The sequence below is a fragment of the Cynocephalus volans genome, chromosome 14, assembly GCF_027409185.1.
Source record: "Cynocephalus volans isolate mCynVol1 chromosome 14, mCynVol1.pri, whole genome shotgun sequence".
Classification (NCBI taxonomy): Eukaryota; Metazoa; Chordata; class Mammalia; order Dermoptera; family Cynocephalidae; genus Cynocephalus; species Cynocephalus volans.
The window spans coordinates 84,612,413-84,684,501 of NC_084473.1; the positions used below are offsets into that span (position 1 = coordinate 84,612,413).

General features: G+C 40.2%; 2 gene segments (V, D, J or C); both read right to left on the reverse strand.

The window, feature by feature from the left end:
• Nucleotides 1–32,379: 32,379 nt before the first annotated feature.
• LOC134362607 (immunoglobulin kappa variable 1-39-like) lies at nt 32,380–34,554 on the reverse strand. The segment is given in 3 exon segments: nt 32,380–32,702; nt 32,826–32,925; nt 34,546–34,554. Coding segments are annotated over 3 exon segments (432 nt in total).
• A 10,849-nt stretch (nt 34,555–45,403) lies between these two features.
• Nucleotides 45,404–45,858, reverse strand: LOC134362450 (immunoglobulin kappa variable 1-12-like). The segment is given in 2 exon segments: nt 45,404–45,684; nt 45,804–45,858. Coding segments are annotated over 2 exon segments (336 nt in total).
• Between the last annotated feature and the right edge of the window lie 26,231 nt (nt 45,859–72,089).

Genomic DNA, 72,089 nt, shown 5'->3' on the forward strand with positions numbered 1-72,089 from the left:
ACATTTTGAAATGTCTAGTCATAGATTTTTCCAAAACAACTTTGCCTACAATCGTTCAGCTGTGTTTCTTCAAAGTCCTGATACTCTGTCAAAACCAGCAGTCCATGTCATTGAATTGCCAATCTCTCCTTGAAAAGTGTCAGTATTGGTCCATCTCTGTTGCTTCTGACAAAATACCTGAAACTGGGTAATTTGTAAAGAAACACTATGTATTGCTTACAATTTCAGGGGCTGAGAAGCACAAGGTCCAGGGAACAAATCTGGTGAGAGCCATTGAATTGTGTCCCCCCAAAACTCCCTGAAGTTTGAATTGTGTCCTCCAAGTTTTATGTATTAGAAACTTGGCCCCCATTATGACTGTTAAGAGGGTAGGAAATCCTATTACGGTAATTGAATGGTGGAGCCTTGAAGAGGTGTTTGGGTTGTAGGAACATGTAGTAGTGAATGGATTAAAAATGGTGGTTAGGTGTGCGGTTCTCAGGCCTTTAAAAGAAGAGGAGAGTCTCTTTCTCTCTCTCTTTCTCTCCCTCCCTCTCTCTCTCTCTCTCTCTCTCTCTCTTTCTCTCTCTCTCTCTCTCTCTGCTTTCTTTGCTTCTACCATCTTGCAATGTGAGACCCCTGGGTCACTGTTGCCATCACCAGAGGGACTTTGGATTTCCCATCCTCAGAAACTATAAGCAATACATGTCATCTTTATTTATAAATGATCCAGTTTTAAGTATTTTGTTATAGCAACACAAGTGGACTTGTACAGCCATGTTGGTGGGTAGTGTCTTTTCACAGCAAAGCAGGATGTCACCCACAGGATAGCAGAAGCACAGAAAGCTAGGGAGAGAGAGAGAGAGACAGAGAGACAGAGAGAGACAGATAGCACTTTATGCACTGTCCTTTTAAAGTCCTCATAACCACACCCATGACCACCTTTAGACCATTAACTTATTAATCCTTTTTCTAAGGGGTAATCCTCACAATCTAATCACCTTTTCAAGACCTCACCTTTCAATTACCATGATAGGATTTCCCATCCTCTCCATACTGTCACAATGGGGCCCAAGCCTCAGAGAGTTTGTAGGGACATCCAATCCACAGCAGCGATCATCAGATGTAACCCTTGGAGATTCCCCACTGTGATGATTTCCATTCTTCCAGGCCATCCTTGACTATAACAGTGGAGTGTCATCATCAGTCCAGCATAAATCAGCTGACAAATATTAACACAAAAAAATGTCTAAAAATCCAAAAACAGAAGGAAACATCTGGATTAACCTGGAAATATAGCTTCATTTAGACATAAATATATTTATATATATGTATAGACAATTAGGTATCAAATATATACACACCTATATGTGTAAATGTACATGCAAATTTCCAGCAAATTATGTAAATTGACTCTTTTACTCAAACATCATTTAGTTGTAATTTCTTCATAATATGTTCGTTAATGGGTTACTAAACATTCATACTGAGGTCATACACTTCATAAGTTATATTTATTTATACATGTAGATGTGGAAATACTGTATTGACCAGAATTTGCACAATAATGATTGGTAACAAACCACTTAAATCTCACTGGTTTATAACACTGAGCATTTACTTTCATGTTCATGGACGTTCATGTTAACAGTGACTGGCTGGTGCAGGCGTGGCTCAGCTGGGGGCCTCTGCAGCAGGCACTGAGCTTATCTGCAGCCTGTGGATTGCATTTCATCTGAGGCCAAGGCTGAAGGACAGTCATTACTCAGGGTACGACATTCTCACAAGAAGTAAGAGGAGTGAACAGAATCCTCAAACGAGCTGCACAATGAGGCCAATATTTGATCGTAATGTTATATATTTTATCTCTTACAATCTAAAAAACATTTTGAAATACAGTTTTTAGTTAATTAGAAAGTAAATATGGGTGTCCTTTCTTTAGTATGAGACTCGCTAAAAAAGTAGATTTTCACTCAGTGCGTCTCAGGTGATTCTGCTGCTTTGCATCTGTAATACGCTCTCTGTGATGCTGATGATGCTGTTGAAATCCAGATGGATTTTTAATAGGAAGGAAAATAATGATACATCCATGCTTTTTTGTCTTTGTTTTTTTTTTAGAAAGATTTTCATTTATTTGTTAAGTACTAGTTGTATATTTATCGCAGTTTCCTCTTTTTCTATTGCCTCTATGACATAATGAAGTTTGTGTGCTGTGATCCTACCTTGACAATGACACTTAGAAGCATGTCAAAAAGTATTGTGGGGCCATGTCCTAAAGGACAAAATTTGAGAATTAAGGATATAGTTATTTTACTGAGCTGTGTGGCCTTAACTCCCTGTCATCATCATCGATTCTGAAAGCACATTTCTCAAACTCCTTTTCCCTCTATAATTTCCTAGACTTGCTCAATGAGGGGCCATCCCTGATGTTTGAAAGTCAGAAGAGGAGAATTCATCAGTCAACAAAGGACTTGTAGGAAGACATGTGGGCAGGGGTGAGGACGGGAGAGTCACCTGGTGAGGTGCTGCAGGCAGCTGAGAACATCAGCATCCCCACCATTGGGAGTCACAGTCAGCTCTGAGCACCACATGGTTAGGCAGCCTGTACCTTTCCTTGCAGATGCACTCGAGATTCTCAGGGAGCACCAGAGATTCCTTTTTACCTAGTGTCTGCTTCCCTAACTATCCTATGACCATGACTTTGAAAAGTTGTGGTATGGCCCAGAAACCTTTCTATTAAAGAAATTCTGGCTTGAAATACCAAGAGTAGCTTCTCCTTTGCGGCATGACATCAGACTAAGGCTGCAATCCAGACTCTTCAGACGTAGTGACTCTGCCCTTAATTAAGTCAGGAAATGTACTCCCATGTCTGTGCTGCTAGGGCTGAGGAGAGGGAAAGAAAATTTGTAGAGGAGCCTCTCTGCCCATTCTACAAGCATTCTCATGACTTTCAGGGTCTAGCTGCATCTGAGAAACGCTCTCAGCAGACAGAGGCACCAGGAGGAGCAGCTGGGGCAGCCCACCCTCACACTTCTGCTTTCCGGGGGGTTTATGTATGGGCTTGTAACACTGTGGGAGGGTTACTATAATCCTGTTGACAGTAATAAGTTCCAACATCATCAGCCTCCAGGCTGCTGATGGTGAGAGTAAAGTCTGTCCCAGATCCACTGCCACTGAACCTCGAGGAGACCCCACTTTGTAATTTAGATGCATAATAGATCAGGAGCGTGGGAGCCTTCCCTGGTTTCTGCTGATACCAATTTAAATAACTGCTAACACTCTGGCTGGCCTGGCAAGTGATGGTGACTGTGTCTCCAAGAGAAGCAGACAGAGAGGATGGAGACTGGGTCATCTGGATGTCACATCTGGCACCTGAGATGGGAAACATAATGACAAACATCCACACTATTAATCATATTATAAGAGGATTTCCCTGACATTCCACGCAGTACTGAACATACTGGCTGAGTAAATTCCTAGTGTTCTCCCTCCTTACCTGGGAGACAGAGTAGCAGGAGACCCAGGAGCTGAGTGTGGGCCCTCATGTCCATGCTGTGTCCTGACTGGGACTGAGAGTCCTGCACAGGTTGTGAGCAGCCTGTGAATAAGACTTCAGAGCAGTGGGCTGTGCTCTAGACACATGCAAATCTGAACAGCTGCAAGCATGACGTCTCAATAACTCAGCTCAGGCCCAGGTGTCCCGAGACTGACTATGGCAGCACAAATTTGCCTTCAGAGAATGTATTTCTCCCTGGGGACCACAGAGCAGAATTATTCGGTTGTCCTGTGTGTAGAGTGCTATTTTGCTGTGTTTATGGTTCCTGACCTGCTTTTCTTGTTTGCTTTTCCTCAGAGAAAGGGCTGGTCAGAGAAACACATCTCTAGAAACTACAAAAAAATTGAGAATTTCCCTGTATTTGGTACATGTTGACCTCACGGAAGCCAGAGAGATGTTCATTTGATCTAATTCCCTGAAAACCTTGATGAGGAAAATCATCGGTACTACCAACTAGAGATGTAATGAAGTATAAGAACAATAGATAGGTAATAGATTTATTTATATACTTTTTTTAAAGAAAGAAAAGCAAAAATTATTGAAAATACATCTGAAATACAGTGTCATGATTTGCAAGGAGGGTGTATGCCATCGCTAACCTGTCATCTCCAGATAAGTGATTCTTGTTCTACAGTTCTGAGTGCCTTTTTCACCACTTCCATTGAGGCCATCAGGGATATTCTCCCTCCATATCTGAAAAATCTCAGCTACTTTTCTAGCTCTTTGTGCCATTACACATTTCCATGCCAGATGTTTTCTGAGTTGTTGGGTCACTCCATAAACCTCCATATTACAACATCACCAAATTATTCTAGTTTCTAAAAGAAAACTGTTCTTAATTGCTGGGTTTAGGTTGTTTGAACCATGCAAGTCCAGGAGAAAAATATGCAACATGGTGAAAGGGAAAGCCAGGGTGTTGCACTAGGTGTTGGAACCCACACAGTATGGAAAAGGCATTCATGGTGTAGGGTGGAGAGAAAAGCCCATTATGGGGTGTTGAAGTTAGGGTGCAGTGTTTCCACATGGGAGTATAGGATATGGGGACACTCTCTTCCCACTCACTGGCAAGCAAGAGGTATAAGGGATAATGCCAGTGTGATGTGTGTGAAAAAACTTGTCTTCAAGGAGAGTGTAGGTGGCAAGGACAGGAGCAGATTGGTTTTACATGGAGGGATTGATCAAATAAGTAAATGTACTGAGGATAATTGGAGACAATATTCTCAGTAGGAGGGAAAAGTTACAAATAGAAAAAGAAATAGTACTAGAATAAACTGTAATTTTTTATTGTAATTAGAGATTTCAGTATAAATTCATAGTTTTTTATTTATATAGATTAAAATGTGTGTGCATAGATAGATAGTCGTTCATTTTCCAAGAAGCAATGACACATCAGTCCCAACAAACAACTTTACTGCCCAAAATATCATTTATTTGAATACCAATCTCCACTTAAAAGAATCAGTAATTCTTGGATCAATGAATGATTCCAAGTCTAGGATGCAGAAAATACAAGACGAGCCTTGACCAACTTTTGGCCTAAACTAGGGAAGTTCATAGAGAATGATGAGGTAGAAGTAGCATGTATTAGAATCCAGCTCAAATAAGGAATTGATTAGACTAATCAGTGGAATGTTAACTATGAAAATAAGTAACAACAGTAACACATTATAATCGATTGAATTAGCTATGAATATATGAGTCCACATTTTTATTATGAGGTGGATATTCATAATACATCAAATTACTTCTCTACAAATGCTTATTTACTTAAATTAAATTTTTTTTAAATAAGGCAAAGTGCAAAGGCTTCCCGTCGCACACGAACAGCCACCTGGACGCCTTCCTGCAGTGGCATCTGCAACCCGAGGTCTATGACGCCATCTGCGCCTACGAACCGTGCATATTGGTGTCCAACTAGGAGAAGCATACCTTCAAGTACGTGGTGCTGAATGACCGGCTCATCTACCTGACCAAGAACCCACCCAGGTCCCTCCGGTGGGTCGTGGCACTGCAGGATGTCGTGGCCATTGACCTGCTTGATGATTACACGGAATTTTTGAGTTCACCAGATAGAGATGTCAACCAACACATTCGTATCATCTATTCTTCAACTGTTTTGAAAAAAGAGTGTGAAAACCCAAAAGTTGTCAGGAAATTTCTATTTCCATTTCATCATGCCAATGCTAACAACAAAAAAGTCAAGGAAGAGAATAATGGCCCTGTCTTTCAAAGAGGCAAAGAGCCTAGAAATCTCAGTGAATCCTCTCTGAGCTAAGCTGCCAAAGTGCACTGTGCATTTCCAAGAGCAAGAAAAGATGGATAAATCTACCACTTCCGGTCAAGATTTCGGAATAGATGGTCCCTAGCATTATTCTCTCTCACAAATCAACCAATTTACAACTATATAAACATAACATCAGGTGCATATGGAAAGGGGAGACGTCCAGCATGGGAGGTGGAAGCTCAGCAGAGACCACAAACCCTGCGGTACCACCCCATGACCCAGCAACCCGGCCGAATCCAAGCTGACCAGAGAGGTGGCTCCCCAGAGAGGCCCAAGTCCCAAGGCAACCACACACGCAAAGCACTAGTGGCCAACTGAGCAGTCACTGAGGTAGCCATACCAAATTGGCAACCCCAGCAACATCTTAGTCAGACAATAGTGTCAAATCTGTGGACTGTGAAACCCCCTGCCACAATGAATAAACATCAAAGAAAAGATAACAGAAATACGAAAAATCAAGAAAGTACAACACCAAAGCATAATAACTCTGAAGCTCTAGATCCTATAGAACAAGAAGCCATTGAAATGACTGTCAAGGAATTTCGAGTGATAATTCTAAGGAAACTGAATGAGATACAAAAAAACTCAGCTAGACATCATGATGAAATGAGGAAAAGTATGCACAACCTGAAAGAAGAAATGTGCAAGGAAATCAATGCCCTGAAAAAAAATGTAGCAGAACTTGCCGAACTGAAGAATTTATTCAGCGAAATAAAAAACACAATGGAGAGTTTAACCAGCAGGCTTGCGGAAGTTGAAGAGAGAACCTCTGAACTTGAAGATGGGCTGATTGAAATACCACAGGCACACCAAGAAAAAAAAAAGAAAAAAAAAAGAGTCAAAGGCATTGAAGAAAATCTGGGAGAGATATCAGACAATCTTAAGTGCTCAAATATCCAAGTTATGAGCATTCCAGAAGGGGAGGAAAAAGGAGATTCCATGGAAAACATATTCAACAAAACAGTGGCAGAAAACTTCCCAGGTATAGGACAAATAACAGATCTTCAGATCCAGGAAGTTCAAAGATCTCCAAACGTATTCAACCCAAAAAGGTCATCTCCTACATATGTTATAGTCAAATTGGCAAAACTCAAAAACAAAGAGAGAATCTTAAAAGCTGCAAGAGAGAAGCGTCAAATCACCTATAAGAGAGCCCCAATCATACTAACATCAGACTTTTCATTACAAACCCTAAAAGCCAGAAAGGAATGGGAAGATATGTTCAAAATACTAAATGACAGAGATTGCCAGCCAAGAATACTCTACACTGCAAGGCTATCCTTCTGAAATGAAGGGCAAATAGTATATTTCTCAGACAAACAAAAACTGTGGGAGTTCACCACCACACAACCACCCTTACAAGAAATTCTCATCTGAGTACTGGGTTTGGTTCCTGAAAAATAACTACCACTGCCATAAAAACCCAAGAAAAATCAAAACCTTCTAGTAGGATAAAAATGGCATTCATGAAGAGAAAACAAACAAACAAAAAGGCTATCTACAACCCAATGAACCAACAAATGCAGAAAACAAACAGTAAATCAGAAAGCAAGGAACAAAAGACACCTAAGACAACCAAACAATAATCAATAAAATGCTAGGAATAAATCAACACTTTTCAATAACAACTCTTAATGTAAAAGGTTTAAATTCCTCAATCAAAAGACACACACTGGCTGACTAGATTAAAAAGGAGGACCCAACTATATGCTGCCTTCAAGAGACCCACCTCACCCAAAAAGATTCACATAGATTAAGAGTGAAAGGATGGAAAAATTTTTACCATGCAAACAGAAAAGAAAAACGAGCCAGAGTAGCTATTCTTATATCTGATAAAATAGACTTTAAACTAAAAACCATAAAAAGAGACAATGAGGGTCACTACATAATGATAAAAGGATTGATTCATCAAGACAACATAACAATCATAAATATATATGCACCCAATGTTGGAGCAGCCATATTTATAAAACAAACTCTATTAGACCTAAAGAAGAAAACAGACACTAATACCATAATAACAGGGGACCTGAACACCCCACTGTCAATATTGAACAGATCATCTAGGCAAAGAATCAGCAGAGAAACACAAGATCTAAACAATACTCTAGGCCAATTGGTCTTGGCAGATATCTACAGAACATTCCATCCAACAACCTCAGAATATTCATTCTTCTCATCAGCACATGGATCATTCTCCAGGATAGATCACATATTAGGTCACAAATCAAGTCTCAACAAATTCAAAAAAATTGGAGTAATCCCATGTGTTTTCTCAGAACACTGTGGATTAAAATTAGAAATCAATAACAAATAAAATTCTGGAAACTATACAAACACATGGAAATTAAACAGCATTCTACTTAATGACATATGGGTCCAAGAAGAAATCAAGCAGGAAATCAAAAAATTTATTGAAAATAATGATACATCATACCAAAACCTGTGCGATACTGCAAAAGCAGTACTAAAGTGGAAATTTATTGCATTAAATAATCACCTCAGAAGTATGAAAAGATGGCAAGTGAACAACCTAACACTTCACCTTAAAGAACTAGAAAGACAAGAACAATCCAAACCTAAAGTTAGCAGATGGAAAGAAATCATTAACATCAGAGCAGAACTTAATGAAACTGAAACCCAGAAAACAATACAAAAGATCAATGAATCAAAAAGTTGGTTTTTTGAAAAGATAAATAAAATTGACAAACCATTAGCATAGCTAACAAAAAAAAGAAGAGAGAAGACCCAAATAAAAATAATTGGAAATAAAAAAGATGATATTACAACTGATTCATCTGAAATGCAAGGAATCATTAGAGACTACTATAAACAACTATACGCCAATATATTTGAAAATATGGCGGAAATGCATAAATTTCTCAACACACACAAGCTCCCAAAACTGAGCCATGAAGACATAGAAAATCTGCACAGAGAAATAACAATAAAGGAGATTGAAGCTGTTATCAGAAGGCTCCCAACAAAGAAAAGCCCAGGACCAGACAGATTCACAGCAGAATTTTACGAACCATTCAAAAAGGAATTGACACAGATTCTTTACAAAGTATTCCAAAAGATTGTTACAGATGCAAATCTCCCAAACTCATTCTATGAAGTAAACATCATCCTGATACCAAACCCAGGTAAAGATACAACCAAAAAAGAAAACTACAGGCCGATATCCTTGATGAATATAGATGCAAAAATCCTCACTGAAATACTAGCAAACAGAATACAGCAACACATATGTAAAATTATTCACCAAGATCAAGTGGGAATCATCCCAGGGATGCAAGGTTGGCTCAATATACACAAATCAATAAATGTGATACACCATTTTAATAAAATCACACACAAGGACCATATGATCATCTCTATAGATGCTGAAAAAGCATTTGATAAAATTCAACATTTATTCATGACATAGACCCTCTATAAGTTAGGTATAGATGGAAAGTATCTCAACATAATTAAAGCCATATATGATAAACCCACTGCCAATATCATCCTGAATGGGGAAAAGCTGACAGCTTTTCCTGTAAGAACAGGAACTAGACAAGGATGACCACTCACACCACTCCCATTCAACATAGTGTTGGAAGTACTAGCCAGAGCAATCAGAGAAGAGAAGGAAATAAAGGGAATCCAATTTGGAAAAGATGAAGTCAAACTGTCCCTGTTTGCAGATGACATGATCCTATATATCGAACAGCCTAAAGCCTCTACAAAAAACTCTTGGAGTTGATAAATGATTTCAGTACAGTAGCACGATACAAAACCAACACACAAAAATCAGTAGCATTTCTATTCTAAAATAGTGAACATGCAGAAAGGGAAGTCAAGAAAGCTTGCCCATTTACAATAGCCACCAAAAAAATAAAATACTTAGGAATTGAGTTAACCAAGAATGTGAAAAATCTCCATAATGAGAACTACAAACCACTGCTGAGAGAAATTAGAGAGGATACAAGAAGATGGAAAGATATCCCATGCTCTTGGATTGGAAGAATCCACATAGTGAAAATGTCCATACTACCCAAAGTGATATACAAATTCAATGCAATCCCCATCAAAATTCCAAAGACATTTTTCTCAGAAATGGAAAGAACTATCCAGATATTTATATGGAATAATAAAAGATCATGCATAACCAAAGCAACACTGATCAAAAAAAAAATAAAGCTGGAGGCATAACACTACCTGACATTAAACTATACTGCAAAGCTACAATAACAAAAACAGTATGGTACTGGCATAAAAACAGACACACTGACCAATGGAATAGAATAGAGAATCCAGAAATCAACCAACACACCTACAGCCATCTGATCTTTGACAAAGGCACCAAGCCTATACACTAGGGAAGAGACTGCCTCTTTAGCAAATGGTGCTGGGAGAACTGGATATCAATATGCAGGAGAATGAAACTAGACCCATACCTTTCACTATACACTAAAGTCAACTCAAAATGGATTAAAGAATTAAATATACACCCTAAAACTATAAAACTTCTTAAAGAAAACATAGGAGAAACACTTCAGGAAATAGGACTGGACACAGACTTCATGAATATGACCCCAAAAGCATGGGCAACCAAAGGAAACATAAACAAATGGGATTATATCAAACTAAAGAGCTTCTGCACAGCAAAAGAAACAATTAACAGCGTTAAAAGACAACCAACAGAGTGGAAGAAAATATTTGCCAAATATACATCTGACAAAAGATTAATATCCTGAATATACAAGGAACTGAAACAACTTTACAAGAAAAAAACAAGCAACCCAATTAAAAAAAGGGGAAAAGAGCTAAATAGGCATTTCTCTAAGGAAGGTATACAAATGGCCAACAGACATATGAAAAAATGCTCAACATCACTCAGCATTCGGGAAATGCAAATCAAAACTACACTGAGATGCCATCTCACCCCAGTTAGGATGGCTAATATCCAAAAGACTCTAAATAATAAATGCTGGAGAGGTTGCAGAGAAAAAGGAACTCATACATTGTTGGTGGGACTGCAAAATGGTGCAGCCTCCATGGAAAATGGTATGGAGGTTCCTTAAGCAATTGTAGATATATCTACCTTATGACCCAGCTATCCCACTGCTGGGAATATACCCAGAGGAATGGAAAACATCATGTCAAACGTATACCTGTTCCCCAATGTTCATCACAGCACTCTTTACAATATCCAAGAGTTGGAACCAGCCCAAATGTCCATCCTCGGATGAGTGGATATGGAAAATGTGGTATATTTACACAATAGAAAACTACTCAGCCTTAAAAAATAATGAAATACTGCCATTTGCAATGACATGGTTGGATCTAGAGAGAATTATATAAAGTGAAAGAAGTCAGGCACACAGCAAGAGAAATACCACATGTTCTCACTTATTGGTGGGAGCTAAAAATAAATAAATAAATTAACACAAACACACACACACACACAACCTGGGGGTGGGGGGGGAAGGACATAACAATTACAATTCCTTGAAGTTGACATGACAAGCAAACAGAACGGACTTTGTTGGGTGGGGAGAGGGAGGAGGGTAGGGGGTTTTGGTAATGGGCCACAATAATCAACCACATTGTATATCGATAAAATAAAATTTTTTTCAAAAAAAGGCAAAGTGCAAGGGTGAACTCTGGCAGACACCACCTTCATCCATATTCCAAATGAATGCCATCAGTCCTGGGACAGATTGAAATCATGAACTGCCTGATCAGATGCAGTAAGAACACAGCATCCTTTCTGGATATTCCTGAGCAGAACTTAATCAGGATGAAACTTCAACCAGATACATACTGAAAGACATTCTTCAAAATAACAGGTGAGTAGTATTCAAATGTGATAATAAAATGAATGTCAAGGAAAGACCGATGAACTGGTCCAGATGGAAGGAAACCAAAGATCCATGGGCCAATAAAGGCAACATGTGAATCTGGACTGGATCATTTGTTAAAAAAAGACATCAATATGACAATTATCAAAACTGTAAATGAAACTAAGGACTAGGCACAGTGATGAATTAGTAATGATTTGGTGATTCCACCCACAATCGTATGCTAGTATGTAAGAGCATGTCTTGTTTGTAGGAAACACGTAGTAAAGTCTCAGAGCAGGTGGCCTAAACGGTTCAGGAGTAAATAGTAGTACATTGCATTGTACCTAGAACCTTTCAGTAAGTAGAAAATTGTTTCAAATTTTAAAAAATTAAAAAAACAGTTTCTGCACAGCATGTTAAAGTTACTCTAAAGCATTGTACAACAGCACTATACCATCCTTTTTATCACTGTAACACCAAATAATTTAATGTAGATGCACTAAGAGGACACTGTGGTTTTTCAAATGGGAGTCACTCACAGACAAATCGTTGTCCAACGTAATAGGTCTCTTTTATATCAATTCACTAAATGGACTTCGTATAATTCTTGGTTTGGCAACCTTTGTATACTAAACCTCACAACCATTCAACCTTATTTCCCACAGCTCTTCAGCATGAAAGCTCCGACTAGTGATGCCCAACATAAGTATTAGAAAAAATAATTTTTAAAATTATTGTTTCTTCCTTCCAAGAAACAAGATGCTGAAATTGATGCCTGGATTAGAATCAGCCTAAATCCCTGAAACAGCCCAGAACACATGAGGATCAATTCTTTGCAAAGCAGGATGAAGATCAAGACCAGAGCACGTGAGGAACTGCTCTGGGTTTCAGAGAAGACAGGGAAGAAGGGAGTAGGAGGATGGAGACCCAGCCAGCCCTGCTGGGAGTGTAGCAAGGCCAGGGAGTCCTCAATAACCTGCAGGATCATAAAGGGACCTTGTGAAAACTGACAGAGAAACAGAAGGAGAGAGATCCACAGAAGGGAACCCGGGATACCTGCAGAAGTCCTCCTGAGTGTTCCACAGAGCATTGATCATATGATGCATGTGGAGGACTTTCCCAAGGCTGAAGAAATTACGCCTGAGGGATTTGATGAAAATTGTTCAGTCTCCTCATTTTATGCCCTGAGTCAGTGCAGCTGGGTGAGAACCCGGCAGCTCTTCCTGTGCTTATTAGCCCTCATTTTCAATGATATGCAAGACAGTTTGTTACACTTTTCACTGTGTAATGGAGATGAGGAAAGGATTACTCAAAGCATCATCAATGGGATGAGAAGCCCAAAGTGGCTGCACCTCAGCAACTCCTCTGTTAGGAGGAGAAAACTGGGTACATCCCATATTCCAAGTAAGCTTCTGTTTTTTATGGTAAAGACAAGGATGTTTTTCAAGAAAAATCAGTTGATTCAATCATTGCAAATGGAGACAAAGACCTGGGCAGTATTACAAAAGTTATCTATGGCTAAATATAGCTTAAACAATGAAAACTAGTAACATCAGAAAATTAACAACATGACTTTCCAAAGCACAATTTCTGAAAAGCTAAGTTGGTCAAACTACAATCATTATCTAAAATATAACCTTCTCTTAAATGATATAAGCAAAAGTTGCATTCTTATGATAAAATCTGTGTATAATTATCTCTGAAGTTTCCACCAACAAGCACCTTGCCTCTAGCAAACATTTTTTCGCATCTTTCCCTTTAGCCATTCTTAACATCTCTTAATAGGAGTAGTATGACATCACCATTTAGCTCTACAATCATTAAAGTTTACAATCCCATACCTAAGCAGTGATTAGAGTTCATTAGATGGGCTGTTGCCATGTTACCTGTAGGCTGTGCCTCCTACCCAAGGACTTTTGTCCCATACAGGCATTTACCTAAAAACCCTATTCTAAAATTCAAAAGAGAATCAAGATTTCAAACCCTGTACAACAGTTCACGCTGGCCTCTTATGACAGGTCCACAGATAAGTATTATAATTACCAACAAAAGGAAGGTTGTGATAATGCCCTTAGTGTGGATTGGTCATTGTTATCGGTTACCAATGTCAAGTCCACTGAGCATAAGAGGATTTACTGTGGGATATAAAATGCTCACAAATTATTGGGAAGCCTTAAGGAACAGGCTTCAGGCAAAGCCTCTAGCCTCACTGCAGATGCAGCCTGTGGAAAGAGTCCCTGTTGCCTGTGGCTTCACTTTCAGGCTGGCTCATCCAGGGAAATGAGCTGTTCCTCGTACTGTTGGCCCTAGAAGTCCTGCAGCTCTGCCACCAGCTGTGAGATCTGACCTCATGGACTGCAGCCTGTGCCTTACTGTTTACATCCCTATTTCAGTCTCTTTGAGGTTCATCTGTTTTCATGGATGCAGGGGTGATTTGTACCCCCTTGGGCCTTTCATTCACCACTGCACATTTTCTCGAACTCAATTACTTTTTTACCTTTGTGTGTGTGTATGTGTGTGGGGATCTAAACCCTTGACCTTGGTGTTATAACAATGCACTCTAAACAACTGAGCTAACTGGCCAATGCAAACTCTCACTTTTTAAAACATCAAGAGCCATGTGTTACTGCCTAACATTATGCAAGTCTCTTCTTCAGAAATAATAGCATACTCAGTGCTACCAAAACCACGGAGGGGCTGAGCCCGTGGCGCACTCGGTAGCGTGCTGCGCTAGCAGCGCGGCGACGCTCCCGCCGCCGCAGGTTCAGATCCTATATAAGGATGAGCGGTGCACTCCCTGGCTGAGCGCCGGTCACGAAAAAAAAAAAAAAAAAAAAAAAACCACGGAGAAACCCAAATCCCTTCAGGTCAGCATCCATCTTCTCTTGTGGGTCATGAATTTAACCTGAGATCTGTATTGTAAAAGAGAAATAAAAAAAAGTACTTTATATATGTGATACGTTAAGGAAAAGGGTAAGTGTAGAAAGAAAAATATCTAACAAAATGCATGTATGAATCATCCCATGTTAAGGGATCTGTTTCCTTGACATTCTTCCATCCTCTTGGTTCCCATAATGCTTTCTGTAGACCAGAAAGGCTGAACGTCATTTCCTTGGCATCTGATAATTTTGTGCATATGCATGTGTTGCATGTGTGTGTGTGAGTGTATGCATGTATATGCACATATATGGTCATGTAAGTTTATTTACATGTGAATATATATAGATACAAATTTTTGCAGCAATCTATAACTATATCTGCATGCATATTTTATATGAACACATGTACACACTTATGTATGAACATGTTTTATTAATGAAATGTGAATTCTATTACAATCCTCTGGAGAATTTTATTTCGTTGTTATTGTGGTTCATTTTAGTTTCAGATGGTATGTTCTGTCATGCCTTTAACAAGCAATGGTTCCAGTATAAGTTCTGTTTTCAAAGATTTGCCATGATGTTTCTATCTGTGATGTGCACGTGCCACTTTGAAAACTACAGGCCTAAACCCCTACTCAATGCACTACTTTCCCCCCAAATTTGGAGTAGCACTGGCTAAATAAAGGAAGCCAGGCAGCGGTTCCTTAACCTTTCCAAACCTTCACAAGAAACACATCTGGCCTCTTTCTGGGTCCACCTCATCAACTGCTATCAAAGGAACCATTCACAACCCCACCACGCATAAGGTAAAGAGCACTTTAAGTGAACAAGAGTTCATCTCTACCAAACTCCCTTCATGCTTTCCTTCCTGCATTCTGATCACAGTCTTAAATTCTTAATTTTAGGAAATAAAGGGTCTTATATCATTCTGTATATTTTCAGAGATATATGGAGTAAATTAGGTCTTCCAGTTTTTACTTTTTATTTTCAACCAATCTTTTGGAATTTCAAGAACTCCCTTTTTCTATCTGCAAGTGGTAACCAAGGAAAATCAAAGAGTTTTAGCATTAGGATCACGTATCTGCTATAACCCCAAGATGTATTCACCATGTATTACCACAAATCACTGTCAACTGTTTGGCTGTAATGCTGATTAAATCAAACTGAAAAATGTAAATTCATTCCCCTGTCCCTTCCATCTTGTTTGGTTACTCAGAGGACACCTGGACCACCTCCTTCTCCTGCCACTTATGCCGGGTAAGGCTGCTGCAGCTGATGGAGCCTCAACAGGTGGTTCCTGAGGTGAGCTTGAGGGTCTCATGGCCTACAGCCCCCAGCAGCAAACTATTCCCCTGAGTTCTCCAACTTCTTCCTCTTTCAGAGACTCAGAGAATGTGCTGGGCTGCTCCCCAGACAAGCCACACATGTGCGCAGCTGGGCCAAGCCAAGCAGAAAGGTTTGTGTGAGGGGCTGTGTCACTGTGCACAGAGCATGTGTATGTTGCATTCAGTAATACCCTTCAACGTCTTCAGCCTCCACCCTGCTGATCTTCAGTGTGAAATCTGTCCCTGACCCGCTGCCACTGAACCTGTCTGGGACCCTAGTGGCCCGTTTGGAAACCAAACAGATCAGGAGCTGTGGAGCCTGGCCTGGCTTCTGTAGAAACCAATTCAAATAGGTGTTTCCATTACTATGTAGGAGACTCTGACTAGTCCTGCAGCAGATGGAGACGGGCTCTCCAGAGATGACGGACTGGGAGAGGGGAGTCTAGGTCAACACAACATCCCAATGGATCCTAAAATAATGAGATAAAAATGCAGCGTTATGTAGAAACATTGTACACTAATAATGTTCTTTTTAACAATTTATTTCAGACTAAATAATTATTTGTGTGTGTAATTTCGATTTATATCCTAAAAATATCCAATTTCAAAAAAGAACGCAAGAGGTGCAAGACACCAGGGGGCTCCAGAAATCACCTGCACCAGCCCCCCCTCTTTCTATGTTAGAGTCTTTCACAGAGCACAGGGCCTTGCACCTTCTGGAATCTTGCTCACTCTCACAGATATAAATATCATATGACCCATCCTGGAGGATGAGTCGTGCACATTTCACACATGGACAGAACACACATGGGAAGCGGTGAGCCCTGGAGCTCACCCTCCCTCCCCACTCTCCTCCCTCATCTCCCCTCTGCCCTTACCAGGGATCCAGAGCATGAGCAGCTCCAGGAGCTGAGCAGGGAAACTCAATTTGAGACATTGAACTGCAGAGTCCTGATAAGTCAAGGCAAGAATGGACCTAATCTTTAATCTCAGACTTGCAGGGGAAGGTCCTCCACAAGGGACAGTATGCAAATGCAGTGGTGGTTGCAGCAGTGTGGAAAGAGCCAACAGGAGGGTGGGAGCTCCCCTGTGAGCAAATTGACCTAAATGTCTTTTTTATTTGAAGGAAAACCAATAAAGATAAAGTCCACGCTGCCTAAGTGGGATAAATTTATTTTTGTTTTTAATTAATTATTTATTTATTTATTTTGTTGAATCATAATTGATTATACGTATTTAGGCGGTTCAACATTGATGTATGTTGATCAAATCACTATTACTAGCATCTATATTATTACAAATCATACTTACTCTTTATGCCCCTTGTCCAATTTCTCCCCATCCCCATCTCCCTTCCCCCCCCAACTCTGATAACCCTAGATTTTTTCTCTCCCTCTGAAAGAGTAGTGGTTACTCTATTGATTAGTTGCCTAGATGACCTGTCCAATGCTGAGAGGTGTGTTCAGGTCCCCACTATCATTGTAGAGCAGATGCTGCTCCTGTCACTGTGGAATGGGCTTTGTGGAAAGAAACATTCTCTTCTTGTTTCCTTCTTTTTTCCTAACAGGTATCTTGTTTCTTAGCTCTTTCCAATGCACATATCACACTTTTTTTTAATTAAAAATAAATAAATAAAATTTGATGATTCTGACTTCTTTGTTCATATTTCTTTAAAAGGATCCACATTTGGGCCTTTTTACTTTTTTGATTGAGGTAAAACACACACACATAAAGGTATCAGTCTTTTTTTTTTTTCCTTTTTGGTCAATATACAATGTGGTTAATTATTGGGGCCCATTACCAAAACCTCCCTCCCCCCAACCTCCTTCCCAGCAACCTCCTTTCTATTCGCTTGTCGTATCAACTTCAAGGAATTGTGATTGTTGTGTCTTCTTCCCTCCCACTCCACACCCAGTTATTTGTGTATTTATTTATTTATTTTTAGCTCCTACGAATAAGTGAGCACATGTGATATTTCTCTTTCTGTGCCTGACTCGTTTCACTTAATATAATTCTCTCTAGGTCCATTCATGTTGTTGCAAATGGCAGTATTTCATTCTTTTTTATGGCAGAGTAGTATTCCATTGTGTAGATATACCACATTTTCCGTAACCACTCATAACCAGCCCAAAGGCAGCAGTCTTATATGTACAACTGAATATAGTGTGTGTATATTCAAAATGCAGATGAAATTGTAGGATATTTCAAATTCCCAAGATTCTTCCCTCTGGCACCTTCCCAGTCAGTAACTGGTCCCCTAAGTCAACCAAGATAACTGTCACTCCAACCTCTATCCCAACATTTTGGTTTTCCTGGACTCAAACCTCACATAAATTGAAGTAAGCACTTTTCTTTCCTTGTTTCTAGCTTCTATCCTGTTTCTTTACTGTTTTGATTCCTTCATTCCTTCCTGCAGATTTAAGTCTCTGTCTGCTGTCATTTTCTGTGACTCTGAAGAGGTTCCTACTGAATTTCTTGTAGAGCACGTCTGCAAATAATAATTTCCATTAATTTCTGTTTACGTAAAAAATGTTTTTACTTGGATTTAATTTTTGAGGCATACTTTCACTGGATATTGAAATTTTGGTTTAATTTTTTTTATTCCATCAAGATTTAAGTATGTCAGTCAACTGTCTGCAAGTCTCCTTTGGTCGTGAAGAAGTCAGCCAACAGCTTTACATTTATTTCCTATATAGTATATAGTGAGTCTGTTTTTTTGCAGTGCGTTTGCAATACTCTTTGTCTTTGCTTCAGCATTTTACCTATACTGTGTGTGATTATGATTGTTGTGTTTATCTCAATCAAGTTCTGTTGATTCTTTATAGATTGTTTCTTGACTTTTGAAAAGTTTTTGCCATTATTTTTCCAAATACTTTTTCGGCCACTTTCTCTTCTTTGTAACTCCCACTACACATCTGTTGGTCTTCTTCACATTGACTTACAACTCTCTGACCTCTCGTTCATTTTTCTTTAATTTTTTTCTTTTTCTTTCTTTTTTTTTTAGATTGGATAATTTCTATTAATCTGTCTTCAAGTTCACTGATTCTTCTGCCAACTTAAGCTGCTGTTAGCCCTATCTAGTGAACTTTTCAATTGTGATATTTTACTTTCCATCCAAGATTTCTCATTTTGCCCTTTTAAATAGGTTCTCTATTTTATTGAGAGTCCCTAGTTTTTGCCATTGTCTTTATATTTTCCTTTTTCAGTAGTTGAACACAGTTGTAAACACTTCTGTGAACAATCTATACAATAACTGCTTTAAAGCTTTTCTTAAAACCAATACTTAAGTACTATCAGAGTCAACTCCCACTGGCAATTTTTATTTTTCAGTATGGTTTGCACTTCCTTCTTTCTTTACAGGAATTTTTACCAAAAACTGAGCATTTTCATAATATTTTCTTGGGCATCTCTCAAATAATACAGAACCCTTAATAATATTTTATTTTCTAAGCATTGTTGAGTTTCTCTTCAGTAACTTGCCTGGACTTAACATTGCAGAGTCCATCTACTTCCTAGTCTTTGGCCGCTGGTATCTCTTATCTTATTTCTTTCTTTTAATTTTTAGCTAGGAGCTGCCCAGGTATCTGCATAGCTTAGTAATCACCAATGATTTGGGCAGAAATTCTGTTCAGACACCAAGAGCCCCACAGTCCGCCTTCTGCCGACCCACAGTGTGTGCTTTGTGGAGCGCACACAAAGCATGGCCAGTTCTCACTTCCTTCCACTTTCTCCACTGGGCCCTGATGGGTCCCTGTCTCTCATCTCTGGAGCTTCTAAGTCACTGAAATGCGTATGGAGATTATCCCAGCAATTCTATGGCTTAATCGTGTCCAGCGATCCACTTTTAATATTTGGCTAATCTACCTCTTGCCCCAGCCAGTGCCACCACCTAGGACTAGCAAAGCTGTGGCATTTTTCTGTTGGTGTCTTACAGAGTTCACCACATTTAGCTGAAAACACTAAAGAATCTCACTCTACTCCCCACCCCTGCTCGAGTCCACCTCCTTTGGCAGCAAGATGCTGGTGTTTGCTGCCATCCTCATGTAGATGAAACTACACTTCTGCAGTTCTTGTGGGCTGAGTTGGGGTGAAAGGGAGCAGTACAAGGCAAAAGACCAAAAACTTCCTGTCCTCTGCAAAACTCTAATACTTTTTTCAATAAACATTTCTCAATTTGTTTTAAATCTTTTCAATTTCCAGAGCAGCCACAGAGCTGGGCTCTGGAGCGTTGGTACACATGGACTAAGAACTGCTCTGGGCCCCTGGGCTTGGGCAACCCTGCAGCAGAGGTGACTCCAGTGTCTGGGCTCACAGCCAGGATGAAGCCTTGAAGCCTGGGTCTGGGGCACATGCAGATTTGGGGCATAGGGGTGGTGGGGGTGTGGGAGGAAGGGACTGGGAGTCCACTGTGGCACAACATGGTTCCTTTTTGGGGGGGTGAGGGAGGAATAGCAGCATCTCCCTCTTGGAGTCTGCATGACCAGGGCTGTAGTTTAACTCAGAGGCAAGAGCTGCCATTGTCCTCTGCAGAGCAGGATGCTGTGATCCACACAAATGAGAACTAAGGGATCTCTTCTGGGAAAGCCGCTGCTAGTTGAGGCTGCCTGGGGGGGCTGTTGAGGTCTCCTACAGCTAAAGCTCGGGGGTACCCCATAGAACAGGCCACCAGGGCCCACAGTGGTGCTGCTTCCTGGCTGGTACTGAGTCTCTGCCCTTCTTCTGTGTTCCTGGATGTCCCAGGATGTCTCAGGTCCAAGGATCTTTCAGCCATCCTTTCTGTGTGGTTGTTCTCGGTTTTTCGATTCACTGTGAGGCTGCAGGTTCTTAATTGGACTCTTGAGTCCTCCAGGACCATTTTCCTTCTTGGACAGCTGTCATATTGTTTTTTATTTTGAGGGAAGAAATTCTGGTGTCTCTTACTCTGCCATCTTGATGACATCACTTCTCCAGGACATAGTTTTGATGAAGAGATCTTGGACTTTGACCTGATGCTCTCCAGGGTAATTCTAGAGCAGGTTGGGGTGAGAATCAGCATATTTAGTATGTGGGAGGGAAGTGAATTGTTTAGGCCACAGGGTGGACTGAGACCAATTGTATCCTATTCCACCCCCATGTCTTTGTCTCTGTATGACTTCCTTTTCACTCTTGCTGAAATTTATCCTTTAAAACAAACCAGTAAATGTAAAAGAGAAAAAAGTAATAATAAAATGCAATAAAAAGTTCTTGCTGAGGACAGAAATTGCAGAAAACTAGAATTTAATGTAAATCATTTGAAAATTTATAAATATAAGTTAATTGTATAAGAATAATTCTTCAAAAACAATGTATGCAATATAGCACAATTTAGTTATAATAAATCTACATAAAAATGACAGTATTACTCATGTGCGATATAAAGCAGAGTCAGGATGGGGGTGATGAAAGGAAGCACATTATGCCTTTATACAAATTTACTATCAAGTGTCGGTTAATAACCAATTTTTTTCTGAACTTTAGAAATACAAAATTATAGATTTGAGTAGGCTTAACACAACTAAAATATGCATATATCATTCTGTTAATGATTATCTTTAAAGGAAAATGTAAAACAATGAAAACATCAACTGGATTAAAAATATGAATGACACAAAGGAAACATCAACTGTGAAAACCAACCAAATCCCGAAAACGAGATAGTGGCACTCACCAGCACATCAGGATTCCACACAGGGCTCAGCTGCCATTCTAAAGTTTTCAAATGTCATCTTAAAGGATGAGCAGAGGAAAGAAAAAGAGACAAAGATTGTGATTTCGCACTTCTTATTGACAGATATTTCTTTTGTGCATTTTTCCTTCCTGCATACAGTTACTGATATGAATCTAACCACAGCCACTGTTTTTCATTGTCCTTTTATACTTTGACAAACTGTCTCCACAGATCCTGAGGAGCTGAAAAGCTACACCACACTGATCCTATCTCTGGAGCCAGGAAGAGACTGCAGATGTGAGCAAATGTGAGTCTGATCTACAGTGTCCAAGCCAGGAGCACTGGTGTGGGGAGAACCTGCAGGTTTTGCTCTTTTTCTAACCTAGATGAGGAGCATCTTAATCTGTGTCCTCCTGATGCCTGTCAGTGACTAGAAACACTCCAAGGATCTAGTCTCCTCTCCTTTCCATTACTGGAAGAACAATAGTATCTAATGTATATTTTCCTCGTGAGTCATTTCCCCAGACTTGCACACAATCTGCCTGTCATAAGTCATAGAAAAACTGGCTTTTAGCCAATTAACACACTGAATAGGTTATTGCAAGTCTTTCCTACATTTTCACTTCCCTACTGCCATGGAGTCTGCAGGAAAATGTGCCATGAGGGGAGGTGTGTAATTATGACTGGATGTAAAGGGGAAGCTACGAAGGGGTTGATGAACTACCACTGCTACCACCACCAACACCACCACCAACACCAACACCTGAATCCTTCTGGACACAGGGCCATTATTTCCATAGAAACACACAGAGCTCTCTCTGGGGTCAATATTGTTCAAATGCCCCCTCTGGTGGTTAACCATGGAGACAACCTGAGGTTGTTCTCCTGTTATTTGACAGAGTCATTTCTGGAGTAACATGAACTTCTTTCCTGCTCATTTTCAAACATATATTGTTGTTTGTCTATTTGTTTTTCTTTATGATGCCTATGAAAATCATAAGTGGTTTTCAGATACTATCCAAGGTTTTGGATACATTAGATATTGTAATTTTCAGTTAGATGTCAATAGCCTACGAATTGGGATCCCCACATTGAGTCTGGAATTCAAATGCCACACAGTATTTTGTAGTTCAGCACTCTAACTAGCAATAGAGGGACTGAAGAGTCTTGGTGTGTAGGGTCCACAGTGATTCAGTCAGTTTGTGCTGCACCCCACATGTGATGTCCACGTCTGGTCATAGTCTGGGGAAAGCTTCCTTTGTCTATTCACAGCATGGCTCAGTTCCCTTGGGTTGTATTGGGAGAACAGGGGAGGTGGTTGCAAAGAAAAGCTGGTCTACAAGTTCCCAGTTCTCCTAGTTCCAAACTTCACTCTATTTATTAATGATGTGGATTAGGGCGGAGCCTGCCAGAGGATTATGGAGGAAGGGGACAGTCTCCTACTTTTTCTAAACCATGTGCATCCTGAATTTTAATGAATGTTTAAGCCAATGTTTATGGAAATATTCAAATTATTCCTTCAAAACTGCATTAACTACTTTGTCTGAAGGCTGGTCTGCTTCTTGGACCCACAGGAGGCCATGAAGCCTGCATGATTTAGCACTTCGCTCCTAGGGTGTGCCACTTAATCACTAAGCTTATTTGCATTTTTATGCTCTCTCTGTGTTTTTTCTGGTTTGGCAGGTCTCAGATTTTATGGTCCAAAAACGAATGAGTGTTTCTTCATTCAACTTGATGTTGAATTAATACAGAATTTGTGAAATAATAGTTCACACTTAACCAAATCAAATCAATTCACCTTTTTTTTTCAGAGAATATTTTCTTATGATTATTTATAACACATTATTTCATGGCCTGACCAAATTGGGAGCGTGTCCTTGTTTTTCTTGGTGCCAATTCAGGTAGTTCCTCCTATCTTCACTTGCCTTTCAGATGATAATGACTCTCTCCTGATGCTTTGTCTGGAAGTTGCAAATCTGGGAAGCACAATGTTTCCATTGGAAACTGAAATGGAAAAATATATCACATGAAAAATGGTGTCATTGTGGTTAAACACATCACGTGTCATTATCTTCTCAGTAAACTCAAGTGTGTGAGTGCCCTGTGAGAAGCCACAATTTACAGATGCAGAAAGGTCCTCAGGATTCATCATACAATGAGAAGAGAGACATTTTCATCATCACATGGAAATCCTTATAATCTGTCTCACCTGGGGTCAGAGCAGCAAAGACAGAGAAGTTGATCTCCTGGTGTGTGTTCTGCGCATGACTGAGGCAGACACCTGCCCTGAGCCAGGGAGCAGCCCATTCACAAGGGTTTTGACTTGTAGACAGGGGCTCTTGGGAAGGCATCAAATTTGTCCCAGATTCAGATATTTTGGGATTTCCAGGCCTAGAGCAGAGTAATTCACAGCTGGTACACATGGATGCTTTTGCTAGTGTCTTCAGGTAATAAGATAACCATGTGGAGCCTGTCACTTAATAGTCCAAATCACCAGAACATTTTCTTAGTGCTCAGCTACAGATGGTCTTCTTCTGGTGTTGAGTATTTTAAGTGCCCACAAGAAAGTTTTATGTCCTGTGTTTCCTCCTCTTAGATCTGAATGAGCCTGTGACTGAGGTGGAAGTAACCCTGTCTTCTGAGGCTGTATTATCAGGTAGTGTTCATCAAAAACAATAATTGCTGACACAGCTATTAATTGGATGTGATCTCATGTGGCTAAAATACGCACTCCATTTCATGGTACACACTTATTCCTGGTAACTTTTTGTAGATTATCAAGACTGTGAGGTCAATTCCCCTAGTGAAGAAATGATAATTTAGAGTTGAGGAAAACAACATAAAAGATGAATTCAGAGAATTCTACACCCTTACCTGCTATGTTTGAGGTCAACAATACTGGGTGGTCTAATTTCAGAAAAGAAAATCACAATAAATTAGCAAAAGGTTAGTAAAGAAATTTTAATTTAAACTGCCTCATAGCATAAAGAGAATTTATGTCAATAAAGTAGATACTCTTTAGGACACTTGATTTCGTATTGATTTGATGAAACAATTTAAAGAAGTAAGAACCAGAGCTTCAAAAAAAAAAAAAAAAAAAAAAGCAGGAATTTGAATACCCAAAAGGGAAGCTGTTTCTGTAGGATACATGGAATATTGACTGCTGTGTGCCTCCTTTTTGAATAAGATTGTCTGCAGCAGGTGTCCTATTCCTGTCACCACTGCTCACATGTCTTCATGTTAAGGGGACTAGTACTGAAGGAACAGTATTCAAGGAAATATTGGCAAGAGAAGTCACCCACACAGCTCTTAATTTGGTTGATGAGACCTTGGTCTTTGAACTGATGCTATCATTGCATAACAAAGTGCTGGGGTGAGAATTACTGTGTTTTGTAAATGGGAAGAATGTAGACTGTTTAAGCCAAAAGGTTTACAGTTGCCCATTATTTCCTCAAAATGGCTGTACATAGATCATACAACCTCCAGGCTCTTCTAATAATGTGATGTTGACAATCTTCCCATTGAGCTCAGTGTCCTGTGTTTTCTCCTCTCAGATCTGAATGAGCCTTTGACTACAGTGGAAGTAATGTTGTTCTAAGACTATAAGAGGTTGTAAAGGTTGTATAATTTCTTCTCTATACTCTTAGGGAAAGTATAGATGAAGCCATGAACCACATGGGTAGGCTAACTGCACCAGCAGAGGACCCAGACTACATCCAGCTTTGACCATCTTGAAATGTGTCCTGTCCCAGACCCCATCTGATTGCATCCATAAAAGAAACCTTGAGTAGGAACTTGGTGAGCCCAGACAACACAGAGACGCAAGGAGATAATTGTAAAATGATTGCATCTTTCATGTGCCATAGCATTTTGGGGTGATTTGTTTTGTATCAATAATAGCTAGATGCCAGTTAATAATTACAAAGAGAAGGTGGAATTAGAAATTCGGCTATTGATGCTAAATGAATATTAGCAAATTGTGCATGGGAGTTTCTTATACTATTTTTACAATTTTTCTCTAGGTTTGACATTATGCCAAAGTGAAAAGTTAAATAAAATATGTACAAGACAACTTGAGAGAAATATACCGAATATTACTGAGAAAAAAATAAAGCTGACCACAATACATGGAAGTTTGGGCCTTGTTCATGAATTGGAAAACTTAATAATGCAAACGTGCAGTGTGGGTACACAGATGACCACAGCTGTCCATGTGAGCAGGACCCAGGTTCTGACCCCTCAGTGAACCAACACCATTTCCTGAAGACACGTCCATGGAACATGCCCAGACTCAGCCTCGTCTCTCCTTAAAAATCTGAGAAATGTGACTTCACACTGCTAATGTAAATGCAATATGTCTGGGTTTTGCTTCTGTTCCTCCAAATTGTGCTCTCCTTGGGTGGCAAGTGCTTGGTGCAAGGAATCTTCCTTTCTATAGTCTGAACACCTCTGGGTTACATTCTCCAGCTCTGAACCTCATCTCCTCTGATTCTACTGCTTTCCCTAAAACAGTTAAACTCTTGCTTCTTTTTTTCTACATCTCAAGAAAGCAGAGAATGAGCATGTGTTTTGGTTGGGAAAGAGTGCTTAAACACTAACCAAAGTTCTGTGAATAAGAAGCTTATGTCACAACACTTTCTACAGCATTGAATGTGAAAAGAGTGAATAGTCTCATACTCCGGAGAACAAACAGGTCATAGGGGCCATACTACCACCCCGAAAGAATCAAAGCCTGTGGTTGTAGAAGTCATTTGCAGGTAAATAAAAGATGCTGGAGAACTCTGGATCTGTCTTTAACCATGTCTTTTGATTGCCTTTTGCTATCATATACTGCATATTGTGAGTGGTACAAGGCGAGGCTGAATTTCATGTTTGATAAAATTTACCCTGTTTTCCGGATCCTCATCAGCACAGGAACTCAAAATGCAACCACAGGAGTGAGAGAAGAAGCTGATACAGGTTGGACTCAAGGGTCCACCGCAGGGGACCATGTCCTGACCTGCAGCACTCTGTGAGGGATGTAAAAGACAGGTGGTTCTGTGTAGTGTCCTTGACCTTCAGTCCCTTAACTGTGAGCAAGACATCAATCCGGACAATCCCACTGAGTCAGGACAAAGTCAGATGGACACACTCACACTGAGAATCACAGTGTCCTAAGCTGGGTTTGACAATGCCAAGCTAAGTCACTGCTAAGACTTAGCTGGCCCAAGAAGTCATGGTGATGTTTTCTGGAGACCACAGACTAGGTCAGCTCAATGATGACACTGGCTTCTGAGTTCAGAAATAGAAGACAAATTCCTCAGATATTTTCAAGAAATTATCAGTATTATGATATCCTTTTTCCTATCTAATATGTTAAGAAATCTTTATTCTTCCTTCACCCTTGATGCTGATCCTTCTTTCACAGAATGCACAATTCCCCTGTCCTAACCAGTATAAATTCTCTTTGGATTATAAGCTGTTATTCATGGTAATGTCTGCCATTCAAAATCAGCTGTATAGTACTCCAAAATCTCAAATTGCAAGAACAACATCATATAAAATGTTTAAATAACCAGAAAATTTACCAAAAACATGAATTTTAGATGTACATGTAGAAATTAAAACATGAATACCCTAGGTAAGCAAGATGAAGTATGCTTTTCTATACTAGGAATAAAGGGTTGAAAAGATAAAGGAAAATATATTTGCATACATAGGTAATTTTATAAAATCAACTGTCATCTGCTGTGCAGACCTCAGTCTTATCTACCATCTCACCAAAATATTTCCCAAGGTTATCTCCCCAGTTCCTCCACCATCTTGGTAATCACCAGCAAGAATAAATAAATCATAGTATATATACAGAAAAAAATATTATTCCACAATTAAAAAAATAAATTACTTCTGCAGAAACAACATAGATAAAACTAAAAAAAAAAGTTGATCAAAAGAAATGAGACACCAAAGAGAAGATACTATATGATCCCATTTATATAAAATTCAACAAAGGAGAAAATTGATGAATATTAATAAAAAGAATAGAACAGTGGAAGGCTTAGGTACTGGTGGGCAGAACATGGAATTGACAGGAAGGAGCTTGGGGATGCTTTGGGGTGCTGGGAAAATGTACATCTTAATATGGATAGAGCTTGGAGGGGAACATGTGTACATGTGTATTCATCCACCTGTGCAGTTTATATTCACTTTATGTACAGTTTATACTTCATTGTATTCAGTTACATTCAGATGTAGGAATTATGGAATCAGAATATCATAGTCTGTTTCCAACTTTTCCCTCATAAACACTGGTACATTGAACAAGCTCAGATCTGAGAACTTCTGATTTCTCATCTGCACAGGATTAATATAGAATTAATTGCACTAGATCATTAAGCCATTAGTGCAGTAATCAACACAGAGTAGGTCTTCAATACTTCAGTAAATGGTAAATGGCAATTAACGGTGTCTCTGTTGCTGCTGCCATTGTAATTATTATTACTATTATTTCTTTGGATGTGGAGTTTTTTGTTTGTTCTTTTTCCTAGTTCTCTGCCTTTCAGACTATCTCCTCTAGAGAAGAGATTCAAAAATCATGCAATGGATGAATTCCTTGTCATTCCTGACATAGCAATGCCATATTAGAATTAATTCAAGGTTTGAGGGTTTTGTACTTTCAAGAAAGGAAGCTTTGAGGGGACTAAAGTCCCTTACAGGAAGTTTGAGCTCTACAAAATGTTCCTAAAAATAGACTGTGTACCTCTGAACAGACCACAGGGGAGACTGTACCAGCCAGAATCAAAAATTCATACTGCAAAACCAGGTTGGAAGGAAGGTTTATACTCAGGGCTGTAATGCTGAGGGAAGAACCGTGTAGACCTGCATGTTCACTGTAATCAACTGGACACCCGTTGTTAGTCTGCACCTGATGTGTGGTACTGTATTAAAAGTTCAGTTATGGTTATCATTTTGGCAAGCTGGATGCTCAGAAGTGGCAGTGGCCATGTGTCAGCTGAAATTCATATTACTGAGCCCATGCATGGATCTTATTGAGAAAGGACACTGACTGAAGTCTATGTGTTGGATCATTTTAATTACTGAGAACTCCCTACTGTCTAATGGCCTTTTGATGGGTATCAGCTTGGAAAGCCATTATTTTCAACCATGGCACATTTTGAAATGTCCATTCATATCTTTTCCAAAACAATTTTGCCTCCAATCCTTCAGCAACGTTTCTTCAAAGTCCTGATAATCTGTCAAAACCCAGAGTCAATGTCATTGAATTTCCAATCTCTCCTAGCAAAGTGACAGTAATCATTTGTTTCAGTTGCTTATAAAAAAAATACCTGAAACTGGGTAATTTGGAAAAAAACAAATGCATTTTTTACAGTTTCAGAGCCTGGGAAAGGCAAAGTGGAGGGAATACATCTGGTGAGAGCTTTGTTGGAGTGTAGTGACTTTTCACAGCAAAGCAGCATGTCACATGGAGGATGGCAAAAGCAGACAGAGAGAGAACTCCTTATGAGCTCTCCTTCTGAAGTCCTCAGAACCAAATCCATGACCACCGTTAAACCATCAACCTATGAATCCATTTACTAGGGCATAGTCCTCACAGTCTAATCACCTCTTTGAAGCCCCAATTTTCAACTACAATGATAGAATTTGCATCCTTTTAATACTGGTACAGTGGGGACCAAGCCTTAATGAGATGGGAGGACACCCAATCCACAGCACTTCACCCCTGACACCCCAAAATTCATATCCTTTTCACATATAAATGTACTCATTACATACCCAAAGTGTTAAGTTGTTTCAATGCAGAAGTCCAAAGTCCAAAGTCCTACCTGTGAAATCAAAACAACTTATCTACATCTAAGATACAATGGTGGGACAAACATAGGGTACATATTACCATTCAAAAGAAAAAAGAAATAGACCAAAAGAAATGGGTACTAGGTCCTAAGCAATTCCGAAATCCAAGAGAGCAGGAAGTGAATGTCAAAGCTGGTGAATCACGCTCCTTGACTCCATGTTCCAAATTCTCTGCATTCTGGTGTGGGGTTGGCCCTCCAAGTCCTCAGGCAGCTTCACTTCTACGGCTTTCTTGGTCTCAGGGCAGGCATCGGCTCTCCCAGACTGGCATTGGATGCTGGTAGCTCAATAATCCTGGAATCTCCATAGTGGTCCCACTTTCATGGCTGTACTAGGCATGGCACTGGTGAGGGTTTCCTGCTGCAACTCAGACCCCATATATCCACTTGGCATTGCTTTAGTGAAGGCTGCATGCAATGACTCTGCCTTTGTGACAGGTCTCTTCCCAGGCCTCCAGGCTTTTCTGTACATCCTTTGAAATCAGGGTAGAGGCTCCCAACCGTCCACAGCTCTGGCCTCCTGTGAGCCTGCAGACCTAGCACCCCTTGGATACTGCCAAGGCTTTCAACACCCCACTACTCTGGTACCAATTTTCTGTATTAGTCTGTCTCTGTTGCTTATAACAAAATCCCTGACACTGGATAATTTGTAAAGAAACAATATTGATTCCTTACATTTTCAGAGGCTGGGAAATGCAAAGCCCATGGAATCCATCAGTTGAGAGTCACGTTGGTGGGTAGTGATTTTTCACAGCAAAGTAGGGTGTCACATGGAGGATGGCAGAAGCACAGAGAGAGAGAGCATGATGAGAGCTCCTTATGTGCTGTCCTTTTAAAGTTCTCAGAACCACACCTCTGACCACATTTAGACCATAACGTATTAATCCATTTACTAGGGCATGATCCTCACAATCTAATCATCTCTTTAGGTCCAAATCTTTCAATTACCATAATAGGATTTGCCACCCTCTTAACACAGTCACAGAGGGGACCGAACTTCAATGAGTATGGAGGGACATCCAATCCACAGCAGTGACCATCAGATGTACCCTTGGAGATTCTCCAGTATCATGATTTCCATTCTTCTAGGGTATCCCTGACTATGACAGTGGTGTGACATCAGTCCAGCATAAATCACCTGACAAATATCAAGGCAAAAAAGTGTCTCTAAATCCAGAAAAAATTCAGAAAAAGAAGGAAACATCTAGATTAGCTTGGTGTTGCCGCCTTACTCACACATAAACAAGAGCATATTTAAGTATGTACAGACAATTATGTATCAATTCAATGTACACACACCTATATGTGTATTGTAAATGTATATGCAAATTTCCTACAAATTATGTAAATTTACTCTTTTACTCAAACATCATTTAGTGTTAATTTCTTAATATCTTCTTGAATGGGTTACTGAGCATTCATTTTGAGGCCATACATTTTAGTAAAATACATTTGTCTATATGTGTAGATGTGGAAATATTGTATTGACCAGAATATGCACAATAATGATTGGTAACAAACCACTCAAAACTCACTGGTTTATAACACTGAGCATTTATTTTCATGTTCATGGACCTTCCTGTTAACAGTGACTGGCTGATGCAGGTGCAGCTCCGCTGGGGGCCTCTGCAGCACGCACTGAGCGTGTCTCCAGCCTGTGGATTGCATTTGATCTGAGGCAAAGACTGAAAGACAGCAACACCTCAGGACACAACATTCTTACAGTAAATTACAGGAGTGAACAGAATCCTCAGAGAGCTGAACAATAAGGCCAATATTTGATCATGCTGTTGACAATTGTTTATGTTTTTTATCCTTTACAATGTAAAAAACATTTTGAAATATAGTATTTAGTTAATTAGAAAGTAAATATGGGTGCGCTTTTTTTAACACGAGGCTCACTAAAAAGTAGATTTTCATTCAGTGTCTCAGGTGATTCTGCTGTTTTGCATCTGTAATAAGCTGTCTGTGATGCTGATGATGCTGTTGAAATCCAGAAGAATTTTGAATATGAAGGAAAATAATGCTACACCCATGTTTAGTTTTTGTTCTTATTTTTGTTGAGAAAGATTTTCATGTCTTTCAAGTAATACTTGTAATTTATTGCAATTTATTCTTTTTCTAATGCCTCTATGACATAATGAAGTTTTCTTGCTGTGATCCTACCTTGCCAGTGATACCTAGAAGCACCTCCACGAGTATTGTGGGGCCGTGCCCTAAATGACAAAATTCTGAGAGTTGGGGATATAGTTACCATACTGAGCAGTCTGGACTTAACTCCGCATCATCACCATCACTTCTGAAAGCACAGTTCTCAAGCTCCTTTTCCCTCACTGATTTCTTTGCTGAAAGAGGGGCCCTCCATGATATTTGGGAGTCAGAAGAGGAGGATTCATAACTCACTACAGGACCTGTAGGAAGACCCGTGGGCAGGGGTGAGGACTGAAGAGTGACCTGGTGAGGGGCTGCAGGCAGCTGAGAGCATCTGCACCCCCACCACTGGGCTTCACAGTCAGGTTGGAGCACCACATGGTTAGGCAGCCTGTACCTTTAGTGGCAGATGCACTCGAGATTCTCAGGGAGCATCAGAAAATCCCCCATTTCTAGCATCTTCTTCCCTAACTATTCTTGACATTGAAAAGATGTAGTTTGTCCCAGAATTCCCTGTATTTTAAAAAAATCCTGTTTAAAATACCAAAAATAGCTTCTCCTTTGCTCCATGAACTCAGACTGAGGCTGGAATCCAGACTCTTCAGAGGTAGTGATCTCTGCCCTTTATTAAATCAAGAGATGTACACTCACGTCGGTGCTGCTAGGGCTGAGAAGGGGAAAGAGAGTTGGCAGAGGAGCCTCCCTGGCCCCTTCTTCCAAAACCTACCAGTGACCTTCAGAGCCTGGCTGCATCTGAGAAATGCTCTCAGCAGACGGAGGCACCAGGAGGAGCAGCTGAGGCAGCCCAGCCTCACACTTCTGCTTTCCTGGGGTTTTATGTATGGGCTTGTAACACTGTGGGAGGAGTACTATAGCTGTGTTGACAGTAATAAGTTCCAACATCATCAGCTTCCAGGCTGCTGATGGTAAGAGTAAAATCTGTCCCTGATCCACTGCCACTGAACCTTGATGAGACCCCACTTTGTAAATTAGATGCAGCATAGATCAGGAGCTTGGGAGCCTTCCCTGGTTTCTGTTGATACCAGGATAACCAATTGATAATGCCCTGACTAGCCTGGCAAGTGATGGTGACTGTGTCTCCTAGAGATGCAGACAAGGAGGATGGAGACTGGGTCATCTGGATGTCACATCTGGCACCTGAGATTAGAAACATAAAGACAAACATCCACATGATTAATCATGTTATATGGGGGCCTCCCTGAAGAGCTACTAGTACTGACCTAACAGAACAAGTAAACTCCTAGTGTTCTCCCTCCTTACCTGGGAACCAGAGCAGAAGGAGCCCGAGGAGCTGAGCGGAGACCCCCATGTCCATGCTGTGTCCTGATTGTGACTGGCTCCCGGACAGGTTGTAAGCAGCCTGTGAATAAGTCTTCAGGACAGTGGGCTGTGCTCTGGGAACATGCAAATCTGCTCAGCTGCAAGCATGAATTATCTCAATAACTCAGCTCAGGCCCAGGTGTCCCGAGAATGTCTATGGCAGCACAAATTTGCCTGCAGAGAATGTGTCTTTCCCTGGGGGCCACAGAGCAGAATTGTTCTGCTGTCCTATGCGTAGAATGTTATCTGGCTGTCTTTATGGTTCATGACCTGCTTTTCTTGTTTGCTTTTCCTCAGATAAAGGGCTTGTCAGGGAAACACATTTTCAGAAACTACAAGAAATTCTAAAACACCCTGCATTTGCCTGTGGACCTTCATGAAGCCAGAGATGATCTTCTGAACTAATTCCCTAAAACCCTTGGTGTGATAAATCATTAGCCCTTATAACCAAATATGCAATTGGGTATTAGGAGAATAAATAGATAAGTGATAGATTTATTTATTTTATTTAAGAAAGAAAGAGAAGCAAAAATATTGAAAATATACTTTGTGAAATACAGTGTCATGCTTTGCAAAGAGGGTGTATGCCATCACTAACCTGTCATCTCCAGATAATTGATTCTTGTTCTCCAGTTCTGAGTGCTTTTTTCACTTCTTCCATCAAGGCCATCCAACATCAGGGATATTCTCCCTCCAAATCTGAAAAATCTCAGCTACTTTTCTAGCTGTTTGTGTCATTATACATTTCTACGTCAGATGTGTTCTGAGTTTTTGGATCACTCCATAAACCTCCATATTCCTACATCACCAATTTCTTCTAGTTTCTAAGATGAAGGAATTCTTAATTGCTGGATTTCGGGCATTTGACTGAAGCAGGTTCGTGAGAAAAAGCATGCAGCACAGTGAAGGAGAAAGCCAAGGTATTGCACTAGGTGTTGGGGCCCACACAGTATTGGAAGTGGCATTCACGGTGTGGGGTGGAGAGAAAAGCCCAGCATGGGGTGTTGAAAGTAGAGTGGACTGAGGAGAGTGTCCTGCACATGGGAGTGCAGGATGTGGAGACTACCTCCTCCTACTAATACACAGGCAAGTGGTATTAGGGCTAATGCAGATGTGGAGTGTTTAAAAATCTTATCTGCAAAGGGAGTGTAGGTGGAAAAGACAACAGCAGGTTGGTTTTACACAGAGGGATTGATCAAACAAGTCAAAGCAGTGAGGATAATTAGAGCCAACATTTTCACTATTGAAGAAAAGTTACAAATATTAAAAGGAATAATAATAGAATAAACTGTGATTTGGGATTGGATTTAGAGGTAGTGTAAATTCATAGTTTTTTATAGATATAAAAATGTCTGTGGATAGATAGACAGATAGATAGATAGTAGTTCATTTTCCCAGAAACAATGTTTGAGGAAATGGAGTAAGTTCAGTCAGGCCCTCTCACCTCCTATCCGGCTGGATGTGTTTCAGCATATCTGTGGAAAACAAGTTATGTAAGAGTAGAGTTAGTGCGCATGTGCACCCACGTACCCCTTGGCTCACTGCCACTATTGTGTAGGTTGGCATATAAGACAACGGCTTTGGACCACTGGTGGCAGGGATTGTTTGAAATAAAGTATGTCTACTTTGCCCATGGCTACTCAGTTTTTCTTTCACTTACCTGACTCATGCCCTGCACAGCACTTGGTAGTGGGGTCTGTGACCCAGCCCGACAATTGGCATAGTTCGGTGGCAGGATCTGAGCAGGTAAGGATGCCACAGGCCCCTCAGGAAGGGGAGGATATGTGGCTGCCTTCAAGCATGTGGTATCAGGTGTCTGCATTCCTGTGGACTTGGGCTCCACTGGAAATATTGGACCAAGTAGACAAGTCCCCTGTGAGTATCGAGAAAGCACTCCAGGTCCTGAGCTCCACAGTAAAGGATGAAGAGCCCTGGAAAGCAGCTGGTCAGATGGGCTGGCAGATGCTTACTGCACTGTCAGCCCACATGGATCGGGCCCTCCATGACACGGCATGACTGAGAGAGTTGACAGGGGAGACAGAGCTGCTGGAGACGTGGGTACATGTTCTGGAGGCAAAAGTGCCACAACAGGGTGCTCCTGATGCTGAAGCCGAGGACCATGACGAAGCCAAGGGTGAGTACATTCATCTGGAGGAGACCATATGCCTCTGGGCATGATCCGTAATCCAGCAGAAACTAAAGCATGAACAGCCCACGGGACAAGGTGGACAACCAGTGGGCAATCCACAAGTGACCCAATTCACTACCTATGTTCCCTATACTTAAGCTGAGTTGTTGGACTTAGGCAAAGAGGCAGAACCCCTCTCTGCCTGGCTTTTGTAGTTGTGGGACCAAGGGGTGGATGGCGTGATATGCTCTGGTGAGGAGATGGAGAAGCTGGTGTCAATCACCACGCATCCGTCCCTGTGGCAGCGGTTACAGAATAGCCACAGATACGCCCAGGAGCAAGGAAACACTCCTTGATGGAATGGGAGAATGCAGCCATCTGGAACATGTGGACAAACACCGGAGATCTGCCCGAAACTGTGAGAAAATGGCAGACATACAACAAGCTGGTCCAGGTGATTTGGGAGTGGGGATGCGACAGGCCATGTTCAATGTGAATACCCGGGGCCCAGATGACGAACACGTTACAGGTGGCATGAGGGACGTGGTGCTACAAAATGCTCCATCAGTGCCCTTTGGGTCACTGGTGGCTATATTGGCCTCATATGTTGGGCACCCTATACATGAAGTAAAAACTATGATGGCAAGTCTGGGCAAGGCAGAGGGAAGGTAACAAATAAAAGGGATCTGGAAAGTGGTGAAGACAAAAGCCCTGAGAAATGTCCAGAACAGGGTCCCACAGAGACTGAATAAAACTAGCTACATGCAGCTGTGGTTTGACTTGCTTTTAGCAGCAGCTGATAGAGGGAAATTTCAGTTGATGGGTGACTGAATGTGGTCTTGTTTGCCCTGTGGCAACAATTATGCCCTGAGCAGCGCAACACCAAACTTCCCCAAGAGACTGATGGCAAGGTATGCCCAGTGCATTTGAAGGACTTTATAGCTATTTCTGCAGAGGCAGATGGATTGTTTTCATTTGGCTAGGGATTAGGCTGAGGTACCCACCCCAGGAGTGGGCAGATGAGGGCTGGAGGTCCCATGTTGAACTGGCAATTCACTGGTCTAAGGCAAAAGTACAGCATGTGTTAGTATTGGTAGATACTGGCGCAGAGTGTGCCTCATACAAAGCAACCCAGATAAGTTTCCGGGGTCCATAGTGAATATTGATGGTTATGGAGGACAGACTACCAAAGTCAATGCTGTGTCTTTGCTGCTGAGCATTGGGCGATTGCCCCATCATGTATATACTGTGTATGTATCTCCTATAGCTGAATATGTTTTGGGTGTGGATGTACTGTATGGTTTGCCCTTGCAAACAACTGTTGGGGAATTCTGGCTGCAGATCCACACAGAAAAGTCAGTGCTGCAGGGACATGCAAAGCATGAAACACAGGTGTTACACAAGCCAAGGCATGTGGTTAATGTGAAACAGTACTGCCTGCCAGGAGGACATGCAGAGATAGCTGCCATTGTCTTGGAGCTAGAGAAGAGTGGCATTATCCATCCAGCACATAGTCCATTTAATGCCCTGTGTAGCCAGTGAAAAAAACTGATGGTACATGGAGGATGACTGTGGATTATCAAGAACTGAATAAAGTGGTGTCTCGTTTGCATGCAGGTGTGCCTTTGGTTCACAATTTAATGGATCAGCTGAAGATTCAGCTAGGAACTTTTCACTGTGTTTTGGACCTAGAAAATGCTTTCTTCTCCATTCCAATTTTGGCTGATAGCCAGGATCAATTTGCCTTCACCTGGGAAAGAAGTCAGTGGACATTTCAAGTGTTACCACAAGGCTATTTACATAGCCCAACTACGTAAATACGCCCAAGGCAATCACAATGTTTCATTATATTTGTGATGTGTTATTAACCTCTGATTCTCTTGCAGATTTAACCAAGGTGGCTCTGATGCTGTGAGGGCACTGGGAACAATGTGGGTTTGCTGTGAACACAACCAAAGGACAAGGACCCAGTCTGTTGGTCAAATTCTTGGGAGTTGTTTGGTTCGGTAAGACATGAATCATTCCAGAACCCACAGTCAATAAAACACAGGCATATTGTCGGCCCACAATTGTGGCACAACTACAAATGTATTTGGGACTGTTGGGGTACTGGAGAGTTTTCATACCCCATATGGCCCAAATGGCGCATCCGCTGTATGCACTAACAAAAAATGGAGCTCCTTGGATTTGATCTGAGGAAGTGGAATGGGCTTTCTGTGCAACAAAGAGGGTGGTAAAGCAAGTCCAAGCTTTACACATGGCTGACCCCACTAAGTCTTTTGAATTAGATGTACATATCACCCAGGAAGCGTCAGGATGGGGTCTCTGGCAGAGACAAGACCAATTCTACACACCTATAGGATTCATCTCTGGAAGGGCACTGAAGTGCATTACTCTCTGATAGATATACAATTAGAAACTGTGTATTCTGCCCTGATAGCCTCTGAAGCTATTACAGGAATTGCTAAGGTCTTAGTAAGGACGACATACCCCATCCTTGGTTGGCTCTGCAGGTGGACGGTTGCTCCTAAAACTGGTGTAGCTCAGATTCCCACTCTGTCTAAATGGAGAGCATATACAGAACAGAGAAGTACTGTGTCTACAAGTCCTTTGTCAAATGAATTGCAAAATATATTAGGACCAGTAGAGGTCATGGAAGAACCTTTGACACAACCTATACCCATGGAGGTGGAGACTGCACTTTTCCATGAGGGAAAGGGACCTATTGTGGAGCAGGCTTGGCATACAGATGGCTCCAGCATGGGACCCTCAGCATTGTGGATGTCTGTTGCCATCCAGCCCTTGACTGATACCTTGTGGTATGAGAATGGTATAGGGCAAAGCAGCCAGTGGGCTGAACTAAGAGCAGTATGGATGGTGATAAAAAATGAGCCTGGGCCATTAACCATCTGTACTGACAGCTGGGCTGTGTACATAGATTTAACCCTTTGGATCTCTATGTGGAAATATCAGCAGTGGCTGGTAGGTCACTAACTCTTGTGGGGACAAGCCATGTGGCAAGTGTTATGAGAATTAGAACATGAAAAGGAAGTACCTCTTTTCCATGTCACAGGATATTCCCTCTTAGCCAGTATGGGCAATGATGAAGCTGATGCACTGGCTAAGGTAAGGTGGCTGGAGAGAGCTCCAGCAAATTATGTAGCCCAATGGCTACACTGATAGGTGCAGCATGCCAGCAGCAAAACCATGTGAATGGCGGCTCAAAGGTGGGCCCTTCCTACAAAATGAGAAGATGTGGTAAATGCATGTCACATTTGTCTGCTATGTGGTCAACAGAGTCCACACTCCCGATGGGTGCCGCACTCGATGGGCAGATAATTCAGGGAAGGGTGCCCCTGACCCGATGGCAGGTTGATTTTGTGGGACCACTTCCTACATCAGAGAATTTCAGGTACATTTTCACAGCTGTTGATACAGCTACAGGACTCCTGTTTGTATGGCCCTGTAAGGCCCCAGACCAGGCAAGCTCTATCAAGGCATTGAATAGCCTTACAGCCATGTATGGTTGACCCCTGCTCATAGAGAGTGGTAATGGAACCCACTTTACTGGACATGAAGTATGGCAGTGGGCTTCCCAGTTGTGTGTTCAGTGACAATTATATGTGCCTTATAACCTCCAGGCAGTGGGAATGATTGAAGAGTACAAAGGTCTTTTGAAACAGGGATTGTGGCTGTCCACCCAATCCCCATCCCTGAAGGGGTGGACACGGCCGTTGCAGGAGACAGTCAGGATCTTGAATGAGAGACCCCACGAGGGCGGGCCCTCTCAAGTGGAGGCTCTGTTGCACAGAGTTGTGTCACCTATTCAATTACAGGTTACAACTAAAGATGACCTCCTGAAACCTGGAGGTGGTAAGAATGGAAACATTCTCTTACCGGCCCCGACTTGCAAGTCTTTTCTTCAGAAATAATAGCACACTCACCGTTTTCCAAACTATGGAGAAACCCAAATCCCTTCAGCTCAGCACCCATCTTCCCTCTTGAGTCATAAATTTCTCCTGAGGTCTAAGTTTTAAGGTGAAAAAAAAAAAGAAAAAAATCAGTATTTAATATATGTGATATGTTAAGGAAAAGGGTGAGTATAGAAAGAAAACTACCTAACAAAATGCATGTACAACTGATACTGTGTTTGGGCATCTTTTTTCTTGATATTCCTCCATCATCTAGGTTCCCATAAGTGTTTCTGTAGGTGGTCCCAGAAAAGCTGGGCATCATTTCCTTGGCAGCTTATAATTTGGTGCATATGCATTTTGTGTGTGTGTGTGTGTGTGTGTGTGTGTGTGTGTGTGTGTGTGTGTGTGTCTGTGTCTGTGACTGTATGTGTGTATACATACATATTTACTCAGGTAACATTGTTCAGGTATGAATATATGTATATACAAATTTGTGCAGCAATCCATAAAAATATCTGAATGCAGATTTTATATGAGCACATATACACATATATGTATAAACATGTTTTATTTCTGACTTGTGAGCTTAATAATTTTCCATAAGTCTGTATTGCATATGTAAGTCTCCTTCTGTTTACTCTAAGTGTCACTATTGAAGAGGAACACAAAGAAATGGAAAGAAACTCCACGTTCATGGGTTGGAAAAATTAATACTGTGAAAATGTCCATACTACCAAAAGTGATCTACAGATTCAATGCAATCCCTAACAAAATACCAATGACATTCTTCAAAGAACTAGGAAAAAAAATCCTAAAATTTGTATGGAACCACAAAATCCCCAAATAGCCAAAGCAATCGAGAGCAAAAGATACAAAGCTGGAGGCATAACACTGCCTGAATTTAAAATATACTATAAATCTGTAGTAACCAAAAGAGCAAGGTACTGGTAGAAAAACAGATACACAGACCAATGGGACAGAATAGAAAACATAGAAATAAAGCAATGCATTTACAGCCAGCAGATTCTTTATAAAGGCAAAGAGAGTATCAACATAGGAAAGGAAAGTCTCTTCAATAAATGGTGCTGGAAACACTGGAGATTCATATGCAGTAGAATAAAACTAGACCCCTATCTCTCACCTTTTATAAAATTCAACTCAAAATTGATTAAGGACTTAAATGTAAGGTACAAAAATATAAAATTAGTAGAAGAAAACAGGGAAAATAATTCAAGACATCACGTTAAGCAATGACTTTACGAAGAGGACCTCAAAAGCACAGGGAACAAAAGCAAAAATAGGCAAATGGGATTATATTAAACTAAAAAGCTTCTGCACAGCAAAGAACACAATCAACAGAGTGAAGAGACAACCTGCAGAATGGGAGAAAATTTAATCTATGAATGTGGCAAGGGATTAATATCTTCAATGTGCAAGAAACTTGAATGACTCAATAGTAAAAAAAAAGAAAAGTCAGATTAAGAAATGGGCAAATAAACAGAATAGACATTTCTCAAAAGACGACATACAAATGGCCAACAGGTATTTGAAAAAATGTTTAGCATCATTACTCATCAGGGAAATGCAAATCAATACCAAAATGAGATACCATCTCAGTCCGGTTAGAATGGATGCTATGGATTGATTGATTGGTGTCCCCCAAAGTTCAATTATTAGAAGCTTAATTCCCATTTTAAATGTTGGGGGTGAGAAATCCTATTATGGTAAATGAAAAGTGGGACCTTGAAGAGGTGATTAGATCGTAGGACCATGCCTAGTGAATGGACAAATAACAGTGGTCATGGGCATGGTTCTGAGAGCTTGAAAATGAGAGAAGTGAGACTCTCTCTCTCTCTGCTCCACCATTCTGCCTTGTGAGACCCCTGCAGTACTGTCACCACCAAGGCTTTCAGCAGATGTCTTCCCTGGACTTTAGACTTTCCAGCCTCCAAAATTGTAAGCAATAAATTTTGTTTTCTTACAGATTACCCAATTCCAGGTGTTTTGTCATAAGCAAAGGAAAAGGACTAATACAGGTTATTATAAAACAGGTAGGAAATAACAAATGTTGGTGAGAGTGCAGAGAAAGGGAAATGCTTAAATCCCATGGTTGGGGATGTAATTTAGTACCACCATTTTGGAAAACATGCTGGGGATTCCTGAAAATAACTATAAATAGAATTACCCTATGATCCAGAAATCCCACTACTTGATATATATCCCAAGAAAAATAAATCAATATGTCAAAGAGATACCTGCATTCCCATGTTAATTATGGCTCTATTCACAATCACAAAGATATGGAATCAACCAACGTGTCCATCAACAGATGACTGGATAAGGAAATTGTGATATATAAATATATATATAAATTTAATGTAAATATATATATATGTGTGTGTGTGTGTGTGTGTATGTACATATATGTGTGTGTGTGTATATGTATCACACATACATATTAGGATACTATGCAGCCATAAAAAAAGAATGAAATCCTGTCATTCATGGCAATACAGATGTGCTTTGAGGACCTTATGGTAAGTGAAGTACTCCAGAAACAGAAAGAGAAATACCACATGTTCTCACTCATGTGTGGAAGGTAAGAAAGTTAATCAGGTTGAAGTGTAGAGTGGAATGGTGGTTACCAGAGGCTAGAAGGGCGAGGAGGGATGGGGCATAGTGAGAGGTTGGTTGTGGAATAAATAAGCACAGCCAGATGGGAGGAATAAGATCTAGTGTCCTATAGCACCATAGGGCGACTATAATTAACAGCAATTTATTGTATAATTTCAGTCACCTAGAAGAGATGATTTTGTAAGTTTCCAACACAAACAAATGATGAAGAAAAAAAAAAAAGAAAAAGCTACTGTAGTCAGCAGGATTTCAGAGAATGTTCAGACTGTGAGGGAAGGAGGCAGAGAGAAATGCATAGGAGAAGCACAGAGGATTTTTAGAACAGGAAAACTATTCCATATGAGAATGTAATGGTGAATACATGACATTATGCATGTGGCAAAACCATAGAAATGTACAATACAAAGAGGGAAACCTAAGGTAAAATTAAGATAGTAATAATATAGCAATATTGAATCAAAATAGTAACAAATATACCACACTAATGTAACATGTAAATAATAGGAGAAACTCTATATGAGGGTGGGGGAAGGTATGGGAATGATCTGTACTTTCTGCTGAATTTCTCTGTAAAACTAAAACTCCTATAAAATAAAGAAAACACAAATATTGTTATATGCCAGTGAACTTAGCACAAACTTTCTTTGTTCAATATTTTCAACAATGAGGTAAATTTATTCCATTTATTTAAATACCTTTTAGATTTTTTATTTCTTCTCTGTTTTCTATCTTTTTATGAATGGTTTTCTAAACATGAAATGTATCTACATGTGTGGTTTTTCAATATTGTATTAGTCAGCTTTTCACCAATAATGGTTTGCAACAAACCACTCAAAAATGCAGTGGCTGACAGTGTTAAGCATGACTTTCATGTTTACCGATGTTCATGTTAACAGGGATTCAGCTGATCCACGGAGGGCTTCGCTGGGTGCTTCTGCTGCAGGTCACTGAGCAGTCTCTGTCTCCAGTAGTCACTGTCTCCAGCCTATGGATTTGGTCTGATCTACTGCCACAGCTGAAGTGACAGTGACTACCCAGGGCAATAAACAATATCCTGAGGTTAAGAGTCATAAGCAAATTTAAGTTTGGACATCTGCAACACTAGTATTCAAAATCTGGATTTATTCTTTTGCCTTGGAAATACTCAAATTTTAAGAAAATCTTTATTCCATTCAATTTTCAAAGTAGTTGATGATGCTATTGACGAATAATTATGTTTTTCCACCTTTGGCATTTAAAAAATCAAATTTAATTATATGTTAATTATAAAATAATGGTATATTTTTAGCATGTAACTTTACGAAAAATTTCTTAACTGGCCTCACTGGATAAAAACAAAATTTTAAAAATGCAAAATCTATTTAGCTGAAGTAAATATTTCCTAAAATATAGTTTCTTAAACATTTTAAAGCTCACCTGTCATCTTGTTAAAATGCTGATCGTCATTTAGCAAGACTAAGGTGGGTCTGCGACTTGCACACTGTCAGTGATGCTGATGATGCTGCTGGCTTCTGGACAGATTTTGAGTAGCATCAGTTCTTATGTTAAAGAAAAAGAAGGTTACATCTGTAGGTCTGTATGTATACATTTTGTCAAGAAAGGGTTTTAAAATTTTTCTGTTCACATGATTGCTATATTTTTTTTCCCCTGTGATTCCTTATTTTCTATTTATCACTTGACTTCTATGAAATGTTCCTGCTATAATCCCAGACTTGCTGATAATATTTGGAAGCACATCAACGTGCTTTCTGGGCTCATCACTTAACTGGTAAAATTCTGAGTTTCAAAATAATGACCACACTGCATTGCCAGCTGCTAATTCCCATCATCACTGTCATTCTGGAAGCACATTTGCCAGAATTCTTTTTTCTTGTCTGGGTTCCTGTAGATCTGTTTACATTGGTAAAGAGATTTCGAAGTCAAAATAGGAAGATTGAATACTATCCATCAGTGCCTGAAGCCTAATACATGCACATTGGTGAATACTGGAGAGTCACCTGGAGAGGAGCTGCAGGCAGCTGAGAGCATCAGCATCCCCGCCCCTGGGCTTCCAGACAGGTCTGAGGACCACATGGTTATGCAACTTATATACTGGCTTCTGGAGGAAAACCAGAGAATCTCCTGTTTCAGGTATTTGCATCTTTGACTACCATGCACATATAGCATTTTTAAAAATCATTTTATTTATTTTAATGGAACATATTTGATTGAACATATCTGTGGGTTGTGGCATTGAATATCAATACCTGTGTGCAATTTTGGTGTGAAATCTGGATAATCAGTATATGCAATGTTACACACTGCAGTCGATTTTCTTGGCCCTTTACCAACATCTCCCTGACTCCCCTCCCCATTTCCCACCTATGCTAACCTCAGCTTTGTTCTCTTGCTTGAAAGTTCAATGTATTATTGTGATTGTTGTATCTTTCTTTCTTTCTTTCGTTCATTCGTTCTTTTTATATCTCCCTCATATGAGGGCGGACATGCGGTATTTCTCTTTCTGTGCCTGGCTTATTTCACTTAACATGATTTTCTCTAATTTCATCCATGTTTCTCTGAATGGCAGTATTTCTTTCTTTTTGTGGCAGAGTAGTATTCCATTGTGTAAATATACTACATTTTCCTTATCTGGTCATCCGACAATGGACATTTAGGTTGGTTCTGACTATTGGCTATTGTAAATAGAGCTGCATTAACCATGGGAGTGCATGTGTCACTTTGATATGCTGAGGTCCATTCTTTGGGTACATACCCAGGAGTGGAACTGTTGGATCCTATGGTAGTTCTGTCTGCAGTTGCTTGAGAAATTCCCTGTCATTTTACTTAATGGCTGTACCAATTTACAGTCCCACCAGCAGTGGCTCCCCTTTCTCTGCATCCTCGCCACCGTTTGTCAATCTTTGTCTTTTTGAAAATGTCCAGTCTAACTGGGGTGAGATAACTTAATGTGGTTTTCACTTGCATTTCCCAGATCCTGAGTGATGTTGAACATTACTTTCATGTGTCTGTTGAGCATTTGTATGACTATATTTTTGAGAAATGCCTATTCAAATCCTTTGCCCATTTTTTAATCAGGTTATTTGATATTTACTAAGTTGTCCGAGTTCCTTGTATATTCTGCATATAAATCCTTTGTTGAATGCTTAGTTTGCAAGAATTTTCTCCAATTGTGTAGTTTGTCTTTTCACTGTGTTAATTGTTTTGTTCACTGTGCAGAAGCTTTGTAGTTTGATGTACTCTCATTTGTTTATTTTTCCTTTTGTTGCCTGAGCTTTGGGGATCCTATTCCTAAAGTCTTTGCCCAGTCCTACTTCCAGAAGTATTTCCCCTATATTTTCTTTTAGGGGTTTTATAGCTTCAGGACATATACTTAAGTCTTCAGTCTATTTTGAGTCGATTATGGAATACGGCAAGTGGTATGGGTCTAGGATCATTCTAAAGCGTGTAGTTTAGACTCTCCTTACCTATATTTAAAAAGAAAAAAAAGATTCTCCTTGAAATACCTAGAGTAGCTTCTTTTTCAGTGTGTAAATCCCAACAAATGTCATAACAAACTCTCCTCAGATGTTATGATCTCTGTCTTTCATAAAATTGGGAGAGACATTGTCATGTCTGTGCTGCTGGGGTTGAGGAGAAAGAAAGAGGGTTAGGGTTCACAGGAGCCTCCCTGGCCCCTTCTACCAAAACCTGCCGGTGACCCACAGAGCATGGCTGCATCTGCAAAACAATCTCATCAGATGGAGGCACTGGGAGGAGCAGCTGGGGCAGCCCAGCCTCACATTTCTGCTTCCCTGGGGGGGTTATGTTCGGGCTTATAACACTGTGGGAGGATAAACACTATGCTATTGACAGTAGTAAGTTCCAAAATCATCAGCCTCCAGGCTGCTGATGGTGAGAGAATAATCTGTCCCAGATCCACTGCCACTGAACCTTGAAGAGACCCCACTTTGCAATCTGGATGCATCATAGATCAGAGGCTTAGGGGCTTTCCCAGGCTTCTGCTGATACCATGCTAAGTAATTGCTAATGCCCTGACTGGCCTTGCAAGTGATGGTGACTGTGTCTCCTAGAGATGCAGACAAAGAGGATGGAGACTGGGTCATCTGGATGTCACATCTGGCACCTGAAGATGGGAAACATAAAGACAAATTACTACATGATTAATCATAAGAAGACATCCCTCAAGAACCAGGCAGCACTGACCCCAGTAGAGAGTAAATTCCTACTGTTGGCCCTCTTTACCTGTGAACCAGAGCCCCAGGAGCCCCAGGAGTTGAGCAGGGACCTTCATGTCCATGTTGTGTCCTTACTGCAACAGACTCCTACAGAAGGTGTGACCAGCCTTTGAATAAGTCTTCAGGGCAGTGGGGTGTGCTTTGAGAAGATGCAAGTCACAGGGGCTGGGGCAGGGCTAGGCACAGCTGCAGGGTTGTCTCATCTTAGTAGTTTTGCACAGGCCCAGTGTCCTCATGTGTTCTCCATCAGATCAGGGAAGCACAGATTTGTCTGCCAAGATCACATTTCTTTCTGGGAGCCTCAGGAAAGAGTCAGTCTGCTGTCCTGTTAAAAGTGTTCTCCTGCTCTCTTCGGGGGCTCATGACCTGCTTCCCTTCCTATCTCTTTATCTAAGACAATGTCTCTCAGATAAAACACATCCTCAGAAACTCAAAGATATTCTTCAGGCTCCCTGCCTTTGAGACCTGTGCATAATATTGAGAGCAGAAAGGCTTTCTCATTGCTCTGATTCCCTGATAATCTTGGTGTCGTAAGTTATCAGTTCTACCCCTCAGAGATGCGGTGAGTAGAAGAGGAATTTTAAGAAGTGCTTGTGATTTGTCAGAAAATGACTAGATATTGGGATCTGCCTTTGCTAAATGAAACAAGTTAGTTTGAGTTTACGTAGGTGAAAAAAAAAATTTGCAATCTATGCATAGTTTTTTCATAATATGCATTTTCCATGAACTTTCTGAGGACCCCCTAGCAACCTTAACATTATTATCCATTAAGGAAAATATGAACCCATGAGTTTAAGTTGTTATTTAATGAGGAATAAGTCTATGATTTATCAAGGAACTTTTCAACAAGTTTTTACTAATTTCAAATGCAAGAGAGAAATCTGAGCGACAGCACCATAATTGAGAAACTGAAGTGAACATCATCAATAACGGGCCTGATTGAAATTATGGAACAACTAATGGGAAGCCACGAGCAGAACACAGCATCAGTACTGGACGTTCCTGCCAAATATGTGTTACCTGAATCTCACCATGAGGAAAGCAAACAAATCCAGACTGAGTGACATTCAATCAAATAACTGGTGTGTAATCATCAAAAGTAATAAGATCATGCAATTTAGGTAAATACTGAAAAACTCTTCCAGACTGAAAGAAACTCAAGAGACAGGGAAGCATGTGTTTCTGGACTGGATGAGTTTGTTTCAAAAGACATTATGAATAGACCTGTCAACGCTTGAAGCAATCCTGTGGGTTAGACGTAGTAATATAATAATGCTGACTCTCTGATTTCATGGTTGTACTGGGTAATGTACAATAATTTTTCATTTGTAGGAAATACTTAGTCAAGTATTAGAGGTTGGGGCTATCAGTTCTTCAACTTACTCTCAAAGGGTTCAGAGGAAAATAATTTGGACTGTACTTTAACAACATTTCTGTTTAAAATTGTTTCAATTTTTTAAATAAAGAAAAGCAGTTTTTGAGTACATGCTATATGTATTCTAAAACATTTTGGAATGGACTTATCTATCATTAAGGTTATTAAAGGACCAAGTAATTATTTGCAGAAGCACAAAATGTACCACATCTCCTCAAAGTAAGATGCGATCCATTCAGGTCACTGGGTACTGAAGAGACCTGTGGCTCTGGACAAAAACATCTCTGTGAATGTTGCACCTTTTGAGGAAATGTACTTTTTGTCTTCAGGTATTTTAAAGCTGTTGTTAACTGCATACATATTTAGAATTTCCATTTCTTTTTAGTGCATTAACTATTGTATGTATCATGTAATGACACTCTCTATCCCCTGTAACTTTTTTTTCTGAAGTCATGGGGTGGAGTTTTCTTTAAGCTGATAACTTGTGGGTTCTGTTGAGCTTCTTATATTTGTAAGTTTATTTCCCTCCTCAAATTTGTGTATATTCTGCCATTATTTATTCATACATTTCTTGGGAAATTCAGTTACATTAATTTGTTACCTTTTAATATTTTCCAACACGTTTCTAAGTGCCTTTTGTTTGTTTGTTTGTTTTCCAATCTTTTATCTCTGTAGTTCAGATTGTTTTATTTCTATTTACTTTTAAGTTCACCCACTCTTTTCTATTTTATATCCATTAAGTGTGGGGGTTCATCCACTTGAATTCTTTTATGTCAGATGTTATGGTTTTCACTTCTAAAATTTCACTGTGCTGTTTTATATTGTTAATACTTTCGAACACACTATGTGAAAGAATAAAAAAAAAAATAACTGTGTCTACTTAAACTATTCAAAGGGCCTATTCACACTGTGCGCCTGTGCTCTTCCTCTAGGATCTGGACTCCAGGCTGTGGCTCTTGCTGGGCACTTGTTCTTGCAGCACATTCATGATCCCTCTACTGGCCGATGTGCGCCCTCTAGTGGCACTTTGCGACATCAAATTCAGTCCACGTTTGGAGGGAGTTACATAGTCCATTAAGAATATGAAAGCTATGGATCCCTCGCCCCATGAACTGCACTATTAAAGAATGTAAACATAATACTGATGAAAATTTTAAATAAGGAATTTCACGTTTTCTGCTTGGACTGAGTTCTTAGTGCTTACTTCAAAAGTATCTATTTTTAACATCATGGGGTATGGTTATACTAGATTCTTTAAAGCCTTTTTCTGAAAATTTCTACATACATCTGGATAATCTCATCGTTGGAATTTGCTAATTTTCTGTTTTGTTGAGAATTGGTCACATTTTTCTAATATTTCATATGTCAAATTATTTCAAAAAGTATCCTGATTATAGTGAACATTATCCTGAATTCTATTGCAATCCCCTGGAGAATTTTATTTTGTTGTTATTGTGGTTTGTTTTAGTTTCAGATGGGATGTTCTGTTATGCCTTTAACAAGCAATGGTTCCACTATAAGTTCAGTTTTCAACGATTTGCCATGATGTTTCTGTTTGGCTCTGTGATGTGCACGTGCCACTAGAATGTTAACTTGAGACTTGCACTTTGGTTTACACAGTACTTTATTTCCCAAAGTCTGTGTTATTTTGGGGGAAGGGGGGAGGAGTGTTTTCTGCTCATGATGAAGTTAAGAATTAGCTTGACACTCAGTTTATAAACAGTTCATTCACAGGAGTAAAGTATCTCCACTTTCTGTAGTCACCTTCCCCCACGACAATTTGACAATTAAAAGTCTTCTTTTCCAGTTTCCTTCAGAGCTATATTTTCCTGCACAGCCGCACACTTCTGCATAATTACAGCCTCTCTCTGGCAAAGCAAAGTCAGAAAAAAGAGGAAAATACAATGAGAATTTCTTTACACTCAGCAGACCACAGGGTTCCTCTTACTGTTTCATCTGGCCAGAAAGATGAGTTTTTATACAGGAGTATAGGTGTCTTTGGTGACACAGCCACTGCGGTACCAGTGAAGATCTATGATGAGAGAGACAAAATAGCTGAAACAGTGACCAAATCCTTACTTCTGCATTCACAGTGGTCCCTTTCCCCAGTCTTACTGCCAAAAGAAAGCAAAAGAAAGGGTTTTTTTGATGTGTGTGGATGTGTGTATGTGTGTTATTCATACCCATTGTACTTTTGCTTCATTTGGATTTCTCTCAGGTCACCTATGAGAGAGATAAACATACCACAGACCTTTGACACTGTTCCTGCTTTTAGAATCAAGACATTCAGATTTTGCAATTTTTTACGTATGCCAGGAGTGAGTATTTAAGGATCTTTACGAAATACACAGTCAAGCATCCTTCTGCAAGTATGCTGTGTGAAAGCACATAGTTTCACAGTTCTTCTGAACTATTCTGTGTTCTGTTTTTTTAGACATCTCTTATTACCTACAAATATAGTTTATAAAACTGTTTTGCTTCATTTTTTGTATTTACAAAACATCTTTCTGAAAATGCTAACATTATGTTCTCACATTCAAATTAGATTTGATGTTGTGGCATTTCTATTGATGATGAGCTCAGCCTCCTGAAAACAAGCCAAAGGGTTCTTTCTGCTGCGCATTCTGCTAGGGGAGTTCAAATGGATCAGACTCACAGACACCCTCACCGGTGGAGAGTTTTCTCAATCTTGAGCTCGGTGATGGCAGCCTCAGTGATTTTTCTAGTAACCTGAAATCTCAGCATCCTCTTGCTTGTTTGATACTTTTTTCGTGGAAGACATAGCTTGTCTGGTGAATAAAGTAAACTGTGAATTTTTTTTATACATAAGCAGGTCAGTGAAGAAGCCTTGAGCAACAGGATCAGGTGTGAGAGAAAATAGAAAATTCGTGTCTGGTACCAAAGGGAGTGAAGCTGTCTTGGCTCGGAGAGGCACCCCAGTATCTCCTGTAAAAGCCAGAAGCAGCTCTCCATTAGGTGTCAGTCACTGCTTGGCAGAATGTCCCTGTCACTGTGGAAGACAGGCCCTATTGTCCCTACTTGTTGCGTTGATCCTTAACCTGCGGTTTTCTGGGCACGTAGATGTGACCCAGGGACAGTAGAATTGTTGACTTCTCTTTCTCACCTTATCCTCAGTGCGGGTTTAGTCCTTTGGCTATTTGCCTGTTTAGTAAAGAAGCTGGATCATGAGATGCAATCAGACATAAGCTTTATCATTCTCCCCTATGAGACTAGGGGCCAGTATCTCTTGTCCCTTCCATAAAATCTCTGGCAAGTCTCATGCCTTTGCCAGTTACTCTTAAATAATAGTATTCTATGGACATTTCTTATCACAGTGGAGTCTTCCTGGAGTGCAGGGCAAGGCTAGTCCTCTGAAGAAGCACTTACTGTCCAGTGCATCCCCTCCCCAGCTGGGCTGACCATGGGTTGTTGTCTGAGGTGGGGGAGGGTCTGGTGGGCTTCAGCTCTCTTTCCTTGTCTACAAAAAAGCAGTAACCCCTCCCCAACGCTGGGAGACGCTGCCTCTTCCAGGAAACCCACCTGTCATCTCTCCACCCTCCCCCTGCAGAGCAGCGCATCAGCCCAGGCTCAGCTTTAGTTTCCTCAAAGTGGAATCAGACGTGCACCCCCGACATACACACCCAATTTTCTGGAGACACATGTCACACCCTTCAGGAGGTCCCAGAGGGGATAGGTGGGACTCAACACCCTAATACTCCCTGAAAAATCTTGTCTTTACTTCCAGCCATTGATCACCACAATGGTAATTGTTTATAATGAGAAAGGGTCAAAGCAAATAATTGGTTTTCAGAAAACATGGGGAGCATCTACTATGTTGGAGCCACGCCAGAATACGGCTGAGAGAGTCCCAGTTTGCTCTCTTGTCCCCAGAACAAGGGGAAGAAATGCACTCAATTTGGAGGGTCTATAGAAGGACACATTTGGGTCAGCCTCACTCTCAGGATCTCGAAGAAGGAAAGTCTTGGGACCAGGAAATAGGTTGTAGATTCGAGGCAGCCCTAGAGGTGAGGTTCTTTTGTCACCTTTGCACATAGGAAGTGATTGATCCCTGCTCCTCTGGAGCCCCTGGTGACTCTCTCCCAGTTCCCAGCCTCTTTTAGCTCGATTCACCTAGTACCCAGCATCTGTCTCCAACATGTCTTCTCTGAGTCTCCTCTTCAGCTGCAAATGGTGTCTGCCTCTGACTTCTCTCTGCCTTTCACCTCCTGGTTTTTCTACTACCTGATAATTGTGTTATGACATGTGACAGTAAAATTCCTATGTGAGAGTATCTGATAATCAGCTAATCTGCATTATTCTTGTTTGATGTATGTTTATACTTGCCGTTGTCATAGTCCCTGTTTAGTTTTTAGATTGGCTAGTCTTCTATCAGGCAACACCATTTTCTGATGAACTATTTTAATTTCTCTTTGTAATTTTTAAATGTAGTCCTTTTTCTGTCCTGTTTTTATGAAGTTCCTCCCTAGAAGACCAGGTAAAATGAGTTCTGTGGATGTGTCATTTCAGTTTTTCTAGTTGCTGGATTGATAGGCTGCTGGTCCCACCTTGTCAATCACTGTCCAATACATGCCCTGTGTTGTTATTATGTGTGATTAGAAGTAAAATTTAACTTATTGAAGGACTGAAGAGTGAGGGTGATGTTTAGGTAACAGGAATAAATTAGTGATATCAGTAATATTTGGAAAATTGATAAGGTAAATAAAACTTGTACCAATCTACAAAAAAAGAGGGAGAAGGAGACCACATGACTATTCAATGGCTTACGCTATTTGGAGCCAAAAGTGAAGGACTGAAAGCAGAGCTTGTTCCTGGGGAATGAAGGGCTATGAAAAGGCTGTAGGCACCTGCCTGCTTTATGGTTTCCATGGCAACCTGTTCCCAAGTCATGGTAATTAGCTAGATGGAGACAAATTTAAAACAACAGTGATTATTCATCAAGAGATGAAAAATCCTTGCTGATTTGCTCGTTGTCCACTTGGGAGAGTGTTGCATAGAAGATACAGGATCAGCTCATGAGAGGGAATGAATTTTTGTGGTGGATAAAGGGTTTATACTGGGCTTATGGGAGTGAGTGTTCTGGGTTTGCACTGGATTGTCCGTTTTCCTATGCACTTTGTCATGATGCTTGTAAAGAACAAACTAAACATAGTTGAATCTGTATTATCCCAGTTTCCCTCAGAAAGCACCGAAGGCAGTCAGCAGAGTACTTCTTGGTCTTCCCAATTCCTGATTTCATAAATAGTTATTGAAGTCACAAAGGAAGAAGGGAGGTGCAGGAAGAGGTGGCTCACACACTGCACCTGCAACCCTCAGGTGGAGCTGCAGCTCCCAAGTGGCTGCCATTGGCAGTGAGCACGGAGGAGAGTTTTCTACTAACCATTTCCAATTAATTTCAAACTGCCAGAAAATTGTACAAAGAATCCACATGCCTTTATGCATTCACCCAGCTCCCAATTGTTAACACTATTCCTCCTTTGCTTTTTCATTATCTTTCTCTATATAAACTCACATTTTTCCAGAAGCTTTTTAGAGTAAGCTACAGATGTGCAAATCACAAATAATTTGGTGTACATTTCTTAATGAAAAAGGTAATCTCATTTCCATAGTTCATTTCACAAAATTAGAAAATTAATAAACACAACTTCACTGTGTAATCCAAAGAATGGTAGGAGTAGGGTCAATGTGTTCTTTATCTTTTTGTGGTTGTTTCTGTAGCAAGATCTTAAGTTTTCCTGCTTCACTTTTTTTTCCCTTCTCCTAATAGACTCCAAAGCCTGCCTCTCCTCTCTTTTTTATGCTCAAATTAACTGGAAGTGTTGCCTTTCCATGATTGTTCCAAATGTGAGCAAATGATGATAACCCTTCTCTTATCCACTGCTTTGACTGACCAGGACTCTTTAGTATTGTGGTTTTCCTTTGGTGGGGGTGTTTTAAGATCAATCTTCTGTTCTCCTGCTGTGCAGCTTTCCCAGACATCCTTAGATTTCTGCAAAGACTCAGTTTCCGTTGCTGAAATAAGGTCTTATTTTCCTACTTAAAGCTAATTTGGAGTTTGCAGGGTTATCTGTGTTGTAGTTATGTTAAAGAGGTGGGTTTTGAGTGCTATTGTTTGTTTTTCTGGTGATCAACATAGTTTTTGAACAACTTATAGAGATTCAGATTTGGGCAGCTATTATGATTTCTTAAATGGCCTCCCAGAATAACTTCTGAAACACTGTTAAATAGTGGGTTCCAGTTCATTTACTCAACATTTATTCAGCATAGATTTTTTGACTGTGTCCTAAATGTCAGGAGATTCTCCAGCTCATGGGAGTACCATGGGGGACAAAATGAACAAAACCCTCTCCTTGTGGAGCCTGCATACTTATGGGAGAAACAACCAAACTATGCCAGTAGAATACAGATTTGACCCAAGTCAAGGGGAAGTTCAAGATGAAGAGCCAATGGGAAATTTAAGGGTTACAGAAAAGAAAGACAGGCTCCTGCAGAGACAGTGAGCTGACTGGGAAAGTTAGTGAGGAACTTGGACTCATGGACTTAGAGGTTATTTTCAGGCCTTCACTGTTTTGACTGGATGACAGATAATTAAATATATGATCTGAGACTCTTTAGCGGGGTCAAATCTGGCAATGCAGTCGTTCTCCTATACCAATGAAATTTCAAAATTAAATATACACTGATATAGTCACTCATTCATTAAACAAATAAGAGTATTTAGTGAGTGTCTATTACATGCCAGACACTGTTTTCAAGGCACATGATATACATCAGAGAACATGAGATTTACAAAATCAGTATGTGAGGTCACCCAGCTTGTCCCTGATGGAAATGTCACAGTGCCCCAACTGTCACTACCACCAGCCATTCTTCCCTTGGGAATTCATCAGACTGAATTCTGACACCACATTCATAGTGATCTAGCCACAGACAACTGATGAGCCCTAGAAAAGTTAACTCACCCTTGATGTCAAAGTTTATTCAACCCTAAATCAGGGAACCTTTTAAATCTTGGGATAAATATTTCTATGAAAGTTATATGATGTAACTTTGTTCACAGGTTAATATTTGAGGCTTAATAAGAAACAAGTATATGTTAGCTATTACTGCCATGCTAATTATTACTATTTTTTTCCAAAAGCAATATGTTAAGCCAAAAGAATCAGCTCAATATGAAGCAGATTGGGTCCCTTCTAAGTCAAGGTGGACTCTTTGTTTTCGTTCTTAGAGAAGACAAGCACTATTTTTGCCTTGTCAGAGACAGCTCTGAGACAATAGGATCCAACAACAAAGTCGGAAGGAAAGGGCATGTGTGGGAGGGATGGCAGGTGCTTGTGGCCCTTTGTCCAGGGCCTCGGGATGAGTGAAGAGCGATGGGACCCCACGGCCTGGCACTATCTCCTTCTTCCTTCGACTCTCATGAGTCAGGGTCTTCTGGGAGAAGCGGTGTCAGGGTGAGGCAGGAGTCACTTTCTTGTTCACATTTGTACATATTAAAGACATAAGACTAGACATTTCCACATTTGTCTCCATAGAGGTGTCCAGCAAGCAGACAGATCCATGGAGAGAGGCACAGGAGAGCAGCCTTTGCCTGGCAAAGAAAGGTAAGAAAGTAACTCACTTACTACTTTCCTGCATAGATAAATGACAAGGGGACAATGGCCCTTCCTCTCTTATCCCCTAAGATGGCACGTGTACAATCCTCAAGGTGAGTGAGAAGGGAGGAGCCCAGCATTTCCCAGGTGTGTCCCCTCTTTGACAATGCGGGGTCCTTTCTCCCTGCAACTCCATGGGACAAACTCTACCTCTTCAGAAAGTGTCCCTGTGCAGAGAGCCAGAGGGAAGAGGGGCACAATAGGTGGAGATTGGTGAATATCGGGATAGGTGTGTGTCCTCATTCACCTCGCCATCTCCTTGTCTCTGCAGGAACGGTCGATTACTTCTGGGGAACCACTTGTCACCTTGTCCTCACGAGGCAGGGTCTAGTCTTCAGGTCGAGCTCCCAGGGAGGGGCCCAGGACTTCCTGGGTGGTCACATTTATGTTCATGTGTTTTTTATTTTGTTTTTTTTCTGGCAGTTGCAGAAGACTTCAGGAAACTGGCTTCTATTTCTCTGAAACAGAAGACTTGCAGGAAGAGAGGGCAGCAGAGTAGCCTGTGGACCACCTTCTATGTTCACAACATGAGGCTCATGATGACTGAGTTAAGACCCAGTGACCACCTAGAGCAGCAGGAAGCATGCTACGGACTTGGGGTGTTCCCTGAGCTGGTCCAGAGTCCTTCAAAATGTAGGAAAAGAAGACAGTTGCCAGGGGAGTGTCATCTAACCTTCCCCTCAGGGCTTCAGTCAGGTGACATTAGGTTCGCCAGATGCCGTAAGATGCTAAAGATCCTGGTGATTCAAAATGACCTGAGTAACCTCAGTTCTGCTATGTGTTTACAGCAGGTTGTTCTCTGAAATAACTATTGTGAGAAAGGACGATGAAGTCTGATCTTCAGTTTCCTGTTATCAAGTCTATCCAGGGAATTTCAAGGTTCCCAGCCTCTGCCCACACGAGCTCAGTCATTTATTCCCACCACACATGGTTTTAGACATTGATAAGCAGACAAAATATTGTTCTCATTATGGTCACCTTCTAGTGGGAGGAGTCATAAAAATGAAAAATTCAACAAGACAGATATAGCATCCATAAATTATACGTGCTATGCAGGGAATTCAACCAAGCAAAGGCAACTACAGATGGGAGTGAGCAAGGGCAGGAGTTCCATGGAGAAGGTAGACAGATGACCTCTCTGAGAGGTGCCCTCAAGCCATTCCCTGGATGTTGAGAAGAAAGAGGCACACCTGGGACTGAGGTATGAGTGCACCCTGCAGAGCAAGGGTGCAGGACAAAGGCCCAGAGGCAGGGTGTGCTTGGCAGGTCTGGGCAGTGCATGGAGGGTCAGGGTGGATGGAGAGAGTCAGGGAAGGAACACAATTCATCATCCCTCTCCTCCCTCCTCTATACATGCCAACACGGGACCTCTGGATAAATCAGGAGGGACAGGCAGGACCCAACATTCCTCAGATCTTCACTACGAGATGATCCATCAAGGCGATAATTAATATCCCATATGAGCCTCTAGGGAAAAGGTGGTTGCCAGGACATATTCTGCATAACCCATTTGTCCACAGACGAGGACTGGTGTGAGAAGACACTGGAGCATGGGGGTTGCAGACTGTCCTCCACAGCCCATGGGTGCTCAGTGATTAGAGAGGACAGAGGACCTTTGCATAGTCACACACAATGAAGTGACAGTCTGAGGAGTCACAGAGACCAGAGGCCACATCCAAGCTTTCCAGTGGAAGCAAATTCATTACACTCTGACCACTGTGTCACATCTGCAGTGAACAAATTTGTCACATTCCACCATTATCATTTTGATTATTAAATGAAATAGCAAACTTCCTATCCCACAGTCAAAACTCAATAAACATGTATGAGAGGAAGGAATAGCAGTGGTGGTTGGCGCTAAGTCTAACATTTCCCCAGAGGAAAGGGAGCTGCTCCACCTTCCATGAGTGAAAGGTCCTTGGGACAGGTTTGCATTGAGCTCTTTCCCTGAGGAGGGAATTCAATAGCCCCACGCTCCGTTCTCCCAGAAAGGCATCTCCAAGACCGGAGTCAACATTAAACTAATCATTGTGGTACCAGCAGGAATTAGTTGCCAAATGAAAGTTGTAGAACAAACTCTACCCCATCTTCGAAGTTTCTGGCCAAATGAGTAGTATTTTTAAAATACTAGTTTTGTACATTAATTCCTTTTTTTAAAAAATCTTGTACATATTATATATTTCAACCCACCCCACACTGTAAGGCTCCATCTACCTGTGAATGTTGAATCAAAAAATGTCTTTAAAAATTAGCAGACGATCCTAGGGCCTGCTGTATTTTTCTTTTTATTTCAATTAAAAAATAAAATTTTATCCCCACACAATATAAACATATTTGTGGCCCTTTACCAATTTCTCCTTAACTGCCCTTTCCCCTCCCTCTTTCCAATAAAATAATCTTCATAAATTGTTTTTTGAAGAATAAGCATATTTTTAAATTTTATTTTATTTTGTATATTTAAGGTATACCTTTTTTTTACTTCATTTTTTAGGACTTTATTCATTTTTTAATTAAAACATTGAGAGTACATATTTACATGAGAGTTATGTTTTCTCATGTATACAGAGTTATATTTTAACATGTGTACAATGTGAAATGATCAAAACAGAGTAGTTAACAAATACATCATCACAGAATTTTGTTCTTTGTGATGAGAACTTTTGAGCTCCTCTCTTCTAACTGTTCGAGAACACCCTATTAATTACTATCAGTTGCAGATCCCTAGCACTGTCGCATGGCACTAGAACTTATTTTTCCTGCCTGGCTGTAATTTTGTGTCCATGAACCCCCCTCTCCCTTTTTGCCCCTGCCCTCTCCCCTTCCCAGCCTTTGGCAACCACGACTCTACTCTCTACTTCTAAAAGTTCAACTCAACGTTTTTAGCTCCCACACATGAGTGAGAACATGTGGTATTTGTCTTTCTGTGTCTGCTTACTTCACTTAACATAATGTCTCCCAGGCTCATCCATGTTGCCGCAAATGGCAGGATTTCATTCTTCGTTATGGTTGAGTACTTCACTGTGCATGTATACAGCACATTTTCTTCGTCTGTTCACCTGTCCGTGGACACCTGGGTTGATTCCATATTTTAGCTATAGTAAACAGCGCTGCAATAAACATGGGGGTGTTGTTGTCTCTTCAGAACGTGAACTTCCTTTCTTTTCGATGAATACCCACCAGTGGGATTGCTGGATGTGGTAGTTCTATTTTTAGATTTTTGAGAAACCTCCATACCGTTTTCCATAACGCTCTACTAATTTGCATTCCAACCAGCAGTGTATAGGAGATCCCCTTTCTCCTCGTGCTCTCCAGCATTTGTTATTTTTTAAATATTTTTATTTTTTATCATAGCCATTCTAATTAAGATGAGATGATATCTCATTGTGGTTTTGATTTTTATTTCCCTGATGATTAGTGGTGTTGAGCATTTTTTTTCTTATATCTGTTATTCAACTCTATGTCTTCTTTTGAGAAACCTTGATTCAGGTCATTTGAACATTTTTTAATAGGATTATTTGTTTTTTTAATGTTGAGTTGTTTATGCTCTTTATATATTCTGGATATTAATCCCTTCCTGAATGAATAGTTTGTAAATACTTTCTCCCATTCTCGTGGTTTCCTCTCTGCTCTGTGGATTGTCTCTTTTGATGTGCAGAATCTTTTTAGTTTCATGTAATCCCACTTGTCTATTTTGGCATTTGCTTCCTGTGCTTTACATGTCTGCTCCATAAATTGTTATTGTAATTGTAGCAGATCATAGTTATGAGTACTTGTTCTGTGTTGTAAGTCAGTTCACTACACAGTAACAGTCTAACTTCAGCCAGTCTGGAGGATGTATCTCAGGAATTCAGCAAAGGGTACAGCAAAGGGAAAAGATTAAAAATGAAGTGCTAGGCAAAATTTCCTGGTATTCTCTGAAAAATGGAGCAATTCAAACAATGTTTTTGTAGTTGCTGTGGTTAATTTGTATTGATTTATTTCAAAGTAGTTTCTATTTTTTTGAACCTCACAGTTCTCTGCCATTCATTTTACTCCTTAGTGACTTTTTGACAAGTGGGCCTAGAGCTCATCATCCCTTTACTCTTGCAGACACCTAAATAAATACATAGTATTGGTTTTTAATATTCGAGTGCATTCTCTGATACTTAAAACATTTGATTATTCAATACTGTCTAATAATTTGTTTTATTAAGATGTGTAGTTCAGAGAAAAATTCAAAACATGAGTTTAAACTTTTAGAAGTTTGGAGCTGTACGTACATCACCTCTCTTTTAATGCTCATATTTTCCACACCATCAAACTTTTGCCCATTGGATTTGACACTTCTCCATCAATATTTTATAAATTCTTGGTAGCTGGAATTAGCTGTATGTGACTTTGTGTTTGTGTGTGTGTGTGTGTTTGTACTGTATGTGGTTGTGTGTTTCTGTGTGCATATTTGACTTCATGTGATTGTGTGTGGACAATTCCTCCTCACACTCCTGGTCATTGAGAGTGAGGATCATTCCCAGCGTGTGCTTTTCCTTAGCTACGTAGCATTTTCCAAGCACACTTCACCTTTGTTCTTTGTGGAGCTATTACTCTAGGCTCCAACTTGAACAATGAGATGACCCTGTCTTCATTTTGACCTTCTCTCCAGCAGGGGATAAACTAATACACGTCTCTCCTGTCAGGGTTTAGCAGCAGTAGTGCTGGCAATTGCTGTATCTCTAAGAACAAGAGAAATAAATCCCTAACCTCCTGATCCACTTAGATCCAAGAATGTCTCTTTGGTCTCTGACCACTTTTATGAGAGTAGGTCTGGGCACATTTCACCCACAGAGCCAGCCTGTGGAGGCTAATGATTGTTTCAAATTCTTTGTCATCGGTAGAGTCAAGAAAGCACTTCCCAGGACTCTGGCCTAAATGAACAGTATTTTCCTGGTTCAGTGAGAATCGGCTTCCACATCTGCTTCCCCTTCCCTTGGTACCTGTTGCAGATGAAGTATCTGAGATGATCCTGCTAGTGAGATCACTCATGTTTGCATCTAGGATGGAGAATTTTGGATAGCATCCTAAAGGATTTCTAAGTTGAGAAGATAATGAAGACTCAGGAAAAGAAATCATTACACCAGTAAACCTGAGAAAAGACACTGGACGTGATACACAAATGATGCCTTGCTTTGATCATTCAGAGGGATGTTTTCCTCAAATTATCTTTGACTGAAACAAAGGAATTTTTACACCAAAACACTGCTCTTTGATATCATTGTGGGCTACTGATGTAGATCAAAAAACAAAAATCTTAGGAAATGTTTAGCTACGTGGGTGAAGATGGCATGTGTGGAGTGTCAGGAAAAGCAGCTCCTTAAAAATCATCAGAATTCAAATAAAATGGGATCTGTAGCCCCTGTTTATGGCCCCTTGAAAGTACCCAGGATTTTCCAAAGCTGAAGGTCTGGTCAGTGAATTTAGAGACTTGGATTCTAAATTACAATTGAAAATCAGGGCCTTGAATACTTTATAAAGGATCTGAAAGTTTAGTTGACCATCTAATTTTCCTCTAGCTTTAATGATTATTGAAGTTGTGGTGTGTTGCATTTTTAGGTGTTTTGAGAAATGAGAAAAACACTGGAATTTTCTGGCCCCAGAAGGAATAAATTCTTACTTTGAAAGAATATGTATATTGATAAACACAAAACAATCACGAACCACACATATGTGACAATGTCATCTGTTGTCAAGCCAGAGCACATTTGACAGTGAAAATATGCTACTAAAATTGTTCTAGAACAAAAGACGTAACTGTAACTGTCCTGGGTAAATCAGGACATGTGGCCATGATAACCCCTACCATTTAGCTGTTATCATTTCTTCTTCAGAGCTCTGTAAAGAGTGCTTGTCTCTAAGACTGGAGACCAGCTTCAGGTCATTCATAAACTATAAAATACCGTTAACATCATACCCACAATTTCTGTTTTTCTAGATGCTGCTCTTGGGTGAAAGAATATTTGGCAACATGTGAATGTTAGCACAGCAAAGCATTTGATAATGTTATGTTTATATTGTGCTTCTACTTTCAGAAGTCAGAGATGACAGTGCTGATCTTGTGCTAGGTTTCCATCTGTTTCTACAGAAGAAAGAGTCCCCATCACCTGGCTCAATCAGAATGAGAAATCTAGTTCATTTTGTTGCTAACAGAAACTGATAATGACGTATAATTTATTGGCAGGCAGACTTTGCCCGTTTTACTTAATCTCAGTCAGTTCTGTATCAAGTTGTTTTAAAAATAGCTTTCTTTCTTATAGTATGTTGTGTCATGATACTATAAATCATTATTGCCAACAATTTAATATGCACTTTTTCCTGCATAAACATGGTGTGAACACGCATGCATGCGCATGCACACACACACACACACACACACACACACACACACACACACACACACACACACACACAGTACACAGAGTCAGACTTCATGGAGCTGTTTCCATCCCCCCCTCAGAAGACACTGTGAAGTTGCCAGATGATGTGACTCTGAGACTGAGCGTAACCAAAACTCATACACCAGCTCTGAACTGTGATTATTCTCCCACCGTTTTCCACCACATCCATGCCAGAGCCTCACAGAGCATTCCTGGGGCCTCCCTACTGGTGGGGAGTGGTGGGCGGCAGCTCAAGGCTGTGGCTGTTCATGCTATTTCCTACTCTGTTGCCTCCTCAGCACCTGTGTTTACAGCAGAACACTCCCCTGTAACAGTGACATCTCAGCATTCTCTGTGACAGATCCATCACCTTCATGATGGCCCCTTCTCAAGAACTGAACGCCCAGGTGTGTGCGTAAGAATGCCAGACTCAGTTCTCTTCTCTCTTCTTGCAAAGGCAATGAGGAAGATAAAGAGTGAATGTGATCGGTTTGTGCTCTGGGTCCTGGTGAAGGCTTGCAAAGGTGTTAGGTCACCCTGCAAAAGGGGCAGGATGACCTGAGTTATATCAAAGCTGTTTAGATCAGAGGCAGGACTAGAGGCACATTTATATTTTTATTTCTTACAACAGGAATGAATTTAGGTTCTAAGGTATGTAAGAAACAACCGTAGCTGTTGTTTCTGAAGTATACAATGTTCTTCTGGATATTCTTAGATATTCTTCTGGGCCATTCAATTGAAATATATATATATAAATATATATTGTTTTTAATTGTTCTTAGAGATCCTATCAAAGATTTTTCATGTTGATTAAAGGTAATATTAGGTAGAATTTAAAAATATAGAAAAGTATATGGAAAGAAATCCACTAATTACTCTTTTGCATCTAATAATAAAAACAATTTTCCCAAACTGCAATAATTTAAAAATTCTAAAAAGGCATATATAAGTGTCTGCCCATGAAGCTATTAAATAGAATACTGTACTGGGTTATTCTCAGTTGATTCTTTGTTCCCTTTTAACCTCCTAGAAATTTTTTAATGTAAATCATTCTATTCACTTTATAATCTAAAATGAATCTATTATGTAGTATATAACCACATCCGATGTACTTGGGACACCATATCTTGTCATAGGAGAAAATGGGTTTCCTCAGCTCAAGTCTTTGGTGATGAGATAGATAGATCTACGGAAGTTGGGGACTGGTTGTCCTTCACAATGAATAGGGCCCAGTGTAATGACACCTCTGCCTGTGCCGGCCTCCGGGGGATGCGGCACTGGTTTCAGGACTGAGGAGAAGGAGACACCCTGCCTTATCCACATGGAGGCAAGTTAATTCATTAGTTTAAGTCCCCAGCCACCATCAAGCTCCCATACTTCGTCACCCCCCATGTTAGTTCCATTTCCTGATGACATTTCAGGACATGGTTTAAAGGCCATTTACTCTGTGGGGTAACTTCCCCTCCCCATTTGAACGAGGCTAATCTGCTTTTCTCTTTTGTGAAAACCCATTGCTTTCTTTCTCTGATACTGATCACAACTTGAGACGTATTTGGGGTGGTATGGAATTTTAATTTTCAGAGATCAAAAGAGTTCCTGAAATAACTTGCATCTTTATGCAGGGCAGCCCCAATAGAATTCCCCACATGGCATCTCACACAGACTAGGAGGTGAGGAAACAATACGGAGGCCACAATACCCCTTGGGATATGCTTCAGTTGTTCTAGGAAATTTTTTAATAATCCCACCTCCCACTGGGTGAAGTAAGAGCAGGTGTCTTCTTTGAGCACCAACTCAAGCTTTTCTGAGCTGACTTGCACGTTCAGTCACTACACAATGGTCCAGGTTCCTCAACACATCCTTAAAGGCAGCTTATCAGAGTCTCTGAGGGGCAGCCTCTAGCTCGGCTCTCAGTTATGGGGTCAGGGGCTCCCCTGCTGTGGATAATTCTGCTCTGGGTTCCAGGTGAGGGCGTTGCAGAGAGACATTGTGCAAACCCATTGTGGCTGTCATTGCTTACTGTGTCTGGGTTCTTGGTCACTGGAATTAAGGCATTTGTTGTAGGTTTTAAGTGGCTCAGTTATGTTTTCTCATTATCCAGAGTGTTGCCCCTGACTGAGGTGACAAGTATCACCAATGCACTGGGCCTACATGGAGATGGTCTCAGTATATCTGTTACCATTTATTTTGTGTGTTTGTCATTCCAGACTCCACTAGGCACATTGTACTGACCCAGTCTCGAGCCTCCTAGGATGTGTCTCTAGGAGACAGAGCCACCATCTCCTGCAGGGCCAGCCAGAGTGTCCAAATGAGAAGATTTAACTTTATTAACTTGTATCAACAGAAACCAGGACAACCCCCTAAACTCCAGATCTATGAAGCATCCAATTGAGGCTCTAGGGTCCCAGCTAGGTTCAGTGGCAGTGGGTCTGGGACTGACTTCCCCCTCACAGTTCACCCTGTGGAGGCTAAAGATGCTGCAAACTACTACTGTCAGCAGAGTAAGGCGCTTCCTGCCACAGAGCTCCAGGTCAAAACAAAAACCTCCCAGCAGTTGCTCGCTGAGGCTCAGCTCCCTCAGATATGATCCTCACCTGGGAACCCCAACCTAGTGTCTCTAGGCTTGTTTGGACAAAGTGTAAAATTCTTAAACTGACGTGTGTGGATGTGTATGACACTATCTGTTTTATAACCTAGTGGTTTTATTACCATATCAGGACCATGCGGGAAATTCCCACTTCTCAGTTCATTTTTCTTGATTTCAAAGGTCCTCTCCTCATGAAGTAATGAAATAATAAGTTATATAACAGTAAATCTTTTTTTAAAAAATTTCAGATGTGAAAACTGAATCTTAAATATCCAGAAAAAGGGAGTTGCACAGAGATCCCCTGCACACAGCACAGTGCGTACACAAGCGGTAGTGGAAATAACAGCCTCCCACAGATGTCCACATCATGATACCTGGAACCTGTGATTATGTTTCCTCACATGGCAAAGGGGATTGTGTAGACATTATTAAGTTAGGGATTGGAGATGGGAAGATAATCCTGGGTTATTCTTGTGGGCCCACTGTAATCATGAGAGTTCTTACAGAGGCAGAAGGGTCAGGGCCAAAGAAGGTGATGTGACAGAATAATGATGCCACTTGAGACCAGGAGTGTGGGCAGCCTCTAGAATCTGCAAAGAGCAAGGAACAGAGTCCTCTCTAGAGCCTCCAGAAAGGAACACAGCTTTTCATTTTAGCGCAAAAGACCCTTTTGAGACTTGTAATCTTCAGAACTATAAGATAATTAATTTGAATTGCTTTAAGCTACTAAGTTAGTGGTAATTTGTTACAGTAGTAATAGGAAACTAATGCATAAGTCAATAAATTGAATATTGAGAACATTCCAAAACCCCACCTACTGTTTCCTACACAAAATAATTCCCTTATGATCAAGGGTTTTCACAATTTTGACTTTCACTGTTTATAACTTCCTCATTTTTCTTAATAGCCTTTCTTTTTAAGGAGGTATATCGATCCAGTAGTTTAGCTTTTCCTTCTTTTGGACTTTACGTACATGAAGTTGATTTCAGTTGACTGTGTGTTTGGGAGAGTCATCCATGCCGCGACGGTCACTGTGGCCCATGAATTTTCAATGCTGTGCGCTATTCCATTGTATGAATATTAGCACACTTTGTTGAATTTATTCTGTTTACTAATGAAATAGAAAAAGAATTTTAACAAGCAGAAAATAAACTTCTCTCATTTTGAAGGAAAAAGACTCAGACTAACTGCTATCTTCTCACGGTAAACAAGGAAAGCAGAGACCATGGAATATTTTCAATATCATAAGACAAAGTAGCCACAGCCCTAGAGTCTGGTTCTCAGCAAAGCATCCTATAAGAATTAAGGTGGACTCAAGACCACCCAGGCTAGGTGTGAGGCCTCTACTCACAAATTCCCTAAGTCATTTTAGTTCCTCTTATTTTAGAACCAATGGCCAACGATGGGAGAATTCTTTCATGAGAGAACCAATGGGAAAGTTACCAATTCCTGAGCAAGCAAGCACTGAAGATATTTTCATGCTTCTTCATGGTGTCTATATCTTTTCAGGCCATACAGGGCTAGAATCTAAACTTGCTCTAGGACTAAATAAGTCCTAGCCTAGATCAAACTCTTATATAAATCCCCTGCCTCTGCACTCATTCTTTGATAATCAATACATAACTTTTAGGTAAACTATTCTCCAATACTCTCTGGTAAAAACATAACCACCAGCTAATCCTTCCAGTGACAGAACAATGTTCCTATTGTAACTGAAATAATTATTACTTTGATTTGTGGTTATTTAATATGAGTCTCTTTCTAGCTCCTCAAGGACTAGGGACCTTTTAAAACCTGCATGGGATAGAGTGCTAGATCAGCTGTGGTTGCTACTGAACCAATCAATGAGTGTCCTTCAGTTTCAGACAGAAGGGCTTACTTTGTCCTGTCTTACTGCTGGTTTCTCTTTTCCAGATGGAAGCAGCATCACTATGATACCAGTTTTCCCAGTTTGGGGGGCCTCAAACGATTTTGAGGAGACTTCAATCAATGAGCAAGTATCAGCTTAGCAGCTTCCAGGTAAAGGAAAGAAGAGACAGATTTGTGGAAATTGTTACTTTCTGATGGATATTATATAGTCATCCCCTCTAGATTCCAATCACAGAGGAAATTCATCCCACACACTACCCAGTACAGATTTTTAAAAAATTTTTCTAAAGAGGCCAAATTAAGCCTATCTGCATAGAAACACATAGGTGATGCCCTGGGCCTGGTGTACAAACCTTAGAAAAAAAGCACTGAGAACATTCCCTTTCCTGTACTGACAACTTACACAAGAAAGTGGAAGGACCAAATGTAAATAAGCCAAAGACTTCATAGCCTATGCCCTGCTGATCTGCCTACCTCTTCCTCAGAACCCAAAAATGTTCAGAAGTGTTTCATAAGGGATGTTCTCATGAGAAGTGGCATGTTTAACCTGTGACAGGGATCAGCCAACACACTGGATTTTCTGGCTGAAATTTTCAGCTTCCTGCTGCTCACTGTCACAGGTAAGAAAGAGAAGAATCTCTGTACTGAGGATTCTCTTTCCTGTAGGAGTTTGAGTCTGAAAGGCATTTTTTTTCATTGTATCTGCATATTTGCATGATATGAAGACATTCCTGCATCTCTGTTTTGCTCACTAGTGTCCAATGGAGAAATTGTGCTGACCAGTCTCCAGCATCCATAGCTGTTTCCCACGGAGAAAGAGTCACCATCACCTGCAGGGCCAGCCCGAGTGTAAACACCAGCTACTTGCACTGGTCCTAGCAGAAGCCAGGAGCCCTTCCAAATCTCCTGGATTATAGCACATCAGCCCTTGCCTGTGGGGTTGCAGCCCAGTTCAGTGGAAACAAGTTAGAAACCTCTTACTGTCTGACAATCAGCAGCGTGGAGGCTGAAGATGACTGTGACTGTCATCCGTGGTGCAGCTGTCCACCCACAGAGTAACAGACTGGAACGAAAACCCCTTCAGCTGCTCAGAGCCCACCTGCTTCCCCCTCAGAGGATGTGAGGGTCACGCCCTGCTGCCTGTGTTTGAGAGAGCCTCACAGTGGATCTCTACTGGAACCTGGGGTAAGCTGATTGTTGAAGACGTTTGGTCATCACAGGAAAGGAAGGAGGCAAGGTCCTGTTTAATGAAGAAAAAGGTGCAGTTTAGGTGTAATTCCTGTCACTAGAGAACTAATCTTTAGATGACAGGTTTTTTGTTGAGATTCTGCTCCAGGATAGGGAAGGAGGGTGGGACTAGCAATAGAACTTCCCTCCCATCAAAGGAATATGGACAGGGCAGCAACCACCGAGCTCTGGACCCTTTGGATCATTTGATTGAAATGCTTTTTACCCTGTGTGAAGTTCTAGTGAGTGAAAATCAGCCCCTCTTCCTTTTCTGTTATGAATGATCAGACTAAAATTATGTTTTAGAATATTTGATAAAATCCTAATCCCTATAGAATCTAACAGTTGGCTAAAAAGAATACGATGAAGATGTTACAAAGTGTCCAGACTAATTTCTTACACTCTTCGACCTGTTCTATTGTTCCTAACTACTCTCCTGAGATGATAAATTCTATTCAGAGAAGATGGGGTAGCATCCCTTGACTATGGAATTTGTTTTCTGTATCATAAAGGCCTGGCAGTCTCTGATGACTTCTCTAGATATGAGGCTGGAATATAAGTGTCCTCTCTGGACATTGTTCGCCACCCCCACCCTCAGAACAAGGTATTTAGATCTCACTGAAGGCTGATAGAAAGCATGTTGTTAAGATACTTCTGTGTTTTATCATAGGTCACAGAGGTATATGTGATAGTCAGAGGATCTAGGAACAAGCATAGTAAGAAAGCAGAGGTAGGAATAGAAAAAAGACAACTGTAAGAAAACAATTGTAACCTGCATTTCACCACTTCTGTGCTAGTATGTGTTTAACAACCAAATCTCCAGAAAAATAAAAGCCGTAGTCAGTTGCGTTTGCCAATTTCCATAAATGCAGTTGAAGTTTTACCACAGTTCTTTCAGCCTTTGATGGAACAACACAGAAAACATTAAAGATAGAGAAGATGCAGTACTACTAGCCAATGTGAACTGATTTCGGCATGAAAGAATATGTACCCTTCGCGAGTGCACAATGAACAGTCTTCAAGATAAACCATATTTTGTGGCATATGACAAAACTAAATAAACTAAAAAAGAAGGGGAAATCATACAGATGATGTTCTCCGACCACAAAAAAATTAAATTAGAAGAAGCTACAATAAAACTTTCAGAGTACTCCCAGATATTAAAGAATGCTTTTGTAAATAATGTATGCATAATATAATAACTTATTAGGTAATATTAGAAAATACTCTGAATTCAGTGATAAGAAAAACACAGCATATCAAAATTTGTGGGATGCAATTAAAATAATACTTAGAGAAAAATTTGTAACTTTACACACCTATTTTCAAAAATAATAAGAGGGCCGTGTAGTTGACCAGTATCCAGAGGAGATATCTGAACAACTTATCCTGATACCAGAGATGCTGGTGTCCTCTTAAATTTTGTGCCCTACTGCCTCATCTGCTTTTTACCCTAACACTAGCCCAAACAGAAAGATAGAGGTTAAAAGACAGCCTCATATTCTATGTTTAGGAAAAATGTTCTTTTCAGAATGAAGGCAAAATAAATACATTTTTAGACAAGCAAAAATTAAGAGATCTAGGTAAAACCAGGATCCATATATATTCACTTAATAAATAATAATATATAGTTTGAAAGTTAAAGGACAGAGAAAAAGAACCAAAAAAAAAAAAAGGTGGTCAAAAAAGCAATCCCTTGAGTGAAAAACTGGAGGGAGAAAATATAATAGTTCTGTCTTTTTTTCTGTCTCTGTCTCCATCTCTGTCTCTCTCTATACACACACACACACACAGAACACACACAATATATACATATGTTTTTTTATGCACACACATATATATGTATATTGTATGTGTATGTTTTAGTTGGATTGATATGTATGTGACGTATCTCACACACATGGAGATATAAGGGTACTTCAAAAGTGTGTAAAATAATAGAATCAAAATACAATTATTTTCATTAACTTTATGAAGACACCTTGCATGTATGAATATAATGAGGAATACGTTATTATATTTATATATATATACACAAGCAAGATTGATTCATATGTATCCATCCAATTACAAGAAATCCATTAGAAAATGATCAGACAAGCAGATATTCTACCCCAGTGGATGGTAAAATGTCCTGTAAACATATGACAAGGTTTTTATCTTCATTAGTCAAAAAAAAAAAATGCAGCTTATATTCAGAATGAGATACTCCTATACATGTACCAGAATGGCCTAAAAATAAATGTCTTACAATACCAAGTGTTGGCAAGAATGTAGGACAGTAAGAGCCTCCTTACACTGCAGCTGGGAGGGAGCATTTGTGGATCCTCTTTGGAAAGCACTGGCGTTATCCTCTAAAGTTTAACGTGCTGGCAACAAAATGTTCCATGGGGCTTGTGACAAATGTAGATGTAATATGTGCAACTGCAATAAGCGTGAAATGAGGGAAGACGGAATAGAACCATACAGAGCTGACATTTCTATAATCTCACTGGAATTAAGTTAGCATAAATCTGAATCATATTCTGGTATGTTGAGATAGACATGGAAAGTTATAGCAGAAACACTAAAAAAGTAACTTTTAAAATATAGTAATAAAAAAGATAAATAAATACATTTTGCATAAACAAATTAAATGCATTGAAACTGTGGGAAACCAAAGGCTGCAAGAGCTTAAAACTGAAGAGCTTAAAAGGAGTCAGAGGGGAAAAACGTAGATTCCCTTCAGAGGAGGAGAGTTAGAGTCACAGATGACATTGAACCATAATTATCAATTAAGAAATGGCAACGTCAAGTAGGCTGCCACAAACACTACTTTATGCTAAAAGAATTATTTCTAAGAATCATGTAAATACATTTTCAGATTAAAAATTACAAAAACAAAACAAACAAAAGGGTGGCTTTAGCAGCAGTGCTCTCAATGAAAAATCTCTCAAATGTGTGCTTCATTTGGAAGGACAATTGTCACTGATGGAAAGCCCAAGTTTTCTTGGTTTTTTAAGAAGACAACAAGGTTCTCTTTCCTCTGTTCTACCTCATGCTGGCTGAGGAATGGAGATACTGTGAGGGGTAATTTAGAAGTAGAAAGGGAAGCCACATGGTGAGGTTGGTAGAGCCACTGCCAACCTGAGTGACCTCACGGGGCAGAAACACTTCCCTGTGCCTACCTCTGGACTGTTATGTCATAGATACAGAAACACTGTCATATTTAATCGATTGATTTTTGAGGTTTTTTGTAACAGTCAAAGCTATTTTTCTCTACTTCTCTTGTATGCCTTGTCAGTATTTTAGCATCATTTATTTTTCAACATTTTGTTTTGCATGTTTAGCCCTTTGAAATATTAGCATTATATAGGATTATTTTATATATCAGTCCACATTTTGGTGTTGGCTTTATCTCCTGTCTCACGTCAGAGAAGAAATTCAAGGTCACTAGACACTGTCAATCACATGAGGCTGAAGATGACTGTGGCACTAACTCCTGCTCTTCCTCCTGGCATTTGTTTTCTCTCAATGAATCTCATGATGACTGTTAAGCTCAGTGATGCTTTGACTACCACCTTTAAATGACTTATTAAGTTCTTTTTTGCTTCATATTGTGAGGGCTCAAGTCTGCTTGATTTCTACATAGATTTTGCTATACAACTTTAAAAACTAATGGAAATAACACATTGGAATTTTATTTGCATTTGCCATGGATTCCACTACCTTGGAATAGAAAATCATCTCAAATATACTTACTATCATCAGGATCTTGTTTTTCTGTTGATTTTAGCATTCTTTTGTGTATGTCACGCCATGTTATGACATGCAAGTGATTTTCCTCATTGAGTCATATATAACATTGAAGTAGTACTTTAAGTGGAATCTAGAAAAGACATAAATATTCATAGATTTATAACTAAAATATAAGATTACAAATTCAGGTTATGATGAAGTCATGTGAAAATAATGCATTTTTGTATTGTTTGAAATCTTTTCTTGTGACAGTATAATACCAAATCTCTCACCTGTAAAAGAATACTTGGATAAAGTATATTTAAAATTCTTAGAATTTGGTAGAGGAAGAAAAATCTTATATAATTATGCATTTTTTTCCTGTGGCATATGGAGTAACCAATGTTCTTCATTGTTCAATTTATTCTGTTTATTTCTTAGCTCACTTTTGAAATCGCAGAAAATTTATTTTCTCTTGGCAAAAGGTAATTGAGACTAATTGAAATCTTTTGGCATTCCAACTCTTATATCTACTATAGATGTCCAGAGTCTATTTGAATTCTCAAAAAAATCAATTATTTCAGCTAATTACTCACAGCCACAGACACCCTATACAAAGTTTGTATAAAATGTTTTCTGGAACCTGTTAATGGGAAGGGTACTGTAGTGTAAGTGGTGAAAAAGAAGAAGTTGGGAAAGTGGGGAAATACCAATTTCACAATATTACAAAGTATTATCTTGTGAAAAATATATCCCAAAGTGGTAAATTCCAACAGGAATTCAACTTTTGTTGCCACTAATCTGTGTCAATTATCTGATTGTTGTGCCTGCTAAACTTACTTGAAAAGGGTAGGCAGGACAAAGCAGATTAGGAGGAACTCTACTCAACTCTGTCTTTCATCATGACTCACGGGGCACGTGGACCACCTAAATTACCCCTACTGCTTATGCCATTGAAAGGTTGTTGCAGCTGATGAGGTCTTAACATGTGGGCCTGAGGTAGAGCTGAGGCTCTCGTGGTCCAGAGCCCTCAGCAGCAAACCGTTGCCCTGAGTTCTGCAACATCTTCCCTTATGCAGATGCAGAAGATCTGCTGAACTGCTCCCCAGACAAACAGCACATGTGGAGAGATGGGCCTCCCGAGCAAGGAGATTTGTGTTCATGGCTGTATTATTATACGAGAAATTTGTACAGATTTATGGAAAAATTAATCTCCCACATCTTCAGCCTCCACACTGCTGATTTTCATTGTGAAATCTGACCTTGATATGCTGCCACTGAACCTGTCTGGGACACCAGAAGACAGGCTGGAAAGTCTATAATTCAGGAGGTAAGAATTCTTTCCTGGCTTCTGCAAGTATCAATAAAAAACAGGTGTATCCATTACTGTGTAGGAGGCTCTGACTAGACCTGCAGGAGATGGAGGGCTGCTCTCCGG